Source organism: Mesoplodon bidens, assembly GCF_964165515.1.
Source record: "Mesoplodon bidens genome assembly, chromosome: 13".
NCBI classification, from domain to species: domain Eukaryota; kingdom Metazoa; phylum Chordata; class Mammalia; order Artiodactyla; family Ziphiidae; genus Mesoplodon; species Mesoplodon bidens.
In genome coordinates, this window is record NC_138169.1 from 50,532,732 (window position 1) to 50,604,596 (window position 71,865).

At 40.9% G+C, this 71,865-nt stretch overlaps 2 protein-coding genes across 6 annotated transcripts; both read right to left on the reverse strand.

Annotated features, from left to right (window-relative positions):
- Positions 1–4,078: 4,078 nt before the first annotated feature.
- Positions 4,079–14,550, reverse strand: ZNF24 (zinc finger protein 24). 3 transcript variants are annotated; one of them, XM_081251774.1, is made up of 4 exons: positions 14,450–14,550; positions 12,054–12,556; positions 11,656–11,803; positions 4,079–9,590 (listed from the first exon to the last, which is right to left on the reverse strand). In XM_081251774.1, the coding sequence occupies exons 2-4, from the start codon at positions 12,471–12,473 to the stop codon at positions 9,052–9,054; spliced, it is 1,107 nt and encodes a 368-aa protein (XP_081107900.1). In that variant the 5' UTR covers positions 12,474–12,556; positions 14,450–14,550; the 3' UTR covers positions 4,079–9,051. The 3 variants fall into 3 exon arrangements, with proteins under 3 accessions (XP_081107900.1, XP_081107901.1, XP_081107902.1); XM_081251775.1 differs by lacking the exon at positions 14,450–14,550 and adding an exon at positions 13,766–14,408; XM_081251776.1 differs by lacking the exon at positions 14,450–14,550 and adding an exon at positions 13,331–13,745.
- Positions 14,551–31,393: 16,843 nt separating this feature from the next.
- ZNF396 (zinc finger protein 396) lies at positions 31,394–38,041 on the reverse strand. 3 transcript variants are annotated; one of them, XM_081252475.1, is made up of 4 exons: positions 37,804–38,041; positions 35,150–35,640; positions 34,735–34,879; positions 31,394–33,851 (listed from the first exon to the last, which is right to left on the reverse strand). In XM_081252475.1, the coding sequence occupies exons 2-4, from the start codon at positions 35,567–35,569 to the stop codon at positions 33,397–33,399; spliced, it is 1,020 nt and encodes a 339-aa protein (XP_081108601.1). In that variant the 5' UTR covers positions 35,570–35,640; positions 37,804–38,041; the 3' UTR covers positions 31,394–33,396. The 3 variants fall into 3 exon arrangements, with proteins under 3 accessions (XP_081108601.1, XP_081108602.1, XP_081108603.1); XM_081252476.1 differs by lacking the exon at positions 37,804–38,041 and adding an exon at positions 37,355–37,796; XM_081252477.1 differs by lacking the exon at positions 37,804–38,041 and adding an exon at positions 36,945–37,013.
- Positions 38,042–71,865: the final 33,824 nt, after the last annotated feature.

Genomic DNA, 71,865 nt, shown 5'->3' on the forward strand with positions numbered 1-71,865 from the left:
TAGTCCCTCCTCCTACCCCATGGTGAGGTGAGATGACATAGTTCATGCCATTTGCCCTCTGAAGATAGTCAGTGAGACTAAGCAAACAGCTGTGCCTATGCTGTAGACACTCAGTAACACCTGCCTGTATTTGTTCTCTCTTTTTCCCTGCTTCACCGCCCATTTACCTTCAGTCATCCTGTTCCGGGATTGCATCACCCCAATAAAGTATTCACAATAAGGTTTAATTTTATGCTGTTTTCTTAGGAACCCAGATTAAAGCAGGTATCAAAGTGGAGATGTCTGGTAGGCAAAGGGATATATGAGCCTGTGGTTCAGAGAAGAGATCTAGGCTGAAATATAGATTTTGGAGTCCTAGGTAATAAAGTTCTAAGACCAGATGAGATTACCTAGGAAGTGAACATAGGTAGAAAAGAGAAGAGATTTGAACACTGAGCCCTCAGGCACTCCAACATACTGAAGTCCAGAGAGGTGAGGAAATACCAGCATCGAGACTGAAAAGAAATGTCCCATGAGGTAGAGAAAAACCAAGCATGTTGTTTCTTGAAGCCAAATGAAAATACATCAGTTATGCAAAATACTGCTGATGGCTTAAGCAATATAAGTAATAAATGAATATTGAAATCAGCAATGTGGAGGTTAGCAAACTTGATTAGCGCTCTTCTTTTGTTTTGTCTTGTTTGGCCACACCATGCAGCTTGCGTGCGGGATCTCAGTTCCCTAACCAGGGACTGAACCTGGGCCACGGCAGTGAAAGCGCCGAGTCCTAACCACTGGACCTCCAGGGAATTCCCATTGATTAGCACTCTTTATGTGGAGAAGAATTTGTGTATACAGTAATGTCACACCTCTCATCCCTGTTATAATTTGTATCTTCAACTTCTTTTTTTTTCCTGATCAGTCTGGCTAGAAGTTTATCAATTTTATTAATCTTTTTTAAAAGTTAGCTTTTGGTTTAAATAGAGTATAGAAATTGATTTTTCTCTTGTTTTTCTGTTTTCTATTTTGTTGATTTCCAATCTAATCTTTATTTCTTTTCTTCTCTTTAGTTTGGGTTTAATTTATTCTTTTTCTGGTTTCTTAAGGTGGAAGCTGAAGTAATTGAGACTTATTTTTTCTAGTATAAGTATTTCATTACTAAAAATTTACCAATAAGAGCTGTGTCCCAGAGATTATTTTTTTCAAATACTTCGCTACTTCTCCTCCCTCCCCTCCCCTTCAGGAACTCTAATTACTCTTACACATATTAGGCTGCTTGAAGTTGTACTACAGCTCTGTTCAATTTTTCTTAGTGTTTTATTTGCCCGTTTTTCATTTTGGATGGTTTCTTTTATGTCCTATCTACCATGATTTTTTTATTCTTTTCTTCTATTATGTTTAATCCACAGTTAATCCCATCTGTGCATTTTTTAAAATCTCAGACATTGTAGTTTTTATCTCTAAAAGCTTAATTTGGTTGATTTTTTATAGCTTTCATGTTGCTACTGAGCATGTTCAATACTTCCACTAGCTTCTTGATCATATGGAATAGTTTAATAATTGTATTAATGAGCTTGTCTAATTCTTTGTCATTTCTGGGTCAATTTGATTGAGTGGTTTTTCTCATTATGGGTTGTATTTTCCTGCTTCTTTGCATGACTTATGAGTTATCCAATTTTTGATTGGATGCCAGTCATTTTGTATTGTATGTTGTTGGGTACTGAATATTTTTAATATATATATTCTTGAGCTTTGTTCTGGGATGTGTTTAAATTACTTGGGCAGTTTTATCCTCTTAGGTCTTGCTATTAAGTATCTTTCAGGCAGTGTTTAGTCTAGGGTTCATTTTTTTCTCCTATGCAGGCAAGACTCTACTATTAGAAGCCAGCGTTTCTCAACCTCAGCACTATTGATATTTAAGGCCGGATAATTCACTGTAGGATGTTTAGCAGCATCTCTGGCCTCTACCCAGAAGATGCCAGTAGAGCCCATCTTCTCTGGTTATGAAAACCAAAAATGTCTCCAGATACTACCAACTGTCTCCTGGCGGGGGTGGGGCGGGGCATAAAACTGCCATCATTTGAGAGCCATTGCTCTGACGTCCTATGACTTAAGAGGTTTTCTGCCCTCGCCGATGGTACTATTACTGGCACTTTGTGAGTTCCAGTGATTTTTCCCCCTAATCCTTCTGGATGATTCTTTCCCCCACCTCAGGTATTTTCTTTACACAAGTGTTCATCAGCACTCAACTGAATACTTGTGAGGGACCCTCTGCAGACCTCCAGCGTTTAGGTCTCTCCCCTTTGGTACTCTGCCCTGCCAATCTAGTCACTTGGCTGCTCAGGGCCCCTTGCTCCATCATCTCAACTTAGGGATACGGTCAAGCTCTGCTTGAGTTCTCCCTCCCTGTGCTGTGGCCTAGAAACTCTCTCCAGGCAGTAAACTGAGGGAACCCAAGTTTGCTTCATGTTTCCCATTTCAGGGATCACGTCTCTCCCATCCTTTGCTCCTGTTTGATATATTTTGTCTGGTATTGTACTTGTTCAGGCAGGTTAGTCATCTTGGCCTGAAGGCTATGTGAGTGACTTTTAAAAAGTATATTTGCATGCTAATTTAAAAATTCAGGAGAGTAAAATTTGATAATGCAAGAGGTGAGGATTATTGGGGTATGCCTTTGAGTAGGTGTGAGAGGGTGGCTTAGATCCAATGAAGATGCTAGCCTCAGGCAGAAGCACAGTTGATCCAAAGTTAAGAGGAAAGAGGCACTAAGATTAACAAACCAAGATATGGACATTTTGTTTACTGTTTTCTAGATTTTTCTTTCTGTTTTAAACACGGTATAATAGGTATAGATGGGGATAGGTATATAGAGACTAATATAGGCGTAGAGAGAACATAAAAATGTTAATGGGCTGTTACTATGTGGACTCATGGGTGACTTTTGGGGTGATTTCTATTTCTAAACTTTTCCTATATTAGTTTATATATTAATAGTATATTATAGAGTTATATTTTTTAAGAATTTAAAGAAACGAGATAGCTGGAGACTGCTTTGTTCTATTCTCAGCACCTACTCATTACACTCCTTTGCCCAAAACCTCTAATAGTTTCCCATCTCATTCAAAGTAAAAGTCATAATCCTCACCAATGGCTAACCAGGTCTTCCATGATCTGGCCCTACCCTCCACCCTTAACTCATTTCTCTGGCTTCATCCACTACTTTCCCCCTTTTCATTCTGCTCCAGCCACACCGGCCTCCTTGCTGTCTCTTGAACAAATCAGGCATTGCTCCTACATCAAGTTCTTCGCACTCGCTGTTCCCATGCCTAGAACATCTTTCCTCCAGAGTCTCGTGGACTTCCTTATACTCATTCGTATCTTTTCTCAGATTTCACTATCAGTGAAATCTTCCCTGGACAACCTATCTAAATTGCAATACTTTTCCTCCTTGATGTTTTGTGATACTTTCTTTCACAATATATTTTCTCTTTACCATTCATCACGTCGAACAATATGCTTTCCTTTTTTTCCGCTGCCATCTGTAGTTTCCAAAATCAATAGATGTAAACCCCAGAACACTCTTGGACCTGAGCAGCTTCAAATCCACAGGCCTGAAAATTTTAAAAGGAGGACTCCAGAGAACCTTGTTGGGGGGGAGGCAGGGGAGTGGAGGCCATGGGGAGGAAGTCCAAGGGTCACATACAGGGGATGCTTCAGGGAAACACCCCAAGACCAATGGTTGGAGGTGGGTACAGCACAGACTCAGCAGTGTAATCCCGTCTGAGTCCCAAGTTAATGAATCTGTAGGAAGGACAGAAGAGAAATGCTAAAGACCTGATTGTGTGAAGTTTTTCATCTATAGACACTGCCAACACCAATGTTCAGTTATTGGAATTTAAAGTATATGTGTGTGGTGTGTGGTGTAGAGAGTAGAGTAACAAATGGCAGAGGTTGACAGAGGCCAAATCATGGAACGCCATGCTAATTTTATTAACCTATGTAGTGCATTAAGTCTAGAATTTAAAATTACAAAGGTTTTCTAAAAATTGATAAGAAAATACAAATAACCTGTATTAATCAGGACAGAAATCCAATTCAGTTATCTTAAACAAGAAAGGGACTTTATTGGCTCACAAAACGTTAAAGTCCAGAGGTAGGGCAGGCTTTAGGCACAGCTGGATCTAGGGCCTCCAGAAAATTGACATCAGAACTTAGTTCTCATTCCTTTCTGCTAGCCTCTGAGTTTCCCCTCAGACTCTCCACATGGTACAAATTTTCAGGCTTACACAGTCATTAGTTCGTGAGATCTCTGTCGAGCGTTCTTTCCAAGAGTTCCAGCAGAAGTTCTGTTGAGGGCTTTCTTTAGCCTGGCTTGAGTTACATGCCCATTCTTTAATCACTGTGGCTAAGGAGCTGTGGGACTCAGGAGGGCCAGGCCTGGTTATGTACTCACCTAAGCCACAGGGAATGGGTTCCTCACAATAAATAAGGATTCTGTTATCACAAGATGGGGAAAGAGATGCTGAACAAAAACAACATATATCCATACATAACCCAACAGAAGAGCAGGTAAAGGATACAAACAATCCATGATAAAACTATAAATGGCCAATAAATATATGTAAATAACCTCAACCTCACCATTAACCAGGGAAATGCAAAATGATCCTTTTTTTTTTTTTTTGCCCATCAGATAAAAATTATCAAGTGTAGGTAAGGCTATATGGGGAAGTGAGCACTTTCTATATACAGTTGGTGAAAATAGAAAGTTATGAGGTCCTTTGGGAAGGCTAAGGTGGGTCTACCAGAGCACAACCTTTGTCCCAACAATCTACCTTATACTCCATTCTAAAGACATATTCACACACGTGCACAAAGAGATATGAAAGAGATCTTTACTTCGGCAATGTAATAGCAAAAGAAAAAAAATAAGGGAATAGTTAAATAATGGTATTTTCATAGTATTGAATACTATTCAACCATTAAAGAAATTTAAAGACCTCAGGATCTGTTTGAGACAAAAAAAAAAAAAAAAAAAAAAAAAAAGCAAGCTGCAGAATACATATATATGATCCTATTTATGTAAAAACAGCATTTATATGTGTATGTATATTCACATGGAAATTATGGAAAGATCAGAAGAACATATACTAAACTGTGGGCAGTGGAATGTGATAGGAAACGCTGCAGAAAAGGGTGTCTCTTCAGTCTTGTGTAAAAGTTAAGTACACTGAGATGGCAGTCATTTATACTTCCATAATTTAAAAAAAATGGGGAAACGCAATTCACAATAGGAAATGAAAATGGCCAATAAACATATGAAAAGATGTTCCTTCTTATTAACAAAGAAAAGAAAGATAAATTTTCGCCTATCAGAGTGGCAAAAACATTGAAGGATTCAGGGTTGGTGGGAGTGTAGGCAAAGAGGCACTCTGACTACCCGAGTTGTAAAGTGGTACAATCTTTTTGATGGTATTTCTCAAAATGTTAAATGTGCATGTTTTCTGACCCAATAATTCCACTTCTAGCTATTTATCCCAGAGAAATACCCACACAGGCAGCAAAATATATACGGATGTTAACTCTACCTTTACCTATAATAAAGAATCAGAAATAACCAAATTACCTACCAATAGGGGTTGGATAAATAAGTTACAGTGTATTGATGCAATGGATTAGTATGTAGCCATAAAAAAAACAATGTCTACATCAAAGTGGGAGGGAGAGGAGGCAAGTTTCAGTGCAGTTCATGTAAAATAGGGATATGTACCTACCACACTCATATGATGGCTGTGAGGATTAAGAGTTAATCCATGGTAAAGCACTTCCAACAGTGCCTGTATACAGTGACAAGTGTCAGCTATTAACACATTTTTGCTTAATTATGTATATGTCTAAGTCTGGAAGAACAGCCAACCAAATAATTATTACTTCTGTGTTAAGACCATGAAAGGAATGTCCTTTTTCATTTTACATTTCTGTACTGTAGAAAACTCAAACGAGCATGTTTTAATAGCTTTTACATTTGTTAACCATAAGATAAAAGCATAAAATTTATCAATCAAGGTTTAATAGCCATCATTTTCACACTGTAAAAAAATATACATCCCTGGAATTCACAGAACTAGATTTGAGTTTTAGCTCTAATTGGCCACATGCAAGTCACACAATCTCTAAATCTTGCTTTCCTAGTCTACAAATCTAAGTGAGATAGGTAAAGTGTCTAATCCGTCTGGCATGCAGATTACTTCAGTACATAGAACTCTCCCTTGAACTTACACAAATGTATTCGACATATTGCTAAATGATCAAGTGCCAACTGGGTGTGAATGTGGGGAGTTCAACCTCCAAGAAAACCAAAAGAAAATTTAGCAGTAATGAGCAAATAAATGCTCAGTGGCTACTGGACAGGCATCAGCAGTCTGCATACTGTTAACAATGACTGCTCATTTGATAACCCATCAGATGCCACTGCTTGGCAACTGCCAGATCACCACTTCATCAGAGGCTGGGCACCCCCCCAGAATCGCCAATATGATTATCTGTGTTAACGTAAATGAATGTCTGGATGAAATCATAAATCACCAAACAGTTATTTAAAATCAATTTGTCTAGCGGGAACTTAGACTAACCAGAGATGGCGAGTACACAGACCATCACTTCCTTTTCATGTGTATTGTCACACAGTTTTTTTGGGTCCAACCCATTTTCCCCAGAGCCTTGCTTTAGTTTCAGAATCCTTTCTAAACAACGTACAGGTATCGGAGATGGCAGAACAACCTCATATTTGCCAACTCAAATACTTTCTCTAAGCTCTCACATTATACCAAACATCTTTGGCATTTATGAAAAATGTACCACCACAGGGAAGCTTCTTTGTATATAGGAAAAATAAGATCTAAAAAAACCATGAAATTCTAGCCACCAAGAGGTTATTCCCTTCTTACCTACTCTGATAAAAGAATTCTGTCATCCCAGCAGTATTCCAAACATGCCACCTCAAAACCTACTTGGAAAGAAGCCAGTTATAAATAAATCAATCAATCAACCCAAGACCGTTTTATCTTAGAGTGGAGGAATTTATAGCTTTATTGGACATTGACTTGTTTCCTCTCAGCCACAAAGAGAAGACCCAAACATAAGTCCCTACATATTCTTGTATAACTTAAAATACATTATATCATTACTACATATTTATACTTCAATAAATCTTAATCTATAAAGCACATTTCTTATAATTGTTATCAGAAAATCTATAAACAAGCTCCATTCTGCCTCACTTCTCCACCAGCTGGCCTCGCATTAGTATGCTTTTTAACAGGCTCATGCAAATCTCACCTTCCATTTTTTAATTTGATCCAAGTACCAGATGTAACCAAAACCTCTGGAACTATGAGATATTTTTATTCACATGGGTCATTTTCCACACAATTATGCCCACTATAAAAAAGCCTTTTCTCATATCTATATTTTAACTTTCAGAGTTTTCCACTAAACAGAACCACAGTACTTGGGATTCTCAGACAAGGAGTATATGATCCTACTACTACAATGTGTATTATTTTTATACATTAAAAAAATGTGTTAAGACTTAAAATGAAAAAAAATAGTTCCACCAACTCTGACAGTTAATAAACTAGTTGTTATAACCTAGTTTTTTTTAAAAAATAGAACCCATTCAACTTAACAAGTATAACCTCAATGCTACTAGAGATTGATTAGTTTTGTTTTTTTTTTTTATAGAAGACCCACAAACCTCCAAACTGTGATAGTTATCTCAGACTCACCTCTGAAGATTGCTGAAGAGCTGGCTAGCTCTTTGAACTGAGTCTTCCTTTACCCAAATACAACACCCTGGTAAGACAACTATGGCTCTAGGAATCTCAGAGGTGGGGGAAGAGGCTAAATCACATACAACAGCTTTGTACCAACCCCCAATGATTTACAGTGGAAGAAATACCTACCTAATTATGGCAGGGTTACAGTACCTAGCACAGTGCCTCGTCGGTAGAAAATTTAATAAATGCATGGCTGCTTTGTTAGCCTGGTGTTCAATCCTTTTGTACCAAAGGAATAAAATCGCAAACCTGATACTTGTTGCCCACCTGTCATGGATTTTTCTGTCCTTAACAAAAATGAAGGAAAAATAATGACTTAGATCTTCAAGTCTTTTGTTTTCTAAAAGCCAAGACAGATCATCACTCTTGTTTACATTTGCCCTTCAACACTGCCATTCACTACAAATCTTTCCCTAGTGTTATAATTTCTACCTTCATAGTTTTACAACTGTTTATTGTTTAGACTGTCCACTTTCTAATGATACATGAGAGGACATTATTTTCATTAGTGGGATGCTTCCCAATTACAGGTAAGATGAGCTATTTTTGAGTTTTCCTGCAGGCAGGAAACTAACTAAACCTAGATAAATTCTTGATATACTTCAATTCTTGGATCAAAGTATTTGTCAATCTTCCCCAATCTAGGTGTCCCATTTTGACGGGACCTAAACATCAAACTTTTTGATGTTTCATCACCATCACTTCTTATCTGAGTTTTAAGGCTCATTTCACTTTGAGGTTTTTGGTCATCCTTTATCGTCTATTTTCTGAAATGCATATTCAAATTAGGTAAAAGAAAACTGGTAAATTTGGAAAAAATGGTTTCAGTTTTCAGATTTTACAATTCCTACATTGCTTTTCAATGTAGAAAGGAATGTATCCTTGTAAAGAACATTTCAATGATCAACACAAATAACGTATCTGTCTAAGAAGGAAAGTTTTAACAAAGGGACAAAGAATCGGGTAGTTCATCATTTGGAAAAATAATAAGAATATAAACATCACATGGAAGATTTAGGCATTAACACCTGAATTAAGTTTAAAATTTCAGTTTCTAGGCAGGTATGACACCATTTTTTTCAAGATAAGATAATAATAGTGGGTGAAAATTTTCTACATTTCCCAGTGGATTTTCTAAGTCTATAGGAAAACTATTATTTATCATTTCATGTTTTTAATTTTGTCTTCATTTCAGAAGAAAAAGACCTGAGTGCTGATTTTTTTTTTTCATTTCTTAAACTTTCACAACATTGAGAAGTTTCTCTGCATTGTGTCTTCGCTGATGTCTAAAAAGATTTGAGCTTTGACTATAGGATTTCCCACACTGAACGCATTCATAAGGTTTCTCCCCAGTATGGATTCTCTGATGATTAATAAGCCCAGAATTCTGGCTAAAGGCTTTTCCACATTCGAGACATTTGTAAGGTTTTTCTCCAGTATGAACTCTCTGGTGTTGCACAAGGATGGAACTCCTGCTGAATGCTTTCCCACACTCAACACATCCATAGGGTTTCTCCCCACTGTGGATTCTTTGATGAAGAATAAGGGCTGAGCCCTGACTGAAGTGTTTTCCACATTCATCGCATATATGTTGTTTCTTTCGGGAGGGATTTCTCTTTCTTTCAAACCTGCCCTTGGGGAAACAGGTTTCTCCATATTTAAAAATTTGAGGAACACCTATATTGAGAGTGCCAGGAACTTCATGAGATTCTACTGCTGAAGGAATCTCCTGCTTTGGAGCTAGCGCTCCATTTTCAGTCCTAGCATCATCATCTGAAATAAACAGAAAATGTAAATATCACTCATTTCCTATTCTGAGAGGAAAGAAGCCTGAAGAAAAAAAATTTTTTTAAATGACTAAAAGTAAATCGCTTGCATATGTCTATAAACAGCACTATGAAAACTGGTGATAAGGTTACCTACTCTCAAAAAAGAAAAAAAATGAAACGGCTGGTTATGAGGTTAATGAAGTGAGAGCACGGGAACATGAGAAATTGAAAGGTTGTATCCTAATGAAAGTGGTAACATAAGGGCGTGGGTTATACAGTAGCAGTCAAAAACCAAAGGGCAGAAAAATGGCACATTGTTTAGAGAGTCTAAGTTTGTTAGAGACAGTCAAAGTGATGCAGCTAGGTCTGGAGAAAAATAAAATAAAATTGGCCATTAGAAATCATTTTAATATTCTTTTGCTTTGAAAAAGGGAAAAATTATATCAAAATACAATGTGTAAATAACCACCAATCTGTCAGAAAGTGACTATTTCTAAAATGAGCAGGACAAGGCAGGTCACAGCCAAGATCAGACTAAAAGGAGAATGTAGGAGTCCTGACAAAAAGCTGAAGGTAAGCTGAGAGTATCCTGTGTTAACTTGGGACATGACACTTACAGATTCAATGCACCTTTAATAACTGAAAGTTTTCCTTTAAAAGCAGCCTCATGTATTTGGTATTTGTCATGGTATTTAGACGAGTTGTTACTTCCAGGCCTCAGTTAGATGTGTTCAGTGAAAGAACGGCCCAAATTACCAACATGAGGTACCATCACCCACCTGTAGGCAGGCAGTGATTACGAGCGAGTCTCATTTCAGACCTTCCTGAAACTTCAAGCCTTAAAGAATAAACAGTTACTAAAGAGTGAACAGCACTGCTCAAAAAAGTTATAAACAGTGAGCAAATCTGTAACAAATGATTAAGAAAGGGGTAGTCAAAAAGAAGGCTGACAAAGAGATGCTGAAGAGTTAGAGGGGATCAGTGAGGTCTGGAGACTTGAAGAACAGAGAAGTGAGTGTGAAGGTGACAAATGGCACAGAAAGAATTGAGCTCCCAAGTGTGGTAGAGACCAGACTGCTAAAATGAAGCTACTTTAAAAGAGGCGAGAATTATCCTAAAGTTCAGGCAGGGGAGAAGTTCCCGGGAAGATGCCACCTCCAACAACCAAAGACAGTGGTCCTCAAACTTTATTGCACAAAAGAACGCCCCATAATTCAGAGGGGAAGCCTGCTCAGAGCTCATTACACTAGCATTACCTCCAACTACCTCAAGGAATGATTCCCAAAGCAGTCTCAATTAAAATTTCATTTTAATTCATATAAATATGAAAAAGAAATGTAGCAGTTTTAGGAATACACGGGGTTGTATCAAAATAAGTAAGTATGTGGCATTAACTGCCAAGATACTGGTAAAGAATAGCCGTAGTGAATTATGAGCTTTCTACTTAATTTTTCTGTACTTATATTTATTATAGCTAGGGGCCATATTTTTGCATAAATACTTAGAAAAGGTGAAGAATTTTCTCTAAATACCATTTCTACAAAAGAAGCTTCTTAGGAAACAAAAATGACTTTAGGTAGGATGTTTGAAAAAAACAACACACACAAAAAGCTAAAAATTCAGAAAAGGCTTCAGTAATAAACTATAAACAAAAAAACTAGATTTGAAGAGGTATCAGGTAAGCTTATTGTACCAGGAAGACTAGACAAGAGACTAAAAGGATGTGAAACAGATGGCAAATAAGCAATACGGCATGTGAAACAGAGCGACCTGGTCTACCGGTGGGTGCTGGCTCAGAGTAAGGCAAATGCCAGCCTGAAATGGATAGGCCTTCAAAGAAAGAAGTAAAAGAGAAGAAAAGGCTGATGATGTTAATGTCGAGGAATAAAAGACCTGAGGTTAGCAAACCAACTGTTATTAGAAAAGAATCAAAATCCTACGGTGTGTCTATGTCTAAGCAATCAAGTTAAGGTGATTATCCCCCTTTCCCTCACAGTAAAAATAAGCAAAGAGTTCCGGACAAAAGGTCCACACCCTCTTTCACCCTCCTGCCCACATGGGGTCCTCACCACAGTGCCTTAGGGAATGGAGCTCCCAGGATGCCCACTTGAGCTGGTTTTCCACCGCATCGAGCTCAGAACTTGGTAATCCCTGAGCTTCTTCTTGAGATACCATCTCCTCTACTAACACTTCCCGTTTTCGTCGTCGAAGAGAAACCTGGAAATGATAGGGTTTGGTTCAGTTGAGAACGAACGTGATGAGAATCAAACCTAAACGCACACAAAAGAAACCATACAAAACATATGCTGCAGAGGCCTAGATGGCAAACAAGCATAGATAATGGGCAGGGGTGGGGGGGAGCGACACAGAAACATAATTTTAACCTAGCTGAGTGGAATTAATTCAGCAGCTGCGCCTACTGCCATGCCAATGCTCCTGACCCAGGAACGTGACACAGCAGGCTTACCGGCTGTCCAGGGTCATCCAGTTCACTCTCTAAATCCTCCAGCACTGTCACTGCCTCCTCTCCATTCTCTGGATGATGCTCTCGAACCCAAGTCTGTAGCTCCTTGGGTAGGATGGCAACAAACTGCTCCAGTACCACCAGCTCCAAGATTTGTTCTTTTGTGTGTGTCTCTGGCCTGAGCCATAGACGGCAAAGTTCCCGAAGCTGGCTCACAGCTTCACGGGGCCCAGGTGAATCCTGGTACCCGAACTGCCTGAATCGCTGCCTGAAAACCTCCGGGTCAGGGAGATGGTTCCAGGGGATACTTGACCCCTCTTCGCCATCAGGATCCTCCTCCAACTTCACTCTCAGAATTTTTTCCTCTTCATCTGGAGTTGGGATGATAAGTATTGAATCCTCTTCCACTGACTGTGCAGACATCCTGATTTATAATACTTCAAGAAAAGACAATCAAGGTAGGATATAGGCCTCAGGGAAATACCCCGTTTTCTTCACAGGCACTCCTGAGGCACAAGAAATGAAAAATATATAAATGACCAAATATTCTAAGAATGTGAACACATACCGATTAAAGGAAATAAAAATGTATTCTTTTACTACGTTAAAAATTCCAATCAATAACCTAAACCAGAAGTTGGCAAACTACAGCTCATGGCCAAATCTAGCCTGGTGCCCATTTTTGTACAGTGCTTGTACTAAGAAGAGTTTTCACATTTTGACATGGTTGAAAGAAATCAAAAGAACACTCCATGACATGTGAAAATGATATGAAATTAAGTTGTCTCCATAAATTTTATTTATTTGTTCACGCTACAATAGCAGAATCGAGTAGTCGCAATAGACACTACAGGGCATGAAAAACCTAGTATTTACTCTGGCCCTTTAGAGAAAAAGTTTGCCTATCTGTGACCTACAAAACCTATTTCAACAATCAAAAGAATCCAAGTAAGCACCAGACCACTTCAGTGTTATTTAAATGCATCTGGCCCTTGAACACATTATTTGCAATTCATAACTGGTGTTCCCTGACACACTTAGGTCACCTCAAAAGCAGGGACTGCTTTTTCATTATCTGCTTAAAAAATTTCTTTTGACAAATGTTTTTTAAGGACTAAGAAATATTTTCAAAATGTTTAAGAACTCCCTGGAGTTAAAATATATGTGAAAAAAAATTCACTTGCTCCGTAACAGATACATAATGTTGATAAAAATTAACCACTATGTGCCATAAAACTTTAGTATTATTCAGTCACCCACCGCACCATAAGTACCTTTACCTTTGTAATGACAGGCATTAATCACAGTAAAATTCTTCGAAGAAAAGGCACTCTCATAACACCGTAACTTCGTGCAGTGGTGCAGACTCTTGTCCTTACACTGGGTGACTCACAGGCTCCCTGGCTTCTACCTTCAGGGAAACCTTGTGCTATTTCTGATCCTTTCCTTAGTATTTGCACAGTCATGCCCATGCCATTGTTTACAATACCCATTAGGAATGAGCCATGCAGCTACTCAATGTACCTATTCAGGACGCGGAATGTGAAAGCCAGTAATTTCCAAAAAACTTCCCGTAACCCCATGAGACTAGGAATCCGAAAAAATCTTATCAGGTAATATACATACAGGTATAATTAAATACTCTGGAGTGTGGCGGCCTTACAAACACGTAGGTTTGGCCTACAGATTCGTTTGTTCCTATTCCAAGACCCTACCTTATCGACGTTTCAAACAGTCTACAGAAAATAAATTTCTCTTCCTTTTACGTTCTCATACAGCACCCTGCCCGTGGGACGTGAGGAGGTGCGGGGAGAGCAGGCTCGCGGTCCCGACGGTGCGGGGGCGGGGAGCCCCGTTCCAAGTGACCTCCCCACTCACTCCTGCAGAGTGCCGCTGCGAACCCCGCCCCCACCGCAGCGATTCCAGCCCTTCTTCCCCGCACTCGCGGCGGCGGCTTTCGTTAGACCAAAAGCCACCCTGCCACAACAGCGTCGAAGCCACGGTACTTCCGCCCGCGGCCGGCTGAACTACAAGTCCCGGCAGGCCCCGCGCGAGGTTCGCCCACTCCCACCTCCGCCCGAAAAGAATCCCAGAACTCTCCGCGAGACGCCAGGGCCTCGAAATAGAACAAAACCGGCCGATGGGGGAGGGGAAGGCAAGGGTTGCGGAGGACACAAGGGATGGAGGAGTCTCCGAAGGTGCTGAAAGCCCAATCTGGCTTTCCGTCTACCCCTCGCCGTCCCCCAACTGCCGGGCACGGAGACCGCGGCCTGCCCCCCGCGCCTCCCGGGAAGCCGAGAAAGGTCCCCGCCAGGCTTCTTCGCTGACTTTTGCCAAAGCGGTCCGCAGCCCGTAGCCCAGAGTCCCCCTCACGCACTTCCCCCCACTCTCGCGCAAACCTCGGGCTCGGGAACCGGAGCCGCTTCGCTGTGCACGGCGGACGCACAAACGCCACTCACAAGCGGTTTCCCAGCAGCCCCCGGCGCGGACTGCTTCCGGTCTGCGGGCCCCAGGAGGCGGGGGGAGGCGAAGCACCGCGTTACCGTGGAGATGCGCTCCGGGCGGGGGGAAGGGCTGTCCGACGACAATGACTGCTTTGAGGCTACGCTTGGCCTCGCGCCTCTTTCCTCCGGATAGCCCAGCCTTCTGCGTTCCGCTTAAAAGACAAGGAAAAGAAAGAATTCTACCACTAAGATAGTCTTACGGTTTCATAAGCCTTTTCACATTCATTATCTCATGTGATCCTCACAGTAATCCTCTGACAGAAGTAACAAAAGCTAATATTTATGCATGCTGACTACATAGTACCAGGCACTGTCACTATGCTTTACATGTATTGTAATTTAATTTTCACAACAACCCTAAGATGGTAAGAACTTTTATTATCCCCACTTCACAGCTGAGATAATCGCGGCACAAGTAAATAGCTTGCCGAGAGCTCATAACTAGTAAGTGGGAAGCAAGATTTAAAACCAAGGCATGACTCTAACCTTTGCCTCCCACTTGCTGTGCTATAGAGCTTTAGTATGACCAATTTATGTGTCAGGGGAACAGAATGAGACTCTTAACCAAGAGCTTTGGCAATGATCGCACATTGAATTTGCAGAATGCGTGGTCACCTTCTGACTTCAGGCTTAACATTTTATACTACAAAACAGCTGCCAAAGTGATCGTTTAAAAACGTAAATCAGATCATTTCATCCCCTATTTAAAGGCCTTCAATGGATCCCTATTGCCTTAATTATGACATAAAAACTCCTGACGTTTGTCTGTAAGGCCCCCTGTAATTTGTTCCTTGCCCCCAATCCATCTCCACCCCACCCCACTCCCCAGCTCTTAGGCTCATTGTGGCCCAGGATCCTCAGCCTCCCTGACCACCTTCCCTCCCAGAAGCCTCCCCACTCTCAAGCACTGAGTAGAAGTGAGCCCACTTATTCATTTCTCTGTTTTTTGTTTTCTTTTGTTTTTCTCCATAAGTCCCCTAAGGGCAGGGACCTTGCCTGTCTTGTTCACCACAGATTCCCACCTAGTAGTCCCAGGATGCTGACTGCCTGGTACATAGAGAACTCAATAAATATTTATTGAATAAATGAATGAAGTGTGGGCTGCTCAGATTGCTGCCTTTGCTAGATCACATGTCAGGCCTCAGAAACCACACAAAAGAGCCCTGTTGTTTAAGGTCTGTGTTAGAAATACAGGTCCAGCCTTCCAGAAGCATTCCAAGATCCTCAGGCTTCAGCTTTCTGCCTCTTTCAGGAAAGTGCCCTTTGCAAAGAGCCCTGCTGGATTCGTGAATGAGAGAGCAAGTGAGTTAGAAGCGGATGGTATAGCACTGCTCTACTCTCTCACTAGAGCTTTGCCTCCCCAGAACCCCTGCGACTTCTGATGCCTCTTCTCTCTTTCTTCATTTAGGAGGTTTCCGAAATCCAGACTTTTTTCTCTCCTGCTTGCCTATTGCCACCAACCTACTTGGCTGCTCTTCCCAACCTTTCTCTCTTCTGTAACTCTAAAAGCTAGCTCAAGGCATTTTTGTTTTTTGTTTTGCTTTAAGAGTTCTTTTTTTTTACATCTAATTAATGTTGGAAAACTAAAAAGATACACATCAAACAGAAATACTTGGGGAGATTTAAAATGTTGCAAAATTTTACAAAACCCTTTGCCTGGGATTCGTTCTATCATTCCTAATTCTGAGAGAATAAATGGTAACCACGATGAAGTTTTCCTCTCTAATTTACTCGTTTGAGGGCAGGGACTACTAACCCTGGTTTTGAAACACCATCCTTCTGAGCCCCACTATGTGAGCTCTTTCCTGAATGGTGGACCCTGTTGCTATCTTAAAGATCTAGTCAAGATAGAGCAGCATGGACTTCCCTGATGGCGCAGAGGTTAAGAATCCGCCTGCCAATGCAGGGGACACGGGTTCAAGCCCTGGTTTGGGAAGATCCCACATGCCACAGAGCAACTGAGCCCGTGCACCACGACTACTGAGTCTGTGCTCCAGAGCCCTAGAGCCACAACTACTGAAGCTCGCGCACCTAGAGCCCGTGCTCCACAAGAGAAGCCACCACTCTCCACAACTAGAGAAAAGACCATGCGCAGCAACAAAGACCCAATGCAGCCAAAAATAAAATCAAAAAAGATAGAGCATCATGATCCTCTGGGCAACCTGAGTGTAGGGAATAGCTCCGTGCCAGTGCCTGATGACCTTGCACATATCTACAGAGGCCACAGAGACAAGGCTTGTGCTGCAGCTGACCTGAGTCTTGGCAGAACACCTTGTGATCCCCCTGGAACATGAGAGGCTCATGAGGAGCTGCTATAAGCCATTTGCCACTCAGCTCCCTGTCCTTCCAGGAGGCTTTCAGGGAAGTTTCTCCAGCCTTCCCAGGTTGTGATGAGGCTTTCTGCCTCACCAGCCTAGAGTACAGCTGCAGATTATATACAGGTTTAGATATGCAGTGTGGCATTAGCCCCTCAGCAACAAGGGGTCCCACATCTCAGGTTGCAGTCACCCAACTTTTGTTTTGGTGTCATCCTTTTGGTGTGTGAGACAGAAGCGCATGGGGGAGCTGAAACCTTTGGTTACTCTTGCTTTGTCTCTGTAAGTAATAATCTGTCTAAATCTAAAAACGGCTTGTTGTTTCTTTACCAGCCAAATCTTTTAACCTTGCCTTGAAAGCATCTCATCCATTAATTAATGGTAAAAATTAAAAGCAAACAAACAAAAACAGACAGATGCTACCTGGCTGAGTTCCAGAGACCTATAAATGATTCAAATGAAGTCATGATTCCCTCTTTTAACATTACCATCTTGTTCAGGAAATAGACATAGAAAACAAAGAGATAGACATAGAAAACAAGTATTTACAAGACAATGTAGAAGTGCTACAGTAAAAGAGCTTAAGAATACCAGCAGGAAAAAAAAAAAAAAAAAGAATACCAGCAGGGGCACCTAAATGAATTAGTATGCTGAAGGGGAACGGAGGCACCCGGAGATGAAGGAAGTGAAATAAGAAAAGTTTTCACACTGAACAAAAACACAGACCTTCAGATTTGGTGTTACCATATTTTGTCCAAAAAGTATCTTTTCTAGGATTTTCTCTAACAATTATTTTGGAGCTCTCATACCTTCTCCTCAGCTCAAAAGTATCTCCCTCTGGGCATTTAAAATACACTGGTTAAATATTCCATTTTAGCTAATAAATGCACTGCACTAGGAATCTTTTCATTGCAAGTGACTAAAAAGGTAACTGTGGCAGGCATTGTTAGCTTCCTACATAAAGCACTCCCCCTTACTTCTAATACACCCCTCATTTTTTTTATTTCGGGGGCCCAAGACTGTGCCCAGCACATAGGTAATAAGTTGTGATTGAGCTAAACCATCCATGACTTCTCTCTTTCTCTTTACCATGTATTCACTTTGCCTCCCTAATGACTAGGAATGGCCAAATGATTCTGTTCTGATCAATGAGATGTACGGGGCAGTAGTTTGTGTATTTCAAGAAATTTATCTAACTCATGTAAGTTGTCAGATGTATTAGCATAAAGTTGTTCATAATATTTCCTTAATATCCTGTCTACAGGATCAGTAGTGATGTCCCCTTTTTCATTCCTGAAATTGGTACTCTTGTTTCTTTTTCTTTATCAGTTTTGCTTGAAATTTATCAATTTTATTAATCTTTCAAAGTAACAACTTTTGGGTTCATTTATTTGCTCTATTACTTTTGTTTTCTATTTCATGGAGTTCTGCTCCTTTTAAAAGAAATTAATATATGGTAAAATTAGTTCTGTTTTAGCAGATAGCTCTAGGAGTTTTAAAACATGTACAGATTGTAAAACTACCACCAAAATCATGATACAGTATAGTTTTATCATTCCACAAAACTCCCTCAAGATGTACCCACAACTTTCCTACTGCCTAACCCACGGCAACCACTGATTTATAATCCATCAATGACTTTTACACAATGTAATACAAATGGAATCATAAAGTATTTAGCCTTTTACATAACTTTCATTAAACATACTACCTTTGAGATTCATCTATGTTGTTGCATGTCTCAATAGTGCATTTCATTTTATTGCTGAGTGGTACTGTAGGTATCAGTCTGTTTATCCATTCATCCATTGAAGGACTTTTGGGTTGATTCCAGATTTGGGTGATTTTGAATAGAGCTACTATAAATACTAATGGACATGCTTTTGTGTGACCATAAGTTTTTATCTCTCTAGAGTAAATATCTAGAAGTGGAATTGCTGGGTCATATAGTATTATGGACTGAATATTTGTGCCCACCTCCCAGACTCACATGTTGAAGCCCTAACCCACAGTGTGATAGTATTTGAAGATGGACCCTTTGGGAGGTAATTAGGTTAGACATGGTCATGAGAGTGGGGACTCCACGATGCGATTAGTTCCCTTATAAAAAGAGACGTAGAGAGCTTGCTTCCTCTCTCTCTCCACCATGTGAAGACAAGGCAAGAAGATGGCCATCTGCAAGACAGGAAGAGAGCCCTCACCTGGGAACCAAATCAGCTGGCACCTTGACCTTGGATTTCCCAACCCCCAGAACTGTAAGAACTAAATTCCTGTTATTTAAGCCACCCAGTTTATAGTATCTTGTTATAGCAGCTGGAGCTGACTAATATATATGATTTTTGCTTTTTTTAGTTTGAATAAATTGAATTTTAAAAAATGAAAAAAGAAAGAAATATTGAGCCAAAATCAATATTTGGTACATAAAGTATGAATCTGGAAAATCACTATTAAAAATTATATCTATCTCTATATTCTTTTAATAGTGTGTTTCACAGAGAAAAATGTTTAATTTTGATGAACTCCAATTTATCCATTTTTAAATTTTATGGCTAGTCCTTTTGGTGCCATAGCTAAGAATTCCTAACACCAGGACCTGAAGATTCTCTCATGTTTTCTTCTAAAAGTTTTATATTTTTACATTTAATATTAGATGTATGATTTATATTACATTAATTTTTATATAAGGTATGAATTATAGGTTGAGAGTTTGTGTATATGTGTGTTTCCATATAGATGTCCAGTTGTTCTATTTGATAAAAAGTTTGTTTTGTTTTTATTGCATTGCATTTCCATCTTTTTTTTTTTTATTTATTTTGGCTGCATTTGGTTTTTGTTGCTGTGCGTGGGCTTTCTCTAGTTGCGGTGAGGAGGGGCTACTCTTCATTGTGGTGCGCAGGCTTCTCATTGTGGTGGCTTCTCTTGTTGTGGAGCACGGGATCTAGGTGTGCAGGCTTCAGTAGTTGTGGCACGCGGGCTCAGTAGTTGTGGCTCGAGGGCTCTAGAAGGCAGGCTCAGTAGTTGTGGTGCACGGGCTCAGTTGCTCCATGGCATGTGGAATCTTCCCGGACCAGGGCTTGAACCCGTGTCCCCTGCATTGGCAGGTGGATTCTTAACCACTGCACCACCAGGGAAGCCCTCCATCTTTATAAAAAAAATCAGTTAGCCATATTTGTGCGGATCTTTTTCTGAACTCTCTAATACGTTACATTGATCTCTGTGTCTATCTCAATATCACGTCTTTGATTACTATAGCTTTATAATAATTGTTTAAAATCTGGTAGTGTGAGTCCTCCAACTTTGTTTTTCTTTTCAAAATTATTTTAGGTATATATAGTTCATTTAGCATTCCATAAAACTTTTAGAATTAGCTTGCTTATATCTACACAAAATATCCTACCGAATTCTGTCAGAATTGCATTAAATCTATTGATCAATTTTATGGACAACTGGCATGTTAATCATATTGAGTCTATCAATCCATGGATACACATTATATCTCTCCATTTAAATTTTCTTTGATTTTATTCATCAGCATTTTGTATATTTCAGTGTGTAGATCCTGCCCATGTTTTATTCAATTTATTTCTGAGTGTTAACTGATTTTTGGAGCTATTTAAAATGATATTTTAAAATATCCAGTTGTTCACAGCTGTATTTATAAATATAATTGATTTTTGTGTATTGACTTGTATCCTACAACCTTGATAAATTCCTGTATTAGTCAAGGCTCTCCAGAGAAACAGAACCAATAGGATATATATCCATATATCTGTATCTATCTATCTAAGATATGTTCTAGAAGTTGGCTTACAGTTATGAAGGCTAAGAAGTTCCACAGTCTTCTATCTGTAAACTGGGGAATCCGGAAAGTTGGAGATGTAATAAATTCTGGCTGACGTCTGAGAGGCAGGAAAAAATGGATATCTCAGTTCAAGCAGAGAGAGCAAGTATGCCCATCCTTTGCCTTTTCAGGTCCTCAAGAGATTGGATGATGCCCACCCATATTGGTGAAGGTGAACTTCATCTTTTTTTAAATTTATTTTATTGAAGTGTAGTTGACTTACAATGTTGTATTAATTTCTGTTGTACAGCAAAGTGATTCAGTTACATAGGTACATTCTTTTTCATATTCTTTTCCATTATGGTTTATCACAGGATATTGAATATTTCCCTGTGCTATACAGGAGGACCTTGTTGTTTATCCATTCTATATATAATAGTTTGCCTCTGCTAATCCCAAACTCCCAATACAAGGGTGAACTTCTTCACTTAATCTACTGATTCAAATGCTAATCTCTTCTGGAAATACCTTCACAGGAACACCCAGAAATAAGGTTTTACCAGGTATCTGGGCATCCCTTAACTCAATCAAGTTGACACATAAAATTAACCATGATAACTCCATCATTAGTATTTTGAATATTTTTTATAGAGTCAGTGAAATTTTCTATGGAGATAATCATGGTATCTGTGAATAGGGCAAATTAATTTCCAATCTGTATTATTTTGATTTCTTTTTCTTTGCCTTATTGTACTGGCTAGGACTCGCCATTCAATACTGAGTAAGAGAGGAAAGAGTAGATATCTCTTAGGGGAAAAAGTATTCAGTCTTTCACAATTAAGTATGATCTTAACTCTAGAGGTTTTTGTTTGTTGTTTTGGTTTTTTTGCTTTATGTAAGACTTTTTTTGGAGCAGTTTTAGGTTTACAACAAAATTGAGAAGAAGATATCCCCTGCCCCTATACATGCATAGCCTCTCTCATTATCAACATCACTCACCAGAATGGTATACACACACACACACACACACACACACACACACATTTTTTTAAACCAAGGATGAACCTACATTAACACATCATAATCTCCCAAAGTCCGTAGTCTACCTTAGGGTTCACACTTGGTGTTGTACATTCTATGGGTTTGGACAAATGTATAATGTCATATAACCATCATTATAATATCATAAAGAGTATTTTCATTGCCCTGAAATCCTCTGTGCTCTGGCTATTCATCTCTCTACTCTCCCCCACCCCTGGCAACTTTTTACTGTCTCCATAGTTTTGCCTTTTCCATAATGTCATACAGTTGGAATCATATTGTACATAGTCTTTTCAGATTGGCTTCTTTCACTTAGTAATATGCATTTAACATTTCTCCATGCCTTTTCACGTCTTGACAGCTCATCTCTTTTTTAGCCCTGAATAGTATTCCATTGTCTGGATATACTGCAATTATCTTTTCGAATTAATGTTTTCAGTTTTTTTGATACATACCCACAACTGGAATTGCTGGGTCATATGGTAGTTCTAGTTTTAGTTTTTTGAGAAATCTCCATACTGTTTTCCACAGTGGCTGCACCAATTTTCACTCCCATGGATAGTGTACAAGGGTTCCCTTTTATCCACCTCCTGGCCAGCATTTGTTATTTGTGTTCTTTTTGATGATAGCCATTCTGACAGGTGTGAGGTGATATCTCATTGTGGTTTTAATTTGCATTTCCCTGATGATTAACAATATTGAGCATTTTTTCATGTGCCTGTTGGCCAACTGAATGTCCTCTTTGGGAAAATGTCTGTTCAGGTCTTCTGCTCGTTTTTAAAATGGGTTGTTTGTTTTTCTGATGTTGAGTTGTATGAGTTATTTATGTATTTTGGATATTTTCCCCTTATTGGTCATATCATTTGCAAGAGAGTATGTTTAGTTCTGGAAGAAACTACCGAACTGTCTTCCAATGTATCTGTACAATTTTGCGTTCCCACCACCAATGAGTGAGAGTTCCTGTTGCTCCATATCCTCATCAACATTTGGTGTTGTTGGTGTTCCAGGTTTTGGCCAGTCTAATAGGTTTGTAGTGAATTCTAGCTTTTTAATAGATGCCCTTTATTAGTTTGAGGAAGTTCCTATTTTTTCTTATCAGTGGGTGGTGAATTTTGTCAAACACTCTTTCTGCATTAATTGATATGACCATGTGGTGTTTTCTCTTTGAAACTACTAATCTGGTGTGTTTCTTTGATTTTGAATACTGAGTCAACCTTATAGTCCTGGGATAAGCCCCACTTGGTCCAGGTGTTTTATTCTTTTTACACATTGCTGGATTCAGTTTGATAATATTTTGTTGAGGAATTTTGTGCCTGTGTTCCTTAAGGATTTTGGATTGTAGTTTCCTTTTTTTGTACTGTCTGTTTTTTTTCTGTTTTTCAATCTTTTATTCTCTGTGTTGTTTAAATTGGATGATTTCTACTGATCTATAGCTATTTCCTCTGTCATCTACATTGTTCCATTAAGCTCATCAAGTGAATATTTTATTTTGGTTGTATTTTTCAGCACTAAAATTTCCATTTGGGTCTTCTTTATACCTTCTATTTCTTTGCTGATGTTTCCTGTCTTTCCATTCATTCACCCTTACTTCCTAAGCAGGGTTATAATATCTGATTAAAGTCTTTTTCTGATAACTCTAAAATCTATGTCACCTAGGCCTTGGTATAATTTGATTTTCTTTCTCTTTGCAAATTGAGATAGTCTGGTTCTTCCTATGCTTAGCAATTTTGCACTGTATACTGCACATTTTGAATATTATGTTAGCAGATTCTGGGTATCATTTAAACCCTAAGTTGAAGGTTGACTTGTTTGTTTGTTTTAGCAAGGAGCTGCCCTTGTTAGGATCAGGTTACAAGGTCTGATCTGCACTGTTTGGGCTTTCCAAAGTCAGTTCAGTTTCCAAACATTTCTAGTCCTATGTGTATGCCACTCATTGGCCAGTCTGGATTCTGGGCGGTAGTCTGCCCTGTAGCTCAGTTCTCAATGCCTGTGCTCTGATGTTTAGGGTCAGATCCACGCATGCATAGTTTAGAGGTGAGCAGAGGGGTTCATACACTACTTGTGGGGATCACTCTTGATCTGTCTAGTCTCTGCAACAAATGCAACACTTTCTCACTCCTTGAGGCCTCCCTTACTAGTCTTCCAGCTAGAAAGCTGGGGTTTTATTTTCCTTGCTCTGATATTTACTTCTCTCAACTACATCTGCATCCTGGTCAAAGGAGTGATAGGACACCAAGAGAATAAAAGTAATGGGGATTGGCACCATGCTCTTGGGACCAAAGCTCCTCTGATCAGAGTGAAGGGTTCCCCTCTCTCTTAGTTTCAGGTGCCTTCCCTGTGACCCCTGCCATTGCTGTGCTGCTCCTGCTGCCACTGCCACTGCCATAGGGAGAGAAGTTGAATGAAAAAAAAAAAAAGATGCGGGATTTCCCCTATTCTCTGGACCCTTAGAAGCCCCTTTGCCATCCCTTGGGCCAGACACAGAACACTTCTCTTGGAGTTATTTTCTGTGTGCACTTCAGGGTTTCAGGCTCCCTTTGAGTCCAGGCCAGGTGATACCAAAAGGGAAAAAGGGTAAATTCAGTGGAACTTGAAATTCTAGTCTTCTTCCCCAGTCTGCTTGTTATTATTTACATTGAGGAGTCCTCAGCATGAAAGTTCCATGCTTTCTGTCCAGGATTCTGTGGGAATCTCTCTTTAGAGAGAGACAGGTTGGAGTGTACTTACTCCATCTTGCCTAGAACCAGATCCTCTGTTTTTATTCTGATCATTTCCCCCCTTTGGCTTACTTTAGTTTTAAATTGCTCTTTTGTTTTTTTCCCTGACTTCTTTTTTTTTCTTTAATTAATTTATTTTTGGCTGCGTTGGGTCTTTGTTGCTGTGCATGGGCTTTCTCTAGTTGCGGTGAGCGGGGGATACTCTTCATTGTGGTGCGTGGTCTTCTCATTGCAGTTGCCTCTCTTGTTGCAGAGCATGGGCTCCAGGCGTGAGGGCCTCAGTAGTTGTGGCTCGCGGGCTATAGAGCACAGGCTCAGCAGTTGTGGCACACAGGCCTAGTTGCCTCTCAGCATGTGGGATCTTCCTGGACCAGGGATTGAACCTGTGTCCCCTGCATTGGCAGGCGGACTCCTAACCACTGAGCCATCAGGGAAGTCCCATTCCCTGGCTTCATAAAGTAGATAATCAGATCACTGATTTTAAGTCTTTTGTCTCTTCTAATATAAGTATTTAAAGGAATGGTACCTCAGGAAAAAAAAAAACTTGTTACCTCAGGGCTTCAGTCCTGCTTATCTGTAGTACTCTTGGCTCCTTCCTCCACATGGTTCTGCTTCATCTTCCAGCTGTTGCAGCACTACCTGCTGTCATAACCAGTCACAACAACATCTGGAGATAGAAAAGCATCATCTCTTCTTCATGTCTCGTTTTTTTTTGACTGCGCAGCGCAGCATGTGGGATCTTAGTTCTCCGACCAGGGATTAAACCCTCGCCCCCTGCAGTGGAAGTGCAGAGCCTTAACCACTGGACTGCCAGGGAGGTCCCTATGTCTTTTTTAGAAGAAAGCAAACTTTTCCAGAAGCCATGCAGCAGGCTTCCCCTAATGTCTCATTGGGCCAAATTGAGTGATATGCCTGTTCCTAAATCAAAATTACTTGCAAGTAGAATAGGATTATCATAATTGGCTTAGACTAATCATTTGGGGTTGAATGAATATTAAAAAAATCAAACTGTAAAACCACCTAGGTGACAAGACGGCTAATAGCCAATGAATCAAAAGTAAACTTTCATGGACTAACTCAGTTCTGATGCAGCCTCACTGACATGTCCAGCTGGAGATATTCTACCTAGAATCCTGACAACTCCTTCTTCAATAGACTGGAGCCAGCAAAGCTGCATAGGAAAAGACTGCAGATGTCTACCTGGCTGATCATTAGCTCTGACAGTAGAGTTCCTTAGTTTAGCTGCCACTCAATGTCATTGTAGTCTTTGAATAAAAGTAATCCTTCATTTGAAGACAAACCAGTTAATCTGTGCTAAATTCAAACTCAAGTATGATTAAGAGAGCCAGACAATAAGATACATCCATTAGTTTAAAGTTTCAGGAATCAATAAAGTAATTAACTTAGCATATAGCTTTATATAAGGAAATACATTGAATCCAAGATAGAAATTGTCACTAATTTTAATATTATTTACTAGCCATCCAGGATTTGTAGCCCATATAGTCCATTCAAATCTTCTTTTAGGGCTGCTGGGATAGTCTCATCATTGCCTGTCCTAAGTGTTAGTGGCAAAGAGAATATTATTTGTTAGTCCCTTCACCAAACACTGGTTTGGATTTTATCTTCCAGATCTTCTGCTTTTCAGCATTCCATAGGGTTTCTTCTTCTTCTTATTCCTTTTTTTTTTTACTAGAATATAAATGTTATTAGGACAGGATTATAGAAAAGTGATTTCCTTTTTGTTTCTTCCAATGCTCATGTGGTAAAATATAAAGTTTACCATTTTAACCATTTTTAAGTGTACAATTCAGGGGCATTAAGTACATTTATAATGTTGTACAGCCATCACAATTATCCATTTCCAGAACTTTTTTATCACCCTAAACAGAAACTCTGTACCCATTAAACAACTCCTCATTCCTCTCTCCCCCCTGCCCTGGTAACCACTATTCTACTTTGTCTCTATGAATCTGCCTATCCTAGATACCTCATGTAAGTAGAATCATACAATATTCATCCTTTTTTGTCTGGCTTATTTCACTTAGCACGTTTTCAAGGTTCATTCATGTTGTAGCATGTACCAGTTTCCTCTGCTATCCCATAGCAGGGAGTTTCTATGAAACCTTTCGGAAGCCGAAATGGTGTAAAGCAAAGAATCGATTACTTTACGACACATCTTGCTAACGGATACGTGAAATAAATCAAGATAAAGCACATATGCTCACAGACACAGTTCAAAGCTATGGCAGCTTGATGCTGAGATGCTTGGTGTAGTTCCAGGGAAGGAGCTTGGCTGTGCCAGTCTTGCCGTTTGGGGAGCATACTGTCTCTATTACGGAAGGTTAAATAGGTACTAATGTAGGTCTTTCATAAAAGTGAAGTGATGGAAAGCAAACTTTCAAAAAGCAGAGGATACCTGTACCTGTTTTCACTAACTGAAACAAATCTGAGGAGGATTTTCACTTTTAAGGAAAAAGGCAAAAAGCAATGATAGCATTGAGCATTTGTTTTGGCGGCAAGCTGTTATAGAGGCAGCAAGCAGCCCAAGCAGCTCGAGTGGCACCGCCAAGCTCCTTCCTGAACTACTCTCAGCATCTCAGCATGAAACCGCCATAGCTTAGAACTGTGTCTACGGTAATTGCTTCTTTGCTTTACACCATTTCGGCTTATGAAAAGTTTCATAGGAACACTCTACTTTCAGATAGTGGGGAAAACCTGTACTAAGGTCGGTCTTTCGTAAAAGCAAAGTGGTGTAAAGTGAACTTTTGAAAAGCAGGGGATACCCGTATCAGAATTTCATTGCTTTTTAACGTTAAATGATATTCCAATTGTATGTGTACACCATATTTTTGCTTATCCATTGATTTATTGATGAACACTTGGTTGCTTCCACTTTTTGGTTGTTGTAAATAATGCTGCTCTGAACATGAGTGTACAAGTATTGGTTTGAGTCCATGCTTTCAGTTCTTTGGGGTATATACCAGGAGTGGAATTGCCACACCATGTGGTAATTCTATGTTTAGCTTTTTGAGGAACCACCAAACTGTTTTCCACAGTGGCTGTACCATTTTACATTCCCATCAGCAGTGCACAAGGGTTCCAGTTTCTCCACATCCTTGCCAACACTTGTTATTTTTTGTATTTTTTTTTTTTTTTTTTTTTTTGCTGTACGCGGGCCTCTCACTGCTGTGGCCTCTCCCGTTGCGGAGCACAGGCTCCGGACACACAGGCTCCGCGGCCATGGCTCGCGGGCCCAGCCGCTCCGCGGCATGTGGGATCTTCCGGGATAGGGGCACGAACCCGTGTCCCCTGCATCGGCAGGCGGACTCTCAACCACTGCGCCACCAGGGAAGCCCTATTTTTTGTATTTTTAATCAGCCAGCATGATGGGTGGGAGGTGGTATCTCACTGAGGTGTTGATTTGCATTTCCCAAATGATTAGCGAGATGGAACATCTTTTCCTGTACTTACTGGCCATTTATATATCTTCTTTGGAGAAATGTCTATTCATGTCGTTTGCCCATTTTTGAAATGGGTTGTTCGAGTTTTGTTTTTGTTTTTCCTGTTGAATTATAGGAGTTCTTTACATATTCTGGATATTAACCCTTTATCACATATAAGATTTGCAAATATTTTCATTTCACAAATATTTGAGTGCCTATTATGGGCATGTACTGTGCCTGATGCTTGAGAAACACATGAATGAGGCAGCTCATGCTCTCGAGAAACACAGCATAGTGAGGTCAATACAGGAGTAGATATAGTATCCACTTAGTGGATAAAAAGCTATCACATTGAAAAGTGGAGCTTGTTTTTTATAACTGATGTTTTTGCTTCTTGAATTCCCACCCCATTGAGTGGGGAGTGGTAGTGATGAAAGAGTTGAATTAAATTATTCAGTCCATTTTAAGTTCAACTCCCTATTACGGCTATTTCTCCCTCTGCCCTTCTCTGCCATCTGGATGTCTGGGAAGAGAGTTTATATTCCCTGTGGTGAGGTGGTGCTGTGGATTGGGTCTCAGATGGCCTTGCTATCCTCCTGATCTCTCTGGTTTCTATTCTGGGCAGCTAGTCTGCTGTGGTGCTTGCTCACCAAACCTGCAGCAGTAAGTGATCTGTTCTTCTGGTGAGGCAGGAGGCCAGTATCCCTTCCTTCATGATTTGTCTCCACCTGGGCTCTAGCCACCCCTCTGAGGTGTAGCCGAGACTCACAGTTCTGGCTAAAAGTTCCACAAAGTTACTTTGTCCAATGATCCCAACTCTCCAGGTGGTTCAATCAGCTACTTTCCAAGGTCCCCATCGGGCAGGGGGAACGGCTACGTATCTTCTAAATCACATGGTAGCTGGTAGACTCTTTACTAACTCTGTATTGCCATTTTTACAATAGTCCAGTGTTGGAGCACAGGAAGTCTGTTCAGCAATTATTTTCCCAATGCACTCAATGACAAGTAAGCCCAGCTTTCTGCCCTTTCAAGTTCTCTCCCAACCCCCTCCAGCATTTCTGCAGAGATGAAACGTCACCTGTGTCTGACCTTCTCTTTGTCTCACAAGTCTGAGGATCAGGAGGGCTTTTTTTTTCTTTTACTATTCCATGACTTCTTTCTTCTCAAAATATCATTCCTCCTCTTCCTTGGGCCATATTTGCAGTTTGATATTTTATCTTTTAAAAATTATTGGAGTATAGTTGATTTACAATGCTGTGTTAGTTTCAGCTGTACAGCAAAGTGAATCAGTTATACATATACATATATCTACTTTTAAAGATTCTTTTCCCGAATAGGTCATTACAGAGTCCTGAGTAGAGTTCCCTGTGCTATACAGTAAGTCCTTATTAGTTATCTGTTTTATATACAGTAGTGTGTATGTCAGTCCCAATCTCCCAATTTATCCCTCCCCTGACACTTCCCCCCTGGTAACCATAAATTCTACACCTGTGACTCTATTTCTGTTCTGTAAATAAGTTCAACTGTACCTTTTTTTTTTTTTTTAGATTCCACATATAAGCAGCATATATTTGCCTTTCTCTGTCTGACTTACTTCCCTCAGTATGACAATCTCCAGGTCCATCCATGTTGCTGCAAATGGCATTATTTTGTTCTTTTTAATGGCCGATTGTAGTTTGATATTTTAAAAATATTGTATTTCATGTGATAAATGTAATGCCAGGGTGAGAACAGATTGCTATGGATTCAATAGAAAGGTGTGGAGGTGGTCCCAAACTACTCTTAGGATGTTAACAGTAGGCTTCCTGGAAGAAGTGCCATTTAAGCTAAAACCTGAAGAATACACAGGAGTTAGATAAAGTGCAGATGCTGGATAAGAGTTTAAAAGGAACACATGCAAAGGCCCAGAGGCAGGAGAAGGACTTCTAATTCAGAATGTCTTCAGCATAGAGTATTAAGGAGGCAGTAACAAAAGAGAAAGCTGAAATGGTAAGCTGTGGTCACATCATGAAGAGCCTCAAAAACCTTGTTTAGGAGTTCTGACTTTATATTAAAAGCAATGGGGGGAAATCCCTGGTGGTCCAGTGGTTAGGACTCCATGTGTTCACTGCTGAGGGCCCAGGTTCAATCCCTGGTGGGGGAACTAAGATCCTGCAAGATGCGCGGCTTGGCCAAAGAGGGGGAAAAAGCAATAGGTGGCTTGTGTTTTAAGCAAGGAGGGTACATAATCAAATTTATGTTTTAGAAAGATCACTGTGTTTGAAAGAGATGCATGCATATGAAGGAGGCAAAACTAAGGGGCATTTTGCTCCCCCCAACTCAGGGATTAGCCACCATCTTGAATTTCAAAGAATATGCTAGAAAAGTCACATCAGCATATTTGAATGTTGAAGAGATGGATCCTGAAGGAAGGCAAAAGGATGAATAAAAAAGAGAGAGAATAACTGATGGCAGCCAACATCCTTCAGAGGTGGGAAGGAATGCTGAGAGACCAGAGAAGAGACCCCTCTTTCATTCTGAAAGGAAGGGGAGAGTAAATGATGGGTGAGATGTACATAAGCTGACAAACTTGGTGGAGTTCTCATCTTTTTTTTTTTTTGATAATGAAGGAGGCAAAATCATAGCCATCTGCTCATGAAAAGGAAAGTGGCCAAGGAGGAGTATGGCAAACACTGTTGGCTGACTCAGTGTGGTTCCCAATCCCCATCTGCCCTGCAGCTTTTCCTCTAGGAGTCGAAAACACTGGCTTTACTAGACACACCTGCCACAAGGAAACATAAGCAGAATTTTGCTGGGGTTTCTTGGAAAGCTTTCCCTTTTCCTAGTAGAGGACATGGCCATGGCTGGAGTCCCTCTTCCTCTCTGACTTGACCTCAGATGCCATTCCCAGAGCTGGGACAGCTCTCTTGCATATCTGAGAAAATAAGTATGAAGGAAAGGCCCAAAGAAGTGCAGAGACAGCAGCCAGACAAGTCATTGTTCAGCTGCTGATTGACAGCTAGCAGCAGCTCGCCTCCAGATTTTTGGTTGCAAAGTCTAATTTGTTTAAGCCATCAAAGGTGGATTTTGTATCCAGAAGCATTCCTGATACAGGAAGTTTCAAGGACAGTGACAAACATCTGACCTGGTCTCTGAAGAAAATGGCAGAGAAAGAGGGAACATAGGATTACAGATAATAATACAGGCTCAGATGAAGTGAAATTCATTTAAAAAACACCAATTTCATTTTGGAGTATTTACTATCTGTGGAAATTGATCAATTTGATGGGATGCTAATATGCTAATTTTATGAAGGTTACACCAAGTCATATTAATTCTCCAGTTAGATAAACTAGCACCTTCTACTTATTAGGAGACCTATGTAAGTGCAAGATAACTTAAGAGTACTCAGCGACACCCTTTAAAGATTCATTATTCTAAGATGATATGATTCACATTACTGTCTGGTGGAGAAGTTCAGATTATTCACACTGAAGACAATGTAATCTTGCAAAGTTTATGGCAGAAGCAAGTGAAGAAAGACGCTTCCCTCAGAATACTTGATTTAGATTCTGTCATTTTATTCACATAGTACCCAAAAAACTCTTTCCATGATTAAGCAGTAATTTACAATACATGTATCTTTTGAGGCATTTGCTGCTTTAATAGATGGCTTGTTCCTCTCTTTGATTACAAAAAGAATGAGACACAAATAAAAAGACTCCTACATTTTTAATAAATGAAAATGTATAAAACTCAATACTTAATCATATTTACTAGAGCTACAAAGTATAATCACTATCAGAAAATTCTATAATTAAAATTTGTATTCTCCACTCCCCTTACTAATCTAATATTTATCAATATTCTAACTAAGCAGAGCATGTAATCCCACATTTGTCTCAGGAGTTACTCCAAGCACTAGATAAGACTGGATTTTCTGATAATGAAACGTTTACACTTCATGAGGAACAAAGAAGTTCACCATGAGGCCTATCTTCCCTTCTCCTTCTAAGGACTTTCATTTCTCATGGTTGCCTCCATGTTGGGTAACAGTGGCACCATGGGAGACACGACAATCCATGTATTCTTGTAATACATACAGAATTTTATTAAGAATCCCTGGAAAGAGGGACATTATGTTATATATTGTCAGAATACTTAAAAAAAATACTAGTCATTTACTTTTTAAACAAGAGAATCTGATTGAATTAAATGTGGGTTAAACTCAATGGACTCTTTAAATTGAACTTTAGTGATTTTCTCATTTGTACAAGAGTATCAAAATCCAAGGTCTTAACATCATGATAAATTGTCTAGAAACTCACTTACTAAGAATGCATAAGACCCTGAAAAGGTTGTCCTGTGATGCCTGAAACATGTTCACAGCTGATTTATGCCATAACAGAGGCCATGAAGAACTCTGAAGGATAGTCATCAGCTGTTAAGGGTTCCCATTTCCAGGTAAGTACGCTTCTCCATTATGTGCTGCACTTACCAGGTAACATCAGTCTTGTTTGGACAGTCTTTTCTTCATCTTCCTTATTTCTTTATGTTAAAGTGATCATCAACTTTATATAAGCACCCACAGATAACTGTTCATTATTAGAACACTCATCATATTTAGGCCACTTCCTGAAGACATGTAGAGCAAATCTTAATGCTTTCACTGAGATATTTCCAATATAAATTGTAAAGGAGATAATTTTTTTTTCCTACACAGGAAATTACTTAGTATCATCAACAGTATGTATAGATGATATTACACATCAACTATACCTCAATTATAAAAATTGAAACAAAACAGTATGTAGGTTCTCAGGTTTTCGTAAGAGATGAGTAAAGTCCCTTTACTCACCTGCTTCCTAACAATGACCCTGGACATTTCAGCTTAGGTCTTGAGGTATATATTCTTTTGGGTCTCCTCAATCCTATTCTCATATTTTGAATCTGGTTAACAGAAAATAAAACGGGAAATTTATTTTATTTTATTATTATTGTTTTTGGCCTCACCACATGACTTGGAGGATATCAGTTCCCTGATCAGGGACTGAACCCAGCCTGCAGCAGTGAAAGCATGGAGTCCTAACCACTGGACTGCCAGAGAATTCCCAGGAAATTAAAAAAAAAAAAACTGATTTAATCTTTGGTCTAATAACTCCAATGTGCAAGTAATGAAATGGAGAATACCCACTTATATACTAACTCACACACTCCTTCTCAACAGGGAAAATGTACTTGTCTAAAAAGGAACACACTAGTTCATTATTTGTGTTAATAATGGAAACAGCAGAACATGTCTGAGAGTATCTTTTCAAGAGTTGCACTAGGGATAGAAATCCAATTTAAGCTTTAGAATCTCAATCATCTGAACTGACACTGTACTGAAAAGCAGAAAAGCAAACAATGCTGACAGAAAATATTCTACATTCTCTCCTGTGGCTTTTACAACCTTTGAAAGGAAATTGGTGCCCACTGAAACTACCGATTTATACTAAAGGAGTATTGGTGCCTTGTGTCTGCTCCCCTGTTGAAAAAGTTCTCAGTAAATGCTCTGACTCCCTCACATCACTGATGGGACTTTTTCTCCAACATGTTTTTTCCTATGTCTGAGAAGATTCGAGCTCTGACTAAAGGCTTTCCCACATTCATGACATTTGAAGGGTTTCTCCCCAGTGTGGGTTCTTCGATGTTGAATCAGGATTGCACTTCGGTTGAAAGCCTTTGCACACACGTCACATGTATAAGGTCTCTCTCCACTGTGGATCCTCTGATGTAGATTAAGGGCTGAGCTCTGACTAAAGACTTTCCCACATTCATCACACTTGTGTTGTTTTTTTCGAGGACGGTTTCCCTGTCTTCTTTCAAACTTTCTATCTTGTTCACAGGTTCCTCTAAATGTGAGACTCTGGGAAGCATTCATTTGAAGAGTGTTAGAAACTTTGTAATGCAGTTCTTTGCCTGAAGAAGTCTTTTGCCTTGAAGCTGATTTCACATTTATAGTTCCGGTGTCTCTATCTGAAATAATACATGGAAAAGCAAATGTAACCAGTTCTCTGTTCAGAAGGAAGGAAAACGAAATAGAATGATCCAAATGAAATATAGATAGACTATTTTTTAGCTGGCATGTTTGAAATATCGCACCACAATGTGGAGGATGGAGAGGGTAAGGCAGAAAACACTGAGAAGATCAAAAGGTGAAAGAGAAGGTTTATATACTGATGAGGCGGGCAACTATAAAGATGAAAAGCTCTGTGCAAAAGGTAGAATGGTGAGTAGGGGTAAAAAGATACATTAGAAACTGAGGAAAGTCTGGAAGAAAAGAAAGGGCCTAAAAGATGAGGAATTATTGGAGACGCAGAGGAGCGACTGAAGGAGAGGAATTAAATGTGGTGGTGGGGAGCAAGAAGCAAGATTTAGTACAAGAGTATCAATAAACACAAGTCATACAAATAAATGAATCAGTCTTTAGACCGTGACCTTGGGGTCCCTCAAAAGGGCCTCAGGGACTGCCTGACGGCAGAAGAGGTGAGCTGACACTGCTTGTTCCTGCTTTAGTCAGAGTAGCTGTGTCTTCATCTATTTAATACATTGCAACTCCGCATAAAATTTCATTGAGAAGAGGGCCATGCTGCTTAAAAAAAGGTTTGAAAATCTGGATGGAGATGATGTCAAGGATTCAAAAACCTGAACGATATTATAAGAATCTCTGAGAAGGAAATGAGGACAAAATACTGAGAACGTGCATTGGCAGGATATATAATGGTGGAAGTTCCCACAGGAACAGGAGGCAGCAGGGGAGACTGGAGACCGCTTACAGAAAGCAGCCTAGATGTGTGTGATGGGTGGGCTGAGAGGCCACCTTCCCCCCCGCCACCATGAACTGAACCCTGCCCCTCACCATTTTGTCTTAAGGTGTGAAGCTCCTTCGAGGCCGACTGCAGTTGCTTTTTTGTGGGCTTAAGCTGGCTACATGGTGTCTCCTGAGTGACTTCACAAGTTGGTAGCTTCTCTGCAAGCATGTCCTCATTTCGTCCAAGAAAGACCTAGAAACAGTTTGGTACTAACTGAGGCTGAAGAAGGGAATCAGGTTGGGACTTGAAGATAAAATAACAGAGAAGAAACTATCCTGGGACACAGGAAAAGGGAGGAAAAAGGCAGAGGCGCGTTCTGTTTTCTGGCACAGCCGGGAGTCCACTCACCACACTCTACATTTAGTTGTGCTGAGTGGGAGTACAATTTGGGAGCTCTAACCCCAGTGATGTGCCAGAGCTCCTGACTCAGCCTTGTCCCTCATGCCCACAGCCCCTTCTCACCTGTTCAGCCGCCCTGTCATGCTCTTTCTCCAGCTCCTCCAGCATCACCACGGCTTCCTCTCCACTCTCTGGTCGGTTCTCTTGAAACCAGGCCTGCAGCTCCTCCGGCAACATGGCCAGGAATTGCTCCAGCACCAGCAGCTCCAGGATCTGCTCCTTGCTGTGCACCTCTGGCCTCAGCCACTGACAGCACAGCTCGCGGAGCCGGCTCAGAGCCTCCCGGGGCCCAGGTGACTCCTGGTAGTCAAACTGCCTGAACCGCTGGCGGTAGGTCTCTGAGCTGTAGTAGCTGCTCCAGTGGCGGCTGGAGGTCATATTACAGGCCTGCCCTCCCTCTTCCACCTTCATTACCAGAATGCAGTCAGGGTCCCCTGAAGTTTGTGGAAGGAGTTTTGATGTCTCTCTCAATTTTGCAGACATTTGGACTGGGAATAGCTCAGAACTGCTAGGCTTTAATCTTCAAGAAGGTGAAACTCTCCTTATGGACACTCCTAAATATGATTAAAGAGACAAGTGGAAACAAGACAGAGACAAATGCTTCTTAGAACGATATAACTAAGATTAGAAACATAAGACTGTACAGAAAGTGCTGCCCTTAATCTTAACATAAACCATGCTTTCAAAGAACACTTCCTTCTTTAAGAGAATCAAAGAGCTCAGAGGCATTAATTTATATACATGAGTAATTCGCAATTTATTCTGAAAATCATGCACACGAGGCTGACTAAATATCACAATAAGAGATCAGCCAGGGTTGCAGAGGAGCTCCTGGAGAACAGAAATAAGGGAAGGCTGAGGAAAGTTATGACTCTGGGTCAGCCTCGAAGAGCCAGTTAATTTTTTCTAGACTGCTGCAAGGAGCTCTAAGGAATAGTCTCACGAGAGAAGTACTTTTGCAGAGATTTTTTTTTCGATGCTTACTAATTTTTAAAACAATATTACTTTGGCATTAAAGGGACCATTCAAAAGAAAAAAGCATATTCCTCTATCTTAATGTATTTCCATTTTTTCATGTACATGTCTACTGCTCATCTGTGACATCCATATTGTTTACTTAATTATCTCTTTACTGTAGAATATTTAGGCTGTTTCTAATTTTTACTATTATAAACAATGCTGGGCAGCACATTTTCAGAAAATATACTATTTTTCTCCTTTCAAATTATTTCCTTCAAAGATGTCCCAAGGACTTGACTTACTGGGGTCAAAGGAAAAGGGACAAATATCTTGCTATGTATTATCAAATAGATTATAGAAAATGCTGTATCAAGTCACAGTGTCACCAGCAACATAGTGATGTATGGGGGCAACAATTTCTCCAAGTATCGCTAACTTGTTAGCAGGAAGGGGATGGGAAGACACTTTCCTTAGTAGCATTTTAGTATATATGTATCACTAGTAACTGAACTAATTTAAACTGTTATATGTGCCCCTATTTTTCCTCTCTACCATTTTTTTCCTCACTTCACCGAGAACTCTTCTAGGCACTGAAGACATGGCGGTGACCCGAACAAAGCCTGCGGTTGCATAAAGCTTATATTCTAGCCCGGGAAAGACAAGGTTACCAAATAAATGACACAACTTTATACGGTGCTCCACAACTGAAACGCAGAGAATTTACTATGTGCTAAGCACTCGTCTAGGGATCTTAATAAATATAAACTCATTTAAATCCCCACAAAAGCCCTGTAAGGTTCTTTTCATCCCCACGTTGAGGAACCCGCCTGGGCAAGCTCAGGTAACGAGACCAAAGGCAAAGGAGCAGGGCTGGGGTCTGAGCTCAGGCCATCCACACCTTCTATGGTGCTGCGCGGTCCAGAGCCGGTGGCCGGGGTCCCAGCGCAAAGAAGGAGCAGCAGACCCATATGATCCTGAGCCGGAACCGAATCTGGGATCGAGACTGGAGCGACAGGTGGGGTTTGAGGCCACGTGTCTGGAGCCGTCTAGGGGAGTTACACGGAGGGCCCCTAGGCTAAAGCATCCTCTGGAAGTCGCAGGAGTGGCCACCGGGACGCACTTTGCGTCTCCCGCACCAGGAGCGGAGTCTGTGCCGGGTCCACAATTGCTCTCAGTTCCACCCAAGAGACCAAACCCCCAACACCGCGCGAGGGTCCGTAACGAACCCGGTCCCTGGAGGGGAGGTTTCGCCCAGAGTCCCAGATCCGGGGGTCTTTCCCGAGGGGACCGACTCTCCCTTGTAAATACCTCCTCTGCTGAGCCTGCTCCCGACGGTCCCGGGACACCTTCCTCCACCACACGGCGCCGCTCCCGGACGGGGACCCGACTCCGCGAGACCACACGAGGAGAATGGGCGCAGGGGGAGGGTGCGCGGGAGGTCAGGTAAGCGCGCGGAGGGTGATGGGAGAAGGTCGGCTTGGGGGCGGGGGTCAGGCGCCACGGGGTACCCGGACAAGGAGAGGGGGTGCACGCACGCGCTGTAAGAGGTCAGGAGGTGCGGGGACGAGGTGGAGGCCGCGGGGAAGCGCCGGGGGCGTGAGGAAGAGGTAGCCGGGGTGGGGGCGGGGAGGGGTATGAAGAGGGCGTGCGCGGGCGCGTGTTGGGAGTGGTGGCCGGCGGCCATCCCTTCCCCATCCCCCCGGGTGACGGTCGCTTCTCCCGGAGGCCTAGCAGAGCGAAGAGACCTCAACTCTCACCTCCGGCCTAGGAAGGACGACCCCACGTTTTAGGGGAGAAGCCGGGGAAGCGCCCAACAGGACGCTGCTTCCGGTCCTCGCGGCGGGGAGGGGGCGGGGCTCGGGATGCCGGAGACGTTGCCATGGAGAGGAGCCCAGGCCCGCGCCTCAGGCTTCCAGAGAGGTATCTCTTGGACTGCGGGGAAGAGCGAAATACCGACGGATGGGAATTCAGCTGCTCGGGATCCCCGTTCAAAGAAACCAGCATTATTTTTTCTCAGAGTACTTTTACTTACATTATTTCGTTTACTCTTTCGATAACCCAGTACGGTTATCCCCATTTTACAGGGAATAAACCCAAAGTTTCTGTGACTTGGCCAAGGTCACGGAGGAGACTCCCGGGCTTTCCACCGCTACGCACAACTTTCTGTAATACCATCTGCGCTCCTGAGGCTGGCTACGCTCCAAGTATCGTCGTAAGAAATGGGTTTGACCCTCCCAAACTCCCCCCGTGTTTTCACAAGAGAACCTAATGGCGCTTGAAAAGGTGTGAACCCGCGCACGCACATATTTTGGCACTAATATATACATATATATGTCCTCAGATAATCTTGAGTAAATTTAAAAATAAATTTGAGCTACAAGGCCACAGCCCCACATATTGGCTCCCTCCTCCACCCACTTTCCCTAGAGACTCTTGGAAATATACTTGTAGAGGAAAGTAGGGAATCAGGGAGAGGACAGCAATGCTTGAAAATTAATAAACGACAATAAGAAGAAAAAAACCCTTTTGGTATGAGCAAACAAACAAAAAAGAAAGGTATATTAGTAATGGAGTCTGAAGTGATGAGAGAAAAGGCTGGTTTACTCAGTCTATGCCAGACCTCGGGGATTAGTGGAGAAACTTGCATCTTAATTAACCTACAATGGTATTAAATTTGAAGAATTTATTTTTTTAAGAAATTCTTGCTTCTACAGCGTTATTTCATGGGATAAGATGTTTTGCTGAGTTAATTGCTAACACAAATAGCAAGACAACCCAAAAGTGTACAAGGGAATGTATTTATGGTGATGGTGGGTAGGTTAAATGACTCAAGGCAATGAGGAACCTGAAACAGATCCTCAAGGGCAATCTTGGCAGTGGTGTGAAGTCATAGAAGGTGGTTTAAGGAGAAAATGGACAGCAGTCAAAAGCTGCAAGGAGAATAAGGAACTGTGAAAAGCCATGTGATTTGGCAGGAAGTCAGAGGTGAGTGCATCAGCTAGGATTCTACCAAATAGCTGGACCCAAGAACCTAAAGTTTCTTTTAAAAGAGGGAGGTTGGCTTCCCTGGTGGCTCAGTGGTTGAGAGTCCGCCTGCCGATGCAGGGGACACGGGTTCGTGCCCTGGTCTGGGAAGATCCCACATGCCGCGGAGCGGCTGGGCCCCTGAGCCATGGCCACTGAGCCTGCATGTCCGGAGCCTGTGCTCCGCAACAGGAAAGGCCACAGCAGTGAGAGGCCCGCGTACTGCAAAATAAATAAACAAACAAATAAATAAAAATAGAAAAGGGAGGCTTCCCTGGTGGCGCAGTGGTTAAGAATCCGCCTGCCAATGCAGGGGACATGGGTTTGAGCCCTGGTCCAGGAAGATCCCACGTGCCGTGGAGCAACTAAGCCTGTGCACCACAACTACTGAGCTTGCGCTCTAGAGCCCGCGAGCCACAACTACTGAGCCTGTGTGCCACAACTACTGAAGCCTGCACTCCTAGAGCTCCGCAACAAGAGAAACCACCACAGTGAGAAGCCTGCGCACGCAATGAAGAGTAGCGCCTGCTCGTCACAACTAGAGAAAGTGCGCATGCAGCAACGAAGCCCCAATGCAGCCAAAATAAAGAAAAGAAAAAAAAGGGAGCAAATATAAAAGATTGCTTGTAATAAATAGTTCACAGTAAGCTTGATAAAGGGCAGGTTTTTGTTTGCTTTTTTTTTTTTTTAATGTTTGGGTGGAAAGAAATTAACAGGAACAAGCTCCTAGTAGAGCAAGCATCTAGCTGTATACCAGATGCATGGTAAACACTGGGAATTCAGATGTGAGATACAGATTCTTTTTTTTTTCTTTTTTTTTATTTATTTGGCTGCGTCAGGTCTTAGTTGCAGGCATGCGGGATCTTCGTTGCGGCATGCAGGCTTCTCTCTAGTTGTGGCTCGCAGGCTCCAGAGCATGCGGGCTCAGTAGTTGTGGTGCTCCGGGTTAGTTGCCCCGCGGCATGTGGGATCTTAGTTCCCTGACCAGGGATCGAACCCGTGTCCCCTGCATTGGAAGGTGGATTCTTAACCACTGGACCACCAGGGAAGTCCTGAGATACATATTCTTGCTCTTTAGGAACTGATAGACTAATTAAGGAGAAGAGTATATAAACTGACTATTCCAAACAAAGTGGCAGATGTTCTGATGGAGCTACCTACAGGATGCCACAAAAGCACAAAGAAAGGGAGGTGTTGGGGAGAGCTGAGTGTTGATACATTTCAGACTGAGGGACCAGAGCAGAAAGTTTAGATTTGTTGGATTGAAGGATGTCAGAACATGAGTGGCTGCGGATGAGGGTGAAGAAGTAAGCAGGGGTCTAGTTTTGAAAGATTTGGCAGGCCAAGTAAAAGGCTGTGAACTAAAATTTTAAGCAGGGTCTTGAGCGAGTGGCTCAAGCATATCTGCAATTGAGATAAAATCCTGATGGCAATGTGAAAGATGGGTTTGAGTGGAGACCAAACTGAAGGTAGGGTGACCAGCTCTGAAGCTATTTCAAGGTTCCAGGCTGCAACTGATGGAGGTCTGAACTAGTGCACAGCGGGGAGAGGATGGAGGCAGATTCAGGAAATATTTGGGAGGCTGGTGTTTGTTGGATGGTAGGCTGACCATTGGGTGGATAGTGCGTCATTAAAGAAGTTTAAAAAAAAAACAGTATGAGTAGGTTTGACAGTGGCTTATGTGGACTTTTGAGGGGAGTTTTCGATAGCCTGAATCTGAGTCTGAATGAGATGCTTTAATCAATACCATACAATCACACCAAACAAAATTGGACACTTTGTGAGATTATGTGAAAGTAAATATCAAATGTGCTTTATATCTGAATGCTTCTCCTATATAGTAAACTCCTTATAAATTTCTTCTTTTTTTTTTTTTTTTTCCCTGCGTGGCGCAGCTTGCGGGATCTTAGTTCCCTAACCAGGGATTGAACCCACGCCCTTGGCAGTGAAAGCTTTGAGTCCTAACCACTGGACTGCCAGGGAATTCCCTCCCTGTAAATTTTATAAGCTACTTATAAACACAGTGAAGGAAGAGGGCAATCACTTCATTTGTTTATTTTTTTAATTTTTAAATTTTATTTTATTTATTTTTGTATACAGCAGGTCCTTATTAGTCATCAATTTTATACACATCAGTGTATACATGTCAATCCCAATTGCCCAGTTCATCACACCCCCCCCCCCCACCGCTTTCCCCCCTTGGTGTCCATACATTTGTTCTCTACATCTGTGTCTCAGTTTCTGCCCTGCAAACCAGCTCATCTGTACCATTTTTCTAGGTTCCACATATATACGTTAATATATGATATGTGCTTTTCTCTTTCTGACTTACTTCGCTCTGTATGACAGTCTCTAGATCCATCCACATCTCTACAAATGACCCAGTTTCATTCCTTTTTATGGCTGAGTAATATTCCATTGTATATATGTACTACATCTTCTTTATCCATTTGTCTGTCGATGGGCATTTAGGTTACTTCCATGACCTGGCTATTGTAAATAGTGCTGCAGTGAATATTGGGGTGCATGTGTCTTTTTGAATTATGGCTTTCTCTGGGTATATGCCCAATAGTGGGATTGCTGGATCATATGGTAATTCAATTTTTAGTTTTTTAAGGAACCTCCATACTGTTCTCCAGAGTGGCTGTATCAATTTACATTCCCACCAACAGTGTAAGAGGGTTCCCTTTTCTCCACACCCTCTCCAGCATCTGTTGTTTGTAGATTTTCTGATGGTGCCCATTCTAACTGGTGTGAGGTGATAGCTCATTGTAGTTTTGATTTGCATTTCTCTAATAATTAGTGATGTTGAACAGCTTTTCATGTGCTTCTTGGCCATCTGTATATCTTTGGAGAAATGTCTATTTAGGTCTTCTGCCCATTTTTGGATTGGGTTGTTTGTTTCTTTAATATTGAGCTGCAGGAGCTGTTTATATATTTTGGAGATTAATCCTTTGTCCATTGATTCATTTGCAAATATTTTCTCCCATTCTGAGGGTTGTCTTTTTGTCTTGTTTATGGTTTCCTTTGCTGTGCAAAAGCTTTGAAGTTTCATTAGGTCCCATTTGTTTATTTTTGTTTTTATTTCCATTATAAGTGGATCAAAAAAGATCTTCCTGTGATTTATGTCAAAGAGTGTTCTTCCTATGTTTTTCTCTAAGAGTTTTATAGTGTCCGGTCTTACATTTAGGTCTCGAATCCATTTTGAGTTTTTATTATTGTGTATGGTGTTAGGGAGTGTTCTAATTTCATTCTTTTACATGTAGCTGTCCAGTTTTCCCAGCACCAGTTATTGAAGAGGCTGTCTTTTCTCCATTGTATATCTTTGCCTCCTTTGTCATAGATTAGTTGACCATAGGTGCGTGGGTTTATCTCTGGGCTTTCTATCTTTCTATCTATCCATTGATCTATGTTTCTGTTTTTGTGCCCATACCATATTGTCTTGATTACTGTAGCTTTGTAGTATAGTCTGAAGTCAGGGAGTTTGATTCCTCCAGCTCCATTTTTTTCCCTCAAGACTGCTTTGGCTATTTGGGGTCTTTTGTGTCTCCAAACAAATTTTAAGATTTTTTGTTCTAGTTCTGTACAAAATGCCGTTGGTAATTTGATAGGGATTGCATTGAATCTGTAGATTGCTTTGGGTAGTAGAGTCATTTTCACAATGTTGATTCTTCCAATCCAAGAACATGGTATGTCTCTCCATCAGTTGGTATCATCTTTAATTTCTTTCATCAGTGTCTTATAGTTTTCTGCATACAGGTTTTTTGTCTCCCTAGGTAGGTTTATTCCTAGGTATTTTATTCTTTTTGTTGCAATGGTAAATGGGAGTATTTCCTTAAATTCTCTTTCAGATTTTTCATCATTAGTGTATAGGAATGCAAGGGATTTCTATGCTTTAATTTTGTATCCTGCAACTTTACCAAATTCATTGATTAGCTCTAGTAGTGTTCTGGTGGCATCTTTAGGATTCTCTGTGTATAGTATCACGTCATCTGCAAACAGTAACAGTTTTACTTCTTCTTTTCCAATTTGTATTCCTTTTATTTTTTTCTTCTCTGATTGCCGTAATGACATTATAGAGACGTTCACTCCTCAACTTTCTACTCACCTTCATCACGACATTCCTCATCCCAGCATATTTGCTTTCCAACGTTAAAGGCTTTTAGTGGTGTGGCTCTGTTTCCATCTGTGCATAGAACCATTTTTTTCCTTGCCCAGGGTGTGTGAAGCAGATGTGTTAGAGACAAGCTGCCGTATTTCTATAAGGATAATAGGTTAGAAAGTCAAGAAATTTACCTTTAGAAATAAAAAGCAATTTGCCTGCAATGGAACTACGGTTTCCAGAGAGTGGTGGATAGAGTGCGTGCAGCAAGTCCAAGTGTGGATACACATTGAATGGCTATGAGAGTTTGGATGTGTCCCTTTGCGGAAGATACGAATGAAGTACCAAATTAGGGAAACAACTAAGGAGGCATCCCAAACTGAGTTCATGTTCTTCCCCTTTTACCCTCAACTGGCCCCGCTCCCCCAATTCCTTGCTTTGATAGTGAAAACTACTGTTAACTCCATGTTCCAGGCAAAAATCTTAGAATTCATCTTGGACATTTCCCTCTCCCTCATTCTACTACACCCAGTGGGTCCAGAAGTCAGCAGAGGGACCTGGTTCATTCCCTGACTCTGCCACAAGCTATCTGTGGGCAAGTTCCTGCAATTCTCTACTCCTCATCTCCTCATTTATAAAATAGGGATCATAGTAGTCATCTCATTGGATGAAGATTAAATAAGATAGTGTACGTAGGTAAGTTCCACAGGTGATTCCAGTGGACAGCTGTATCAGTTTCCTGGGGCTTCTATAACAGAGTACCACAGAATTGGTTCCTTAAAACAACAGAAATTTATTCCCTCACAGTTCTGAAGGCCAGACATCCAAAATCAGTTTCACCGGGCTGAAATCAAGGTGTCAGCAGGGTAGCACTGCCTCTGGAAGCTCTAGGGGAAAATCCATTTCTTTCCTCTTCCAACTTCTGGTGGCTGCCAGCATTCCTTGGCATGTGGCTGCATCACTTCAATTTTCAAGACCAGTATCTTCAAGTCTCCCTCTTCCTCTCTCTTGTAAGGTTAAATGTGATTGCATTTAGGGTCTACCTACCCAAAAAATCAAGGATAATTTCCGTATCTCAAGATTCTTAATTTAATCACTCCTGCAAAGACACCTTTTCCAAATGAGGTAACATTTACAGGTTCCAGGAATTAGGATCTGATATCTTTGGGGGCCATTTTTGGGGAGATCTGCCACAACAGACAAGGTTGAGAATCTCTATATTAGGTAGATAAGGAACTGCCTCAAAAGGAAAGCTTTGGAAAAACAAGCATTTAAGAGGAGAGTTCTAAGCCATGGTCTATGGGCTCTATATCTGTGTGCCCAATGTGGTAACCACTAAATACATGTGGCTAGTTAAGTTTAAATTTAAACTAATTAAGATTAAATAAAATTAGAAATCCAATTCCTTGGTCACATCTGCCAGTTTCAAATGCTCGTAGCCTCATGTGGCTCATGGTCTACCATATTGGACAGCACAAATACAGAACGTGTCCACAATTGTAGAAAGCTTTAATGGACATCATTTCTCACCCCTGAAATATGTTTCTAGATGCATATGTTCACTTTTCTGGGGACAGGGTCTAACAGGATATACAAGTTACCAACACTGACCAGCCTGTTGATGTGTTTTATTGGCTCACTGTTTTAAAATTGAATTGGTTCCTAACATGGACATTTTGATTCAATACATTTTTTTTAAAAAAATCACACTGCTTCTTTTGAAAAATTGAAAAATCTAGGAATACTGGTCCCGCATTCCCTCAGAGCAAACATTTCCTGGACAAAGTATCTGCTACCTGCTTCAGACAGATCATGCTTTCCCCAGTTGCCATTGTCCCCACCTGCCCCCTGCCATTTCTATCACTAGTCTAGCCCCTACAGGTTAGTGGAGTTTGAGGCTTCTAATCTTCATCTTCTGATTCTCAAAGATGTCCAAGATTATCGCTTCTCAAACTTGAATGTATCAATACATACAGATCACTCGGGGATCTTGCTGAAATGCAGATTCTGATTCAGTAAGTTTGAGGTGGGGCCCGAGTTTCTGCATTTCTAATACATTCCCAGGTGATGGTAATATTTGAATAGCAAGGCTCTGATGGAATCTAGAATCTATTTTCTATCAATAGAATAACTTAGTGGAGAGCCAAATTCAAGCTGCCAGAGACATGTTCTGAATATTGGAGAAGTCACAGCACTAGTAGCAGTACTGAACAATTGGTAAATGAGGCTTCTTCCCCCATCTTTAAAATGGCTTCTTTGGTATTTAATAGTGAATTTGTACCAGTTAAAACCCAGTTTAGTTATTCACAGATATGAGTGGAGATGTTTTTAATTGTCCACTCAGCAACTGTTTTTGAGGTAAAGGCTGCCAAGATACTTAGCATAAATCATTTTACCAAAACATCTGAAGAGGGGATTCCCTGGCAGTCCAGTGGTTAGGACTCAGCGCTTTCACTGCTGAGGGCCTGGGTTGGATCGCTGGTTGGGGAAACTAAGATCCCTCAAGCCTCAAGGCGTGGCCAAAAAAAAAAAAAATCTGAAGATGATCAAACAACCTGAAAATGATACACATCTCCCCAGTGTGGATTCTTTGATGATCAATTAGGGGGACAGAACTTGTCCCCAGTGTGTATGCTCTGACGCTGAATAAAGGTTGAGCTCTGAGTAAAGGTTTTTCAAGAAAATGTCCCAGGACTGAAAGACAAGAATTTACAGATCAAAAGGGCCAGCCCTGTGTGTACTCAACACATGGGATGAAGACCTATATCATTATGGAATTTCTCAAAATTTGGGAGAAATTTAAGATCCTAAAAGCTTCCAGAATCTAACAGGCCACAAACTAAACATTGAAAAACAAGATGGTATTAGACTTCTCAGTTTAGAAGGTGATAAACAGTGCCATCAAAATCTTGAGGAAAATTATTTCCAATTAAAATCCTGCTGGGAAGTTCCCTGGTGGTCCAGTGGTCAGGACTTAGCGCTTTCACTGCCGTGGCCAGGTTCAATCCCTAGTCGGGGAACTAAGATCCCGCAAGTCGTGCGGCATGGCTAGAAAAATAAATAAATTAATTAAAAAATAAAATAAAAAAATAAAACCCTGCTGGATCATTATGCAAAGCGAGAAAAAGGGCATCTTCAGGCATGCTAAGTATTAAAAAAAAGTTACCTTCCATGCAGCCTTTTTCAGGAGACTATTGGATGTCTACCAAAAAGAGAGTAAACCAAGTAAGAAGATATGAATAGAGGATTCAACACAGGAGATAATTAAGGAAATTCCCAAGAGGGTGATGAAAATGAGGTCCCAGGTGGCAGTCGGAGTTAAGCAGCAGAGGGATGGAGAGCTCAAGGAACGTGACTTCAAGGGGGAAAAAAATGGTGCAATGGAGTACTGGGTGTGTTTGTTTTGTTATGTTCCAGTGTTGAGATTTATACTCTGGCTGAAAGTCAGTGGAATAATTAGTGGTAGATGGATAGAAGACTAAACAAAGGGGGAAAACAATGTTATCATTTATCATTAGATCCAGGTAAACAAAATAGTATATAAGAAATTTAATTATAGTATATCAGAAGGCTTAGCTATGGATAATATTTATATAGTCATAATAATGTAAACACTGAATTCTGATCTAACCAAAATATGTTAGAAGTATATTGGGAGGATTGGGGTTGCAGGGAGGAGAATCCTGTGTGATGAAGATGCCTGTGGATTTATAAGAGAGCTAAGTCCTTATCTTCCATAATATGAGCTTAGTCAATAGTAATTAAAATGAAATATCAAGAAGAAATAGCTGTATTAACAAGTTATTTTTAAAGTGTAAGTAAATCCCCATAGAAACAGCTATAAGAGTTGAAGGTAGATGCAGTCCTGGGGAGCAGGGGATGGGGAAGGGATTGCCCTTGTCCATTCTAGGTCTTGTAGACCAATTTGACTTTTCAATTATATGTATTATGACATCAGTTATAGAGAATAAACTATAATTGCACCTCCCATCCCCTTTAAGCCTTCTGTATTGAGGCTTCCACCCTCACCCCCTTACTAGTCTTCCCTGTTGCCAAATCTAATTCACTTGTTTTAGTTCTCATCTTCTCAGAATTTCCCATAATTAACTACGGTACCTCTTCCACTTTGAACTCTTCGTCCTTCATTTTCACTACTCTTCTCTCTTCAGGTTCTCTTCCTTCTTCTGAACACTCTTTACAGTGGTTCCTCTTGCTCTGCAATCCCACATATTGAGTGTTCCCCATTGTTCTGCCTTTGGTTCCTGCACTTTTCATGTTGTAGGCTCTGTGGGCCAGCTCATCTATTTCCACCTGTAAGGCTTCACCAACCATCTCTAAACTAATCAGTTCCAATTTACATCTTGAGCCTGATCTTTTCCTTGAGGCTCCTCCCCACAGAGCTGAGTGCTTATCAGACATTACCACTTGTTAAGTCAGACAGAGAAAGAGAAATACCGTGTGATATCCCTTATATGTGTAATCTAAAAAGAAATGATACAAATGAACGTATTTACGAAACAGAAACAGACTCACAGACTTAGAGAATGAACTTATGGTTACTGGGGGGAAAGGAGGAGGGCCAGGGATAGTTAGGGAGTTTGGGATCGACATGTACACACTGCTATATTTTAAATGGACAAACAACAAGGACCTACTGTATAGCACAGGGAACTCTGTTCAATGTTATGTGGCAGCCTGGATGGGAGGGGAGTTTGGGGGAGAATGGATGCATGTATATGTATGGCTTTGCTGTGCACCTGCAACTATCACAACATTGTTAATTGGCTATATGCCAATATAAAATAAAGAGCTAAAAAAAAAGCATTACCACTTGTTTGTTTTACTGACACCTTAAACTAAACACGAGTTACTCCTCACTTCTCCCACACTCACCTCTTTTTCCTCCTTATCTATTGAACTAGCACCACCATCCACTCATTCCCCCCAGTAGAAATCTGGAATCTTCCAGATATGTCTATTTCACTCATGTACATGTCAGGCAGTGTCTGTGTCCCATTCATCCTTGGGCTCTCTGTGTCCTTTATTCCCTTTATGGTGGCTGGCACATTGATCTCTACTTAATTCATGCTCCATAGATGCAGGAATAAAAAAGAAGAGGATCAAATTGATAAAAGGGTCAGTTTCCCACTAGCAATGGGATTATGGGAGTGGACTGGAAACGATATGAAATTTGATGTACACTGGTAGGGGGAGTCCAGGGTAAGGTCTGAAGGTGATGAAGGACGAAGTCAAAATGTTAAATCTGAAATTTAGCGAGAAGTGTTCAGATGGGTTTAAAGGCATAGTTACCAGAGAAGACAGATAATCCACAAGGAGAGCGCAGTGGGTCAGAGAGATGCTACAGGTACAAATATTGCAATAAAAGCATAATGGCTTCATGACAGTTTAATGTGAAGAGATGAAGATAATACATTTCATACAGTACTGAATATCCATGTCTGGGAAGACAGTAAAACCCAATGAGAGGAAGATAAATGGTAGAGTTTCACAGCCTGCTGTAACCTTGGGTGTTTAGCACACTGTCTACGTGGAGTCTTGCTTCTTGCCTTTCTCCCGAAACAGGGGGCTCCAGGTATTCATTTATGAGTTGGTTCTCTACAGACTGCAACTAAACATTTGGTGCTGTATTAGTTTCTTAGAGCTGCCATAACAAATTACCACAAACGGTGCCTTCAAACAACAAGAATTTGTTATCTCGTGGTTCTGGAGGCTAGAAGTCTGAAATCAAGGTGTTGACAGGGCCATACTCCCTCTGAAGGGTCTTTGCCTCTTCCTAATTTCTAATGCTTGCTGGCAATCCTGCATCACTCCGATCTCTGCCTCTGTCATCGTATGGGCTTCTTCCTTCTGTGTCTAAGTGTGGCTTCTTGTCTCATCTCCTTTTAAAGGATTCATTGGATTTAGGGCCCACGCTAATCCAGTATGACCTTATCTTAACTAATTACATCTGCAAAAAATGTCCATTTCCAAATAACGTCACATTCTGAGCTTTCAGGTGGACATGAATTTTGGGAGGACACTATTCAACCCAGTTCAGTGCCTTTGCCTTTTAGCAGTTTATTGCAATTCACCCTTCTTTGCCTTCTCTGTAAACCTGAAATTGGCCTCCTAAATATTTTCCCTTTACCCACAAACATGATGTTACGATTTGTCAGTTGGGGGCGCTGGAGAAACGTTGCAGGAGGAAGGGGTTTCCCTTCCCCGTTCTGGTGTGCTGGCTCAGCTTGTGGCTCTCCAGAATCCAGCAGCAGCTCTCCCTGCAGCAGTTTTCTCCTGCGTCCTCTCAGGCAGTTTCGTAGCACACTGCCTCTAGTGAGATACTCCCTTGCCCTCTAGAGGGAAGACTTCCAGCAAGATCCACTACCATGGCACAACAGTTGACTCCTTTCTATCCAGTGAGCCATGACTGCACTGCAGAGGAGGCTCCTAATCAAGTAAACAAAATGACAGACTCGGTATATGTAAGTCAGTCCCTTACCCCAGTCACCCCAGTCACCCCAGTGCTTGCTCTACGGGCCATAAACAAAGTGGCCACAGTGGCAGGGATGGAGGCTATGCATGGGCTAAAAACACAGACTTTACCTACCCAAGACTGACCTGCCAATCATTACTGCTGAGTGTCTAACCTGTCAACAGCAGAGGCCAAAGCTAAACCTCTCCAATGGCACCACTTCCCATGGGGACCAACCAGCCACCTGGGACAGATTGATTACATTGGACCTCTTTCTTCATAGAGGGAGAAGAGATTCATCCTCACTGGAATATTCATGACTCTGAACATGGATTTGCCTTCCCTGAACATAACACTTCAGCCCCACCATCTGTGCACTTATGGAATGCTTTATCCATCATCTTGGTATTCTGCGCAGCACTGCTTCTCATCAAAGACCTCATTTCACAGCAAAGGAAATAGAGCAATCGGCTTAAGCCCATGGAATCAACTGGTCCTACCACATACCCCATCACCTGGAGCCGTTGGCCTAATTGAAAGTTGGAATGGACGATTCAGTTGTGGTGCCAGTTGGGAGACAACCCCCCCAGAACCATGGGGTTCTGTCTTACAGGGTAGAGTATAGGTTTTGAATCAGTGACTGTTATATGATGTTCTCTCTCCTGTAGCCAGAACACATGGATCTGGGCATCAAGGGGAGGAAGTGGGAGTGGCTCCTTTCACTCTTAAACTCACTAAGAAGAAATGTTCTTCCTTCCCCAGAAACTTTGAGCAATGCTGGTTTGGAAGTCATAGTCCCCAGGGGAGGAATGTTTCCACCAGCAGACACAATGGTTCAATTGAATTGGAAAGTGAGAATGCCTCCTGGACATTTTGGGCCTCTTATACTATTCACCAACTGGCCAGAAAAAAGGGGGGAGGTTACTCTAAATGAGGTACTTGAACTTGGGCTGCTACTACACAGTGCAGGCAAGGAGGACTATGTCTGAAACCCAGGGAGTTATGTGGGAGTGCTTCTTAGTACTTCCATGCCTAATAGCGAAAGTTATTGGAAAACTACAGAAACCAGGAAAGGCAGGACTGAAGACTCAAACCCTCTTGAGAGTGAAGGTTTGGGTCACTCTGGTAAGTAATGAACTCCAACCAGCTGAATTTCTGGCTGAGGATGGGGAAAATGTGATGTGGACTGGGCAGTGGAAGAAGGAAGAGATGGGTACCATTGACAGCCTCATAACAAAGCACAGAAATAATGGCAGTAGTAGCTTTGTATATATTCTCATTACATACATGTGTGTTTATTGAATATACTAAACATTTTCTTCTATCTCCTTTCTATTTTTATGTTACATACATGTAGTTGAAAATTAACTTTACAATTTATTCTTTAGGTGACAGAATATTCAGTGGGACTCCACCTGAATATGAGGAGTGATTCATATAACCATTGATGGATATGGTGCCTGTTGGAACTGTGTGCCTCTACATTTTAAAGAAGAGGTGAGAACTTTACTTTTAATACAGAAAGTTGTATTTTGTTGTGGGAAAAATTAGAGGTGTTTTATTGATGTACAGAAGCTCAAAGCTGTGTAGAAGGCTGCACATGGAAGCTGAAGAGCCAGAGGGCTCTCCTCACTTGTATTGCTGTGCTACTGCTCCAGCTGTTCTTTGAACCTTTATGTGTTTCTTCTTGTCCTCTCCAATTTGAGACACTGCTTGTATCACCATGAAGCTTCTTCCAATTTCCCTATTCTATAGTGATTTTTTTCTTCTCATGACCCTGAAGAACTTGACTATATCACATGTTTAGCATCTAATTGTACTCTGAATATAATTTTCCTCTCATTATTTGGTGCATTACACTGCTTCTCCACCAGTCCCAGTCCATTTGATCCTAAGCTCTTTTAGGACAATGTCTCATTCCTTTTTTGCATCATCCACCAAAAATATGCACATGAATACACACACAATGAATATCTCTTAATTAACTGCCCTTGCTTGCCACACTAATTGTCTGCTTCTTGCTCCAAATTTAGTGTTTCAGCTAATACAGTGTTTCCCAACCTAATCTGACTAGAGATTGCCTTTGACATTAATATGTCAAACTTACTCAAAATTTAAAAAAAATCATCAAGTTTTGCTTGATATAGAGCAGGGATTTATATAAAATATTTTATTCTGGATTAGTACATTGTATCACAATATGACTTCCCCCCCACTACTTAAAAATAATTATATAAGAATTTGGGCTTCCCTGGTGGCGCAGTGGTTGAGAGTCTGCCTGCCGATGCAGGGGACACGGGTTCGTGCCCTGGTCTGGGAAGATCCCACATGCCGCGGAGCGGCTGGGCCCGTGAGCCATGGCCGCTGAACCTGTGCGTCCGGAGCCTGTGCTCCTCAACGGGAGAGGCCACAACAGTGAGAGGCCCGCATACAGCAAAAAAAAAAATAATAATAATAATAATAGTAATAATTATATAAGAATTAAAATGACATACTGTAGTTCCAAAAAAATTAAAAACTAAAATTACTATATGATACAGCAATTCCACTTCTGGATATATACCCCAAAGAACTGAAAACAGAGTCTTAAAATGATACTTGTACATCCATGTTTATAGCAGCATTATTCACAGAAGATGGAAGCCAACCAGTGTCCATTAACAGATGAATAGATAAGCAAAATGTGGCATAAACATACAATGGAATGTTAGTCAGCCTTAAAAAGGAAAGGAATTCTGACACATGCTACAACATGGATGAGTCTTAAGGATAAAATGCTAAGTGAAATAAGCCAGTCAGAAAAAGACAAATACTGTATGATTCCACTTATATGAGTGTAATCAATAGAGTAGTCAAATTCATAGAGACAGAAAGTAGAATGGTGGTTTCCAGGAGCTGGTTGAAGGGGTATGGGGAGTAGTTGTTTGATACAAAGTTTCAGTTTTACTATATGGAAAGAGTTCTAGAGATTGGTTGCATAGTAACATGAGTATACTTAATACTACTGAACAGTACACTTAAAAATGGTTAAGATGCTAAATTTTGTTGTGTATCTTTTACAGCAATTTTAAAAATCCAACAGAGTCCATAAAATAAAATTTATAGATGAGATTGTTTAGGAACCAATGGAAAAATTATTGAGAGAAATTAAGGATTGAAATAAATGGAGTGACATCCTGTGTTCATGGATTAGAAGACCTGACATAATAAAAATGACAGTTCTTTCTAAAATTATCTGTAGATTTCATGCAATCCCAATAAAAATTTCAACACTTTTTCTGTAAATTAAAAAACTAATACTAACATTTATGTGGAAATGCAAAGACTTAAGAAGAGCCAAGACACTCTTCTTTTTTTCAATTGAAATACAGTTGATGTACAATACTATATGTTACAGTTGTACAATATAGTGATTCATAATTTTTAAAGGTTATATTCCTTTTATAGTTATTATAAAATATTGGCTATATTCCCCATGTTGTACAATATATCCTTGTAGCCTGTTTGATACTTAATAGTTTGTACTTCTTAATCCCTAACCCCTATATTGCCCCTCTCCCCTTCCCTCTCCCAGCTGGTAACCACTAGTTTGTTCTCTATATCTGTGAGTCTGTTTCTTTCTTGTCATATCCACTAGTTTGTTGTATTTTTTAGATTACACATATAAGTGATATCATACAGTATTTGTCTTTCTCTGTCTGACTTATTTAACTTAGCATATTATCCTCCAAGTCCATCCATGTTTTTGCAAATGTCAAAATTTTATTCTTGTTTATGGCTGAATAGTATTCCATTGTATATGTATATACCACATCTTCTTTATCTATTCAATTGTTGATGGACACTTAGGTTGCTTCTGTATCTTGGCAGTTGTAAATAATGATGCCATGAACATTGGGATGCATGCATCTTTTTGAATTAGTGGGTTTTTTTTTTTTTCAGATATATACTCAGGAGTGGAATTGTTGGGTCACATGGTAGTTCTATCTTTAGTTTTTTGAGAAACCTCCATACTATTTTCCACAGTGGCTGCACCAATTTACATTCCCACCAACAGTGTGTACGAGGGTTTGGTTTTCTCCACATCCTGCTCAACATATGTTATTTGTGTTCTTTTTGATGATAGCCATTCTGATAGGTATGAGGTGATATATCATTGTGGTTTTGATTTGCATTTCCTTGATGATTAGCAATGTTGAGCATCTTTTTATGTGCTTGTTGGCCATCTGAATGTCCTCTTTGGAAAAATGTCTATTCAGGTCTTCTGCCCATTTTTTAATTGGGTTGTTTGGTTTTTTGATGTTGAGTTGTATGAAGAAGAGCCAAGACACTCTTAAAGGAGAAGAATGAGGTGGTGGGACTTGCTCTGTTGGCTATAAAGATATATTAAAACTCTGCAGTAGCTAAAAAATGTGATATTAATGTAAGAATAAATAATGGAAGAGATTAAAGGTACCAGGAATATATTCACACATACATGGTTAGTTGATGAGGGACACAAGTAGCACTGCAGAATAGTGGGTGAAAGGTGGTCTTTTCAATAAATGATGTTGGATCAATTAATTATCTATGTAGAAAAAGTAAAGTAAAATTTTATCCTTACCTCACACCATACACAAAATTAATTTCCAAGTCAATTTTAGGCCTAAATGTGCAAAGCAAAACAATAAAGATTTTGGAATATAACATAGGAAAACATCTTCAAGGTATTGGGATGAGAGAGATTTTAAAAATAGGACATCAAAAGCACTAACCAAAAAAGGAAAAAATGACAGATTGGTCTTATTAAAATTCAGAACTTCTATTCATCAAAAGATTGAAAAAGCAAGCAAGTGTGGGATCTCAGGATTTTAGCTGTGCACCAAATGAGGGGGTAAATAACTAGTCTCATTTTAAGTGGTAGCACTGAAGATAGCTCCAGTCTTTTTTATTTAAAAAAAATTTAATTTAAAGGATATACTGTATAGCATAGGTTATACCCATTATACTCATTATCTTGTGATAACCTATAATGGAATATAATCTGCAAAAATACTGAATCACTATGCTGTACACCTGAAACTAACACGATATTATAAATCAAGTATACTTCAATAAACAATTTAAATTTTAAATTTATTTTTAATTTTTTATTGAAATATGGTTAATGTATCATATTATGTTAGTTTTAGGTGTACTACATAGTGATTTGACTTTTGTATACATTATGAAATGGTTACCACAATATATCTAGTAACCATCTGTCTCCATAAAAAGTTATTACAATATTATTGACCATATTCCTTACGCTGTATATTATTATATCCCATAGCTTATTTATTTTATAACTGGAGGTTTGTGCCTCTTAATCCCCTTCACCTATTTCCCCCCGTCATCTTACTCAGTTCCAGTAATTTTTAATAGTATTTTTGAAGGTTCCAGATTTGTTTAACCATATTGAGAGGACCTTACAGCTTCATCAGAGTTTGGACATTAATTTTGACAATACCTAGAAGACTAAGCAAATAAAAAAAGGAAGCAATGTAATGATCTTCCAGGAGCAAAAACATAGAAGGATATTACCAGGAGGAAAATATAATTATATAATACTTCCTAGTTACTCTGTGAATAATACTTACAAAATCATAAGTCATAATATGGTAAAGATGATTTATTAATATCCTATTATAACTATATTTAGAATAGTTATATATAAATACAGACTAATATTAAGTTAAAATTAAATATTGAAAGATATATTTGTAGTTAAATATATTTTAATTTATTAATATTGTATTACCAGTATAATTAGAGGAGGAGGAGGAGGTGGGGGTAGGGAAAGAACTAAATCCGCATCTTGCAAGGTAGTAATACAGTGTTCTTTGCCTTTTTCTCCACAAGAGGGCGCAAGGTGAATAAGATTTTCAAGTCCATTGTTTCAGCCAGGGCCTTCGGCTGTGACCAGGGACTACCACTTACCTCCATTTTGGTAGAGTTAACAAACTACTATTGTTAACATCTAAACAACTGTCTTTGAGGTCCGGGAGCTGTTGAAGGATACCCAGATGAAGAAGTCATGATTTAAGCCCTCACAATCTAGTGGGGTCCCAGAGGGAACAAAAATAATACATTTGGAGGGCGTGCTAAGGGCCCAAGGAGTCCCGCAGATAATGAGTTGGGGTGTTCCTTCCGAGAGGTTGGCATGGTTGGGGGTGATGCACTGGATGAGGCAGAGGGATGGAATAGACTGCACATGGCGAGATCAGCTGTGGGAGTCCTGAGGTCCCAGGGCTGCTGTGGGAATGCAGGAAATTCTTCACCAGCAGACTCGGGGGCCATGATGAAAGAGGCGAAGGTTTCTTAACCAACACTCTGCCTGCAAACACTGGGCAGTTTCTGAGGTCTGTTCTCCCTTCTTTGTCCCTTGCAGTCTGCTCTGTTCCCTTAAGGGCCCCTGACTCACACAGACACCACCCCGCCCGCTCTGCCCCCATGACCTTCTTCAGGTGCGCTTCACCCTTTCCTCACAGAGGCCTTTCCTTATCCAGGGCCATTTCCTCTTATTCTTTCAGGCCTCCCCCACTTATCTGAGGGTTTGCTCTCTGGTCTCTAGGCCTCTTCTCCTCTCCTGGACCTTCCTCCCCAACACCAGGATTGCTGTCCTTCTTCCCCGTGGTCTCTCATCTGTCGCCCAGTCAGCTCCCTTTCTGGAGGGCTGGAAAGGGACTGACCCTCAGGACCCCTGGCGCTCTGGTGAATATGACTGACGCTCTTTTCACATCTCTGCTTTTCCTTTTGTGGCCAGGTGTTCACGCTGTATCCTCGACATTTCAATCTGATATTTCCAAAGCAGTAACACTGCTTATGGACTCTGAACTTGAAACATGAGAAAGTTCTGCACCGCCCTTTCAGATCTTAAACCTGGTTCCAAGTGAGCTTGTCTGTCGTGTGGTGTGATGATGTGATGGATATCACAGGGGTCACGATGCACAGGCCCGCCGCCTGGTGCTGACCTTCCCGGCCAGGGTACTTGGGCAAATGAAGGTACTCTGGGAGTCTCAGTTTCCTCACCTGTAAAATGAAGCCAATGAGAGCAATTACCTCATAGGATTGTCCTGAGAAGTAAGTGAGGTAACAATAAATGAGGTAGTGTTTCCTAAGCATCTAGGAAATCCTTTACACTAAAAGGAAATGCTAAAAAATGTAGCTATTATTATTATTTCTTCATCTGTGACACTCAGGTGGGATTGCCAAGGGCAGACTGAATGATCTCCAAGAGGCTCCTTCAAGCTCTTTCCTCTGAGTTTGTCAAATATGACTCGCCATACATGCTGCACGGGTTTTGCAGCTCAATCCTCATAGCTTCCCTCCTCTGTTTGTCTCCTCTGGTAACCCCCATGCCACCCCAGCCCTGGGACACCTCAGTCAACAGCTCTTCGTGCTAAATTCCTCACTGTTCGAAAGAGCGAGTGGTTTCAGTTCTGGATGCAGTGGCTTCACCATCCGGGGAGTCAGCTCCAGGCAAGTGGCATCCACAGGACAAACCAGAGGAATCATCACCACCTCTGCTCATAATCTGGTTTCTAGATATGAATATGGGTCAAAGGATACCATATTGGTTGCCATGACAAACCACCTGGCGTATATAAATGTTTTCATTTCTATTCTGGAACAAAATCTCACACAGCCTGCAATGGGACAGTGTTTCCAGGCCTGAGGGGAGGCTGAACCTTCACTGATGTGTCAAACTGGTCAGATTGTCCATTCCCCTTATGACATTTCTGTTTCCTGGCATTTTGCTGTCTTCCTGCTTTAGAACAACAGCAGCCATGAGTAAACTCTTCACACGTTGCACGTGCAATCAAGCGTGGCAGGATTGAGAAGCGGGGCTTGAGTCAGCCCAGTTCAGGCTGAGTGACAGGTGCTGCTTTCCCAAGTGACCGAGGGAAGGCAGGAGTGTTTCCCAAGGGCCAGGCTCAGGCCACTCAAATGAGAAAGCTGGCCTGGGGTCAACTTATATCCCAACCAAGGAGGCTGCCTGATGAGCAGAGCCCCACAGCAGATTAAGTTCAGAGGCTCCATCAGACACCTAAAGGCTGAGGAAGGAGTCTTAAGTGACGGGCTGGAAAGAGATCCCCAGAGACTAGGTATTCAAAAAATCCACAAAAGTACATCAGGGAGGAAAGTGCTTGCTTCATGGAGAGAGCTGATGCCAGAGCATCACGGAATTCCAAGTTGTACGAGGACTTCCTGCCCCCACTTCACCTCCACCCTGGGTGGGGTCAGAAACCACAGCAAAGGGTGGGGCAAAAGTCATAAAGGAGGTTGACGAGAAAAGAGAAAAGTATCAGGACCCTTTCCCCTGCAGGTGTGATGGGAAACCCAGCCCAAACATGAAATTTAGTTTTATTATTATTATTATTATTGACACGATACTTTAATTAGTAGCCTTGCAGTGACTAGAAGATCTTTGGTTACTCATAAGTAACCAGAAAAGTCTTCAGAGCTGCTGGAGCGCTTCTCCTTGGGGCAGGGGAGAACTAGCCCCACCTCAGGGGAAATGAATGATGCTGTCTGAGCCCATCTCCATGAAGCCCGTTTGCTTGTTATAGAGGCCAGGCTGGCAATCCACACCAGAGTTAGGAGTTCAATGGAGTGGCCATAAAGAGTGACAGTGGCTGTCGGCTTTATTCTAGTGCAGGATGCTGAGCCCCAAGACGAGCAAAGGGCTTTTCACATCTCCCAGAAGCAGGGGATCTCTGCTGAGCTGGATAGGATGGGGGGGGTAGATGAGAAGGAAGGGTGTGAAATGGACTAGTCAGAGGGAGTGGATGTGACCGTGACCTAGGAGTGCAGAGACCCTGGGGGGCAGGGCTGCTGTTCATTTGAGATTTGTGACGTCTCTGTCCCTTTGATACCTGCTTCTTGGGTCCGATGGCTGGATGATTAAGGTTAACAAGCACTGGGGTTTCACCGCAGTGTAGAGAAAGGCTGCAAGAAGGGCATTAGACGGCAGGTGGTGACATGCTGGACCACAGGTAGTCTGGGCCGGATGAGGAAGAAAAGGAGACATCAGACACTGCAGACCATGCCCCGTGGGTCCAGGTGTTGGAGCTGGGATCTGTAGAGAGCGGGGGCCACAGGAGCTGGAGGTGCCAGGACAGCAGGCTCCCCAGCAAGCTTCTGAAGTGGGGCATCTACTTGTGAAAATAAGATCTGGGCTTAGGCTGTGGGTGCTGAGCTGTAAGGAGAGGATGACTGTAGAGATGGTGAAGGACTGAGAAACCAGAGTGTGGTGGTTCATCCACTGTAGGGAATTGACGGGACAGGTAATGTTAGGGGAAACACTGACTGAAACCGCCCACCCTGGCCAGGCACCACAGTAACCATTTGCATGAGTTATTTTACAACAGGAGGTCCTGTAAGGAACATGGAACTAAAAGCCACCACCAACCAGGAGAATTCAGGAAAGGTCAAAAGGAGACGCCAGTCCATATGTCCTACCAACCTCCCAGAATCTTCCTCACTGGAATCCATCTTGGCTGAGTGATGCGTGTGCCACCAGGAAGGACTCTGAGTCAGAATGATTGGCCAGAGACAACCTGGAAACTAACCCCGTCACCATAAAACCTGAGACTGTGAGCCACGTGGCAGAGAAGTCCTCCTGGGTTCCCTTACCCTGCTGCTCTCTGCCCGGGTGCCCCTTCCCAGTAAAGTCTCTTGCTTTGTCAGCACATGTGTCTCCTCAGACGATTCATTTCCGAGTGTTAGACAAGAGCCCACTCTCAGGCCCTGGAAGGGGCCCCCCTTCCTGCAACAGTAAGAGGACCAGGTCAGTCAGTCAGGTGCTGCAGTTGCTGCAGAGTGAGGTGAGTGGAAGTTGGCCACAAGGAGAGTCATGAGTGGTAAAGTCTTCAGGGCATGAGCTCAACTTCAAGGGAAGAGAAATGGATTAGAAATGGACTTGGATGTTTGGAATGACTGGAATGCTGCAGTGTGATATCCAGTTATTAAGCTCTGGTCCTTACACACACACACATACACACACACACACACACACACAGCCTGAGCTGACCAGGGCCTAGGTCAGTAGCTGGCAAATTGCTGGGGAGGAGGCCTGGCACACTCCCCTGGTCTACAAAGTCTTTATTCTTCATCCCTAACCCTCCACCAGGAGTGGGGTCATCAAAGCCGCAGGACCCCGTGGATTCTCCAGGAAGGAGAGAAACGTTGGGGAATGAACCCCCAAGACCATCAACAAAACAGGGAGGGAATGAAGGGAGGGGCAGAAAGAGTGGAGGGGTGGCAGACAGCAGGGGAAGAGAAGAGTGTGGTGTGCGGGTGCAAGCAGGACGAGACCTGAAGGGTGGTTGCAGGAGCTGGTGAGATACGCTCAGGCAGGCAGGGGAGGGCAGGGGTGTGGTAGAGATGGTGGATGACAACTGGGTCATGCGTGAGGAAATGGAAGGAGCAAATTCAGACAGTTCTTTCAAGAACTTTGGCTAAGAAAGGGTGGGGAGAGATGGGGCAATAACAGCAGGGAAGGTGCTTTCATGATGGGCAAGGTTTGAGAATGACAAAAAGCCTGCTTTTTGTTTAAATGCTCCTTGGTGGGAGCATGTTAAAGCCAATGTGATTATCTAGTCAGCCTGTAAGTAGGGACGCTCATGGAGGTCTGCCTCTGACAAGACCGTGATGGCAACTGATCACATGTATATTACAGCACCATGGCTCTGACATGAAGCTCCACCCGGGGACAGTGTGGGTGGGACTGGACAGCATCTGGATTATTTAGAAGCACTACAGGCTGATGGGGAAAAAAGTTCAAGGATGAGGAAAGAGGAGAAAGAAAACTCAGAAAAATCTGCGTGTAAATGGAAATTATTTTTAAAAATCTACCAACACCTGAAAGTTAACTATGTTGGATTTAAAAACAAGTATCAAACCTCCCCAGAGCTCTAAGAGGCTTGCCTAGAGCCCACGGGGTCTATGGACATCCAAGCATTGGTGGGGGTGATGATCCCAATTTTAGGAGAGAGTCCAGCTAAAGTCAGAGTGTATCTGATGACTAGGGACACCTTCAGCAGTGCATAAACCCATGCTGTTTGTTCCAGCTCCCAAGGAAAACAGGGTGTGGAGACTGGCATTTTCAGGTTGCAGGAAAGGGAGGTTAACTTGGAAGAAGTGGGCTTACTTTATGACAATACAAGCTACCAGGGAAGGACTTCAGGATGGTAAATGTCAGGATTGGTTAAAATGTGATCAAATGACATCATGCCTCAAAAGAACAAAATTTAAATTGAATTAATTAATTAAAATTAAAATTGAGTAGAATGAATTTAACTGCTAAACCAAAGCACATAAATTATGTTTTTAAAAGGTAGCAGAATTCTGCTCCTAGCCAAGGTGGAGTAGCAGAGACTGTGTTTACCCTCCTACCTGAAACAACCAAAAAAAAAAAAGAAAAAGAAAAAAGAAAAAAAATGGCTGAAATATATGAAACAATGGTTTTCAAGAGCCTAGACATCAGGCAACAGAGGACAGTGATCCCTGAGATAAAGGAAACAAATGATTGCCCCAGCTTATTGCTTTGAGAATTTTCAGGTGACAGTACCGGGAAAGGGACCCAAGCATAGCAAGACCCAGCTGCACGGTGCCTATAAGAAATGCATTTAATATAAGGACATAAATAGAGACAGAAAGCAAATTGGTAGTTGCCAGGGGGTGGGGGAGGGGAAATAAGAAGCAACTGCTTAATAGGTCCAGGGTTTTCTGTTGGGGTGATGAAAACATTTTGGAACTAAATAGAGGGAGTGATTGCACAACATTGTGAATGCACTAAATGCCACTGAATTGCACACATTAAAGTGGTTATTTTGAGGTTATGTGAATTTTTTTACCCCAAAAAAATTATTTATTTATTTATGGCTGCATTGGGTCTTCGTTGCTGCACATGGGCTTCCATAGTTGTGGCTCGCGGGCTCTAGAGTGCAGGCTCAATAGTTGTGGCACGTGGGCTTAGCTGCTCACGGCATGTGGGATCTTTCCCGACCAGCACTCGAACCCATCTTCCCTGCATTGGCAGACAGATTCTTAACCACCGCACCACCAGAGAAGTCCCTGTTATGTGAATTTCACCTGAAAACAACAAAACAAAACAAAAACAAAAACAAAAAACCAACTAACCAGGCATACAAGGGAACAAAACAACCAGCAGAAACCAGAGACCCACAGAATATCTAGAGAATGAAGTTATAAAACTCAGACTTGAAAATAATTATGCTTGCTGTGTTCATTAAGAGATGAAAGATGAAACTGAGTATTTTGACAGATAAATATAAACTGTAAAAAAAAAAAAAAAGATATAGTGTTTTGTTGTCCAGTATTCCATATTCATCTCTATGTGCAGGGTCTCTGACCTTGGACCTGACTGGTTCCCAGGAAATAATCACAAGTTAAACCATTAGAGGTCATATCCTTGTATGTGTACTTTTATAAGTTTTGGGAAATCCATTTTATTCCATAAAAGTGCCAAAGCTGTTAGAAAATAAATGAAAACAAATATAAAGGTTACAAAACATCAAGTATATTAGTGAAAGAAGTATGTGTAAAAGACATTGTAAATGTTCATTTGTGGGTGTTTTTCTACACGTTTTTAATCTGAGGCATTGTGGAGTTTCGTTATCTTCATTCAACTCATTCGATAAACATTTACTGAGTATCTTCAAAAAAAAAGAGAAATTCTAGAACTGTAGGTACAACAATCAAATTAGTAAGTCAGTGAATGGGTTTAACAGTGGAATAGAGAGCTGAAGAGAGAAGCAATGAATTTTTAATGACTTGGAAGACAATATCCAGAATACAGTATTGAGAAGTGAAGGTAAGACAAAGAAGTTACAGAAAGCAGTCTCATAAGGAGGGGAGAGGATGAGGGGGACAGAGTAGTATTTGAAAACTTAATAGTAGAGAATTTTCAAAAATTGATGAAAGATATTAAGCCATATATTTATAGCTGACTTCTAAACAGAAGCAGTGGAATCTGGAAGACAATGGAATGATATCTTCAAAATGCTAAAAAAAAAAATATCTGCCAAAGGATGGTGTAGAAAACAAATGCTCTAACGGTTCATAAATGGGACATTAACTTAGGACAAGAGAAAAATGACAGGATTACAGAAGATGGGTAAGGATTGAGCAGGCCACTAAAGAGGCATTGACAAGGGATGTTTCCTAGGCAGATGGTCAGGAAATCTTAAGGTCTATTGGTGGAACAATGAGTCAGTCTGTTTGGGTGAAGTTGGGCAACGATTACTAGGGTTGGGATAGAAGTTGAGCCTGGAAATAATCAGTAGGAGCAAGATGGTGAAGGATCTCATCCTACAGATGATGGGAAATACTGAAGGTGTTTTTATGGCATCCTTGCCTTGTTTCTTGGTAGAATACTGCTGCTAAAAGTCTTTCTCACAATTTCCTGGTATAGGTATAAATCATGCTGTCTCTTGCTGCTTTACTATGAGTGAAATGAAATTTAGATAAGTGCCAGCTTCAGCCTGCACTATACTTTTACTCCCCTGAGAGGAAATATTAAATTACCATTTTAAAATAATCCAATTGCAATGAATCTTATTTCCGCTTTGATTTGTTCCTCAGGAGCCAGAGTGAGACAGTAAAGCAGGGAGGGAAGCGAAAATAAAGAAGTTCCCTTTCAAAGTTGTTTCCACATGGCTGACCTTTTGAATTATTTTCTCATTTTTTAAGCACCACATTCCTTTTAGTCCTAACTTTCCCTTTCTGTCTTCAGAAGGTCAGAGATGCTCCTTATAAACCCATACTGTCTTAATCAGTCCACGTGAGCTCTGTTTTGCTTTAACTGTGTATTCCTCACCTCTGAGTGCCACTCCCATTTGCCCCCCAACCCAGAGTCCAACTCTGATATGTTTGGTGTACATACTTGCATAATTCATTAATCTTTAAAAACTACGGTGTTCTTTTATGTATATTTTAATTACATCAATGGCACTTGCTTTTAGGATCCTATAATTTGACCTACTGGACTAAACTCTTAATTTTCTAGTCCATTCTCTTTCATTTGCATCTCTTGGAATTTTCTGTTTTTATCTATTTCCTTTAAGATTCCTCAAGGTTCTCGGCATGATAAATATCAGGAAAATGCAAATCAAAACCACAATGAGGGACTTCCTTGGTGGTCCAGTGGCTAAGACTCCGAGCTCCCAATGCAGGGGGCCCAGGTTTGATCCCTGGTCAGGGAACTAGATCCCACATGCTGCAACTTATACCCGGGGTGGCCAAATAAATAAATATTTTTAAAAAAACCACAATGAGATATCACATCATGCCTAGAATGGCTATTGTCAAAAAGACAAGAGGTGACAAGAGGTAACAAGTGTAGAACAAGGTGTGAAGAAAAGGGAACCCTGGTGTACTGTTAGTAAAAATGCAAATTGGGGGCTTTCTTGGTGGCGCAGTGGTTGGGAGTCCGCCTGCTGATGCAGGGGACACGGGTTCGTGCCCCGGTCCGGGAGGATCCCATGTGCCGTGGAGTGTCTGGGCCCATGAGCCATGGCCGCTGAGCCTGCGCGTCCGGAGCCTGTGCTCCGCAACGGGAGAGGCCACAGCAGTGAGAGGCCCGCGTACCGCAAAAAAAAAAAAAAAAAAAAAAAAGCAAATTGGTGCAGCCACTATGGAAAACAGTATGGAGTTACCACATATGATCCAGCAATTCCACTTTTGGGTATATATCCAATGGAATTGAAATAAAGATCTTGTAGAGATATCTGCTCTTCCATGTTCATTGCAGCATTATTCACAATAGCCAAGATATGGAAACATCCTAAGTGTCCATCAATGGATGAACTGATATTTTTTCATCTGATTTTATTTTTATCCCCATATTAAACACGGAGATGGAAAAATAAAGTCATATTAAGCAGTGACCCAAAAAAGTTACAACGGAATATGTTTCAGCTATAAGAAAGAAGAAAATCCTGCCATTTTGGCAATTTGGATGAACCTTGAATGCACTGTGCTAAGTGAAATAAATCAGACAGAGTAAGACAAATACTGTATGGTATCACTTATGTATGGAATCTAAAAAAATCAAACTCAGAGAAACAGAGTAGAGTGGTAGTAACCAGGGGTTGGGGAGTTGGGGGAAAGGAGAGATATTGGGTAAAGGGTATAAAATTCCAGTTATAAGATAAACAAGTTTGGGGATCTAACATACTTTTTGTAGTTGCTTAAGTTGGAAGCTGACATAACTGATTTGAGACGTTTCTTCTTTTCTAATACTGATATTTAGTGCTTTTAATTACTCCTATTGCAGCATCCCACAAATTATATGTTATGCTTTCATTTTCATTCTCTTCAAAATACTTTCTAATTTTCTGTTTGACTTCTTTTTGATTCATGGGTCATTTAGGAGTGTGTTATTTAGTTTCTAGATATTTGGGGTTTTCCCGAGATCTTTCTCTAATTGATTTCTAATATAATTCCATTTCTTATAAGCAGCATATGGTTGGGTCTTGCTTTTTTGCGCAAACTGACAATCTGAGCATTTCCGTTTTATGTGATTATTGGTATGGTTATGTTTAAGTCTCTCATCTTGATATTTGTTTTCTATTTGTCCCATTTGTTCTTTGCTCCTTTCTCCTCTTATTCTGCCTTGTTTGTGATTGAATGAGGATTTTTTTTCTTTATGATTCCATCTTATCTCGTTTGTTGCCTTACTAAGTGTAACTCTTTGTCATGTTATTTTAGTGCTTGCTTTAGGGTTTATAGTGTACATTTTAATGTATCAGGTGATATTATACTAATTCATACGTATTATAGGAAGCTTACAACAATATACTGCCATATCTTTCCTCCAGCCTTTGTGCTATTGTTGTCATATATTTTACTTCTAAACTTCACAATATATGGTTATTATTTTTGCTTAAGCAGTCAATTATCTTATAATGTAATTTAAAGGATGAAAAACTTTTTTATATTTACCCACACAGTCACTGTTTCTGATGTTCTTCATTCCTTTGAATAAATTCAGTTTCCATCTGGTATCTTTGTTCTTCTGCCTGAAGGACTTCCATAAATATTTCTTTAGTACAGATCACTGGTGACAGATTCTTTCAGCTTTTGTTTGTCTGAAAAAGGCTTTATTTTGCCTTCTTTTTTGAAAGGTGTTTTTGTTGAGTAAGGAATTTTAGGCTGACGGATTTTCCCCCCAATACTTTAAAGCGTTGCTACGTTGTCTTCTATCTTGATTTTTTTCCAATGGGAAATCTGCTGTCGTTTTTGTCTCGATGTAATGTGTCTTTTTCCCGCTGCTAGCTATTTTTAAGATTTTCTCTTTATCATGGATTTTGAGAAATTTAATTATGATGTGCCTTGGTGTAACTTATTTTTTGTGTGCTTGGGTTTTATTCAGTTTCTTAGTTCTGTAGGCCTATAATTTTCATCACTTTTAGAAAGTTTTTGGCCATTATTTTTACAGATTTTTTTCCCCTGCCAATCCTCTCTATCCCCTCTTCTTCAGAGACTCCAGTTGTGTGTATATTTGACCACTTGAAGTTATCCCACAGTTCACTGATGTTCTCTTCATTTATTTTGTCTTTTTTTTGCTGTGCTTTATATATATATATTGGATAGTTTCTATTGGTATATCTTCAAATTAATGAATCTTTTCTTCTCTAATATCTGAGTAGTTGCTTTAGGGTTTATATTGTATATCCTTAACTTATTACAATCTATCCTCAGGTGATATTATATCACTTCACATACAATACTTTACTTATGTTTCTCCCTTCCTAGCATTTATGTCATTCATTTTATACATCTGTTATAAACCCCACAATACAATGTTATTATTTTTGTTAAACTGTCAATTGTTTTTTAAAGAAATTTAAATAATAATAAAAAATCTTATATAATTACCCACGTAGTTACCATTTCTGTTGCCTTAATTCCTTTGTGTAGATCCAGATTTACCTCTGACATCATTTTTTTTTTTTTTTGCCTGAAGGATGTCCTTTAACATTTTTTCACAGTGCAAGTCTGATGATGATGAATTCTTTCAGCTTTTGTATGTCTAAAAATATTTATATTTTGCCTTCATTTTTTGAAAGATATTGGGTGTAGAATTTAAGGTCAACAGTTTCTCCTTTCAGTCCTTTAAAGATATTGCTCCATGTCTTCTTGCTTATGTTGTTTTCAGTGAGAATTCTGTGGTTCTTATCTCTGTCTCTATGTACATTAACATCCCCCCACCTCCTGCCCCAGCTACCTTTAAGATTTTCTCATCACTGTTTTTATTTTTCCTAATATTTTGTGACTTGTTATAGTTTTCTTCTTCTTCTTTTTTTTTTTTTTAATGCTTGAGATTCATTGAGTTCCTTGGATCTTTGGATTTATAGTTTGCAAAACATTAGAAAGAATTTCAGCCATGATTTAGTTAAATGCCTTTTTGACCTTCCATTCTCTTCTCTGCTGTGAAGACTCCATTAATATATATGTTAGGTTGCTTGAAATTGCCTCACTGTTCACTGAGGGTCTTTCTATTCTTCTTTTCTTCTGTCAAGTCTAACCTGCCGTTAATACCATACAGTGAATTTTTCATTTCATACATTTGATTTAGAAGTTTGAAGTTAGAAGTTAGAAGTTTGATTTAGGTCTGTTAAAAAATATCAATATATATCATACTTCTATTTAAGTTTTTGAATATATACAATACAATTTTAATTGTCTTAATATCTTTGTCTGCTTATTCTAACAACTGTCAGTTCTGGATTGGTTTCAATTGATAGATTATTGTCCTTATTGTGAATTATAGTTTTCTGCTTCTTTTCATTACCTGGTGACCTTTGTTTCTGAGACATTGTGGATTTTACCTTATTGGATGCTGGATATATTATTTTTGTTTTTCTGTGAATTTTTTTTAACATCTTTATTGGAGTATAATTGCTTTACAATGGTGTGTTAGTTTATGCTTTATAACAAAGTGAATCAGCTATACATATACATATATCCCCATATCTCCTCTGTCTTGCATCTCCCTCCCACCCTCCCTAACCACCCCGCTAGGTGGTCACAAAGCACTGAACTGATCTCCCTGTGGTATGTGGCTGCTTCCCACTAGCTATCTATTTTACATTTGGTAGTGTATATACTCCCATGCCACTCTCTCACTTCGTCCCAGCTTACCCTTCCCCCTCTCCGTGTCCTCAAGTCCATTCTCAACGTCTGCAACTTTATTCCTTCCCTGACCCTAGGTTCTTCATAACCACTTTTTTTTTTTTTAGATTCCATATATATGTGTTAGCATACAGTATTTGTTTTTCTCTTTCTGACTTACTTCACTCTGTATGACAAACTCTAGGTCCATCCACCTCACTACAAATAACTCAGTTTTGCTTCTTTTTATGGCTGAGTAATATTCCATTGTATATATGTGCCACATCTTCTTTATCCATCTGTGAATGTTCTTCATGTTTGTCTGGGATGCAGTTACGTTTCTTAGAAAAAGTCTGATTTTTTAAATTCTTACTTTTATGATTTTTTGGGTCCAGAGTAGTGCTTAGTTTAGGGCTAACTTTTTCCCCTTACTGAGGCAAGGCCTTCCTGAGTATTCCAGTCAATGTCCTGTGAATTATGAGTTTTTCCAGTCTGCCTGGTGGGCATAGGCACTGTTCCCAGCTCTGTGCTAGTGCCAGGTGCTGTTCTCCAATCCTTTCAGATAGGTTTGTTCCCCTAGCTTTAGGTAGTTTTCTGAGTCCTGTGCTGATCATTTCTCTCCTGAATACCCAAGGGTGACCCTCTGCAGATCTCTGGGATTCCCTCTCTGTCCTAAGCACTTTAGCCACCTTGATTTGCCTGTGACTCTCAGCTCCCCACTCAGGGAGACTGCTAGTCACTGCCTGGGTTCCCTCTCCCTGCACTGCAGCCTGGAAACTCTCTCAAGGCAGGAAGCTGGACAGCCACAGGGCTCACCTCGTTTGTTTCTTGTCTTGCAGGTTAATGTTTCTTGTTGTCTGATGTCCAATTGGAGTCTTTAAACCTGTTGTTTCATACATTGTGTCTTGGTTGGTTGGTTGGTTGGTTTGAGACAGGAGTATAGAATGTAGTCCCTGTTACTCCATCTTAAGTGGAAGCAAATATTCCTTCCTTTATTTTCTTAGTTTGAGATTTTAAATAGTCTCCATAAATATCTTGTACATTCTTGAATTATTTCTTTGATACTTCTCTTCCCTCGGTTTTCTCTGTTCCTTCCTTCTGAAACTTATTTTTCTGCTCTCTTCATTGTCTTTGTTTCCAAATTTTATTTTTTTATCTGTTTATTGATTTCCAGATTTCGTGTCAGGTGATTGTCAATTAAATTGTCAGGTGATTTCTGGTTTCTCATTCATATTTAAGAGGATATTCATTTAAAACAAAAGTGGAAACTCTTGCCTACTTACACAGTAGTAAATTTTATATTTACACCACAGTTAACTTCACCAAGTTATGCACTCACCCTTATATCCCTTATTCCAAATTTCCTCTCTTTATTTATTTATTTATTTATTTTTTGCGGTTTGCAGGCCTCTCACTGTTTTGGCCTCTCCCGTTGCGGAGCACTGGCTCCAGATGCACAGGCTTAGCGGCCGTGGCTCACGGGCCCAGCCGCTCTGCAGCATGTGAGATCTTCCCAGACCGGGGCACGAACCTGTGTCCCCTGCATCGGCAGGTGGACTCTCAACCACTGCACCGCCAGGGGAGCCCTATTTATTTATTTTTTGCTAGAATTTTTCCCCCAAGATTTCTCTCAAGAAGGTTTTTTTGTTTGTTTGTTTGTTTTGTCTAGTAAAACTCTGTAGACTTTGTGTGCCTGAGGATATCTTTATTTCATCCTCACATTTAAATAGTAATATGGGGAATTCCTTAGTGGTCAAGTGATTAGGACTTGGCCCTTTCACTGCCGTGGCCTGGGTTCAATCCCTGGTCAGAGAGCTAATAGCCCACAAACTGTGCAGCATGGCCGAAAAAAAAAGCTTCTGTAAAGTGAGTCTGTGTGTTTGGTTTTTTAAAAACAAATAAATAGTAATATAGCTGGATATAAAATTCTAGTTCAAAGCTCTTTTTCTGTAACACTTTCAAAATCAGCATTCCATGATCCCCTCATATCAGTAGTTGCTGTTGACAAGTTTGATGTCTGTCTGGTTCTGGGCTGTCCTTGGATTCTCTGTCTCACATGGAGTGCATTGTTTTTTCTTTTCCAAATATCCTTAATGAAACCAGGGGGCCAGATCCCTCTCAAGAGAAGGGTGATGTCTGCGTGTAATTAAACCCTATCTGCAGCTGGGGCTGAAATTCCCACCATAAGATCTGTGAGGCCAGCCACTGACCACCCTGCATAATCGATTCTGCAGCTAAGGGAAACAGCCAACCACAGACTCATGGAAAACTCAAAGTCCTTTATCAGTTTGCTCTCAGAGAACTTATTATCAAGTATAAATTCCCAGTGGCGAGGCCAATGGGGGGTGGGCATGGGGCCATGCCCACTCTTGGTTCCAGGTACATCTGGGATCTGTTTAGTTGGAATGGAATGCCTGCCACTGTGTCCCTCTCCAAGGCTTCCACTCAAGACTGCTTGAAGGGATGTTTGTCTTGGGACAGGAGGAATGGGTCTCAGGAGTGAGATAATGTGCTTGTACGGTCTATGGAACACAGTGATGCTGGCAGGGGTCTTTGGGAAAGAAGTGATGGAAGAACACCATGCTGGACAGTGTACCTGTGTGTGTGTATGTGGGTATACACAAACACATTCTTCAGATGAAAAGATATGGTTCAGTCAAGGTTTCCCTCTTTGAAGTAAACTTGATGAATTTTGCTCTTTCTTATTCTTACCAAGCTCAGATAGGTACAATAGGACCTATGGATTTCCATTCTTCATGAGGTCGCCTAGGAAATTCACCACCCTCTGCCATCCCCAGTACACCTACTTGTGTGTCCTGCTGGCCAAAGTTTATTCAAAATATGGAGCATACATATGGTTTTAGTTGTTTTCCCCATCTGGGGGAAGCTCTCTCCTGGTTAAGGTATTGGGATTGATTGTCCTAACAGGCAAGGTGTTGTGTAAGGAAGGCTGTGGTAGGCAGGATAATGCCTCCCCCCTCAACCAAAGATGTTCATGCTCTAATCCCTGGAGCCTGTGAATATGTTACCTTACGCGACAAAAGGAACTTTGCAGGTGTGATTAAATATAGGCCTTGAGACAGTGAAGTTATTCTGGATTATCTGGGTGGGCCCAACCTAATCACATAAGTCTTTAAAAGCAGAGATCCTTTCAGCTGGATCAGAGAGATGACAGGGAAGAAAAAGGAGAGATTCAATGTGTGAGAAGAATTCAACCTACCATTGCTGATGATGAAGATAGAAGAAGGGGCCCCCAGGTGGAGGAAAGTGGTGGCCTATAGTAGTTGACAACAACCCTCAGCTTATGGCCAGCAAGCAAACAGGGGCCTCAGGTCTACAACTGCAGAATTCTGCCAACAACCCAAATGAGCCGGAAGTGGATTCTTCCCTAACACTTCCAAAAAAAAAGAATGCAACCTGCTGACTCCTTGATTTTTAGCCTAGGAAGGTGATGCATATATCAGACTTCTGACTTCCAGAACCATAAGATAATGTATTTGTGTTGTTTTACACCATGAAGTTTGTGATAATTTGTTACAGCAGCAATACAAGGCTACCACAGAGCCTTACACAAATGTCAAAAAACAGTCAACAAATTGAGATGACTGTAAATCCTGTGGGAAGGTGACCTTGATGTACACAACCTTAGGCATTACTACGTTCCCAGATACTGATCTCAGGGAGCAGGAACATATATATATGCCATTAATTATAAAATGCACCCTTACTTTATAGATATTAAAATGTGAAAGAAAACGTGGTGCCAGGCAGTAACACTGCATCTGTTGTGTGCCTTAGGTTTAATATCTTCTTCTCTTTTTTTTTTTTTTTTTGCAGTATGCGGGCCTCTCACTATTGTGGCTTCTCCCATTGCGGAGCACAGGCTCCGGACGCGCAGGCTCAGCAGCTATGGCTCACGGGCCCAGCCACTCCGTGGCATGTGGGATCTTCCCAGACCGGGACATGAACCCATGTCCCTTGCATCGGCAGGCGTACTCTCAACCACTATGCCACCAGGGAAGCCCCAATATCTTCTTCTCTTTTTGCTCAGGAAGAAGG

What these genes read in the sequence shown, in the direction of transcription:
- ZNF396 (XM_081252475.1), bottom strand. Translation starts at nt 35,569, where the DNA reads ATGTCTGCAAAATTGAGAGAGACATCAAAACTCCTTCCACAAACTTCA. An exon ending in ATGACAGGGCGGCTGAACAG is followed by an intron (nt 34,880 to 35,149) that starts GTGAGAAGGGGC and finishes AACTGTTTCTAG; the next exon opens with GTCTTTCTTGGACGAAATGA. An exon ending in TCACACCTTAAGACAAAATG is followed by an intron (nt 33,852 to 34,734) that starts GTGAGGGGCAGG and finishes GTATTATTTCAG; the next exon opens with ATAGAGACACCGGAACTATA.
- ZNF24 (XM_081251774.1), bottom strand. Translation starts at nt 12,473, where the DNA reads ATGTCTGCACAGTCAGTGGAAGAGGATTCAATACTTATCATCCCAACT. An exon ending in TGGATGACCCTGGACAGCCG is followed by an intron (nt 11,804 to 12,053) that starts GTAAGCCTGCTG and finishes TATCATTTCCAG; the next exon opens with GTTTCTCTTCGACGACGAAA. An exon ending in CCATTCCCTAAGGCACTGTG is followed by an intron (nt 9,591 to 11,655) that starts GTGAGGACCCCA and finishes TGTTTATTTCAG; the next exon opens with ATGATGATGCTAGGACTGAA.